This window comes from Grampus griseus (assembly GCF_964374135.1).
Source record: "Grampus griseus genome assembly, chromosome: 14".
Classification (NCBI taxonomy): Eukaryota; Metazoa; Chordata; class Mammalia; order Artiodactyla; family Delphinidae; genus Grampus; species Grampus griseus.
The window spans coordinates 40,178,666-40,239,217 of record NC_139008.1 but is presented as its reverse complement, the minus strand read 5'-3'; the positions used below and the strand labels follow the sequence as shown (position 1 = coordinate 40,239,217).

General features: G+C 47.3%; 2 protein-coding genes across 5 annotated transcripts; one reads left to right on the top strand and one right to left on the bottom strand.

Annotated features, from left to right (window-relative positions):
• Positions 1–13,529: 13,529 nt before the first annotated feature.
• MGME1 (mitochondrial genome maintenance exonuclease 1) lies at positions 13,530–22,394 on the bottom strand. 2 transcript variants are annotated; one of them, XM_082670245.1, is made up of 5 exons: positions 22,098–22,394; positions 20,443–21,020; positions 17,088–17,307; positions 14,209–14,341; positions 13,530–13,821 (listed from the first exon to the last, which is right to left on the bottom strand). In XM_082670245.1, the coding sequence occupies exons 2-5, from the start codon at positions 20,951–20,953 to the stop codon at positions 13,660–13,662; spliced, it is 1,026 nt and encodes a 341-aa protein (XP_082526371.1). In that variant the 5' UTR covers positions 20,954–21,020; positions 22,098–22,394; the 3' UTR covers positions 13,530–13,659. The 2 variants fall into 2 exon arrangements, with proteins under 2 accessions (XP_082526371.1, XP_082526372.1); XM_082670246.1 differs by having other exon boundaries at positions 22,259–22,394.
• Positions 22,395–22,401: 7 nt separating this feature from the next.
• Positions 22,402–45,384, top strand: SNX5 (sorting nexin 5). Of its 3 annotated transcripts, XM_082670242.1 has the most exons (14): positions 22,402–22,522; positions 22,762–22,843; positions 32,544–32,648; positions 33,765–33,875; positions 34,931–35,052; positions 36,114–36,237; positions 36,912–37,007; positions 38,217–38,322; positions 38,405–38,480; positions 39,744–39,783; positions 39,873–39,959; positions 41,198–41,357; positions 43,866–43,951; positions 45,201–45,384. In XM_082670242.1, exons 2-14 carry the CDS (start codon positions 22,793–22,795, stop codon positions 45,249–45,251), a joined length of 1,215 nt encoding a protein of 404 aa, XP_082526368.1. In that variant the 5' UTR covers positions 22,402–22,522; positions 22,762–22,792; the 3' UTR covers positions 45,252–45,384. The 3 variants fall into 3 exon arrangements, with proteins under 3 accessions (XP_082526368.1, XP_082526369.1, XP_082526370.1); XM_082670243.1 differs by lacking the exon at positions 22,402–22,522 and having other exon boundaries at positions 22,650–22,843; positions 45,222–45,384; XM_082670244.1 differs by lacking the exons at positions 22,402–22,522; positions 22,762–22,843 and adding an exon at positions 27,840–27,911.
• Positions 45,385–60,552: the final 15,168 nt, after the last annotated feature.

The window sequence follows — 60,552 nt, the reverse complement described above, 5'->3', positions numbered from 1 at the left end:
TGTGGTCGAAGTTGCTGGTTTTCTCCCAGATCGTTGTCATTTATTCTTCAATTTTGCTCATGCTGTTTTTTTTGTTTTGTTTTTTTGTTTTTGGGCCAAGCAGAAGTTTTGTGATGTTTATGTAGTTTGAATTGATCCATCTTTTTCATTTATGGCTGCTGGAGACCGAGTCATACTTAGAAAGGCCTTCCCACTCCAAGGTTGTACCGGAATCCTGTCATGCTTTTTTCTAGGACTTTAATGGTTTCATTTTATCACGTATAAATCTTTGATCCATTTGGACTATTTCCTGGCGTATAGTGGGAGGTATGGATCCAACTTTATCATTTTCCAGATGGCTGACAAGAGATATTTTTTAACAGGGAGCTGGTCCAAAACACACCAGAAAACACTGTCTTCAGGAAAAGGTCTTATGCCTCAGCAGAAGGTATTGCAAATTATAGTGAGGAGCAGTTTTCTTTAATTAGCAGAGATTCATTTGTTCAGCGAGTATTAACTGAGTGCCCACTGTGTGTTCGGTACTTTTCTAAATACTGAGGCTGGAAGAAATGGACCCAAGTCCTTGCTCTCCGGGTGCGCCCATTCTACTGGGGGGAGACAGATAAGAAATAAGCAAATATAGACTGTGTTATTTTGTTTGTTTTCTGGTTTTTTTGGTTTTTTTGCCTGCACTGTGCAGCTTGTGGGATCTTAGTTCCCCGACCAGGGGTTGAATCCAGGCCCAGGGCAGTGAAAGCACCAAGTCCTAACCACTGGACAGCCAGGGAATTCCCCTATGTTAACTAGTATAGAAAAAATAAAATTTGGTGTTCCAGTTACTATGGCTATAAAAGCTGTGTCAAAACTTCGGGGCTCTCTGGGGCAGGCATTGGGACGGGGTACAGCACAGGGGCAGAGGGGGTGGCTCTCCTCTGCTCCAGGGTGTCTGGGCCCGTGGACTGTCTGAGGGCTTGTTCACTCGTGCATCTGGGGGCCGATGCTGGCTGTCACCTGGGGTCTGGATTCCCCTCGCTGTGGGCCTCTCCTTACAGGGTCTCTCTGTGGGTTTCCTCCAACGTGGTGGGTTCCCAGGGGCGTGTTCTGAAGCTTCCGGAGTCCTGCTGGGTCACTTCTGCCGCATTTTATGTCAGAAGCGAGTCCCTAAGGCTGGTTCACATTGAGGGGAGGGAAATGAGTCTCCCTTTTGATGGGAGGAGTGGTTCTAGAAGAGCTTATGGGAACCATCCACGTTGCTACGGCCCTTTTTAGAAAATGGAACCTGCCACCTACAGCAAGGAGGCTGGGACCAGGATGGACAGGCGATGTTGGTGGGGAGTGTTGGTGTTTTGTTTTTGGGGGGCAGGGACGTGTGGCCTGGAAGAAGTGAGGACAGAGGGAAGAGCAAAGGCTGACCGAGGCCGGGAAGCAGGAGCGCGTGCGGCCTGCCTGAGAGCAGGGGGTGAGGAGAGCTGGGGCGAGTGTTGACAGGTCAGGGAGGTTGGGGGCAGCAGGCGGCCACTGCAGGTGGTCTGAAGACATCAGCTTTTCTTCTGAATGAATCAGGAAACCATTGAGAGCTTTGAGCTGAAGAGTAACAAGATCCCACTTAGGTTTGAGCGGACTGACTGTGGCTGCTGTGGGAACAGATTTGGAGGTGGGAGGCCTGGCTGGAGGTGGGGAGGCCAGCTAGGAGGCCACTGCAGAAATAAAGGCAGGACACAAGGAACGTTTGGACCAGGGTGATGGTGGAGGAGGTGGCAGGAACGTCCAGATGCCGGATATGTTTTTTGTGTGTTTGTTTTTTGTTTTTTTTTTGGCGGTGCGTGGGCCTCTCACTGTCGTGGCCTTTCCCGTTGCGGAGCACAGGCTCCGGATGCACAAGCTCAGCGGCCATGGCTCACGGGCCCAGCCGCTCCGCGGCATGTGGGATCTTCCCAGACCGGGGCACGAACCCGTGTCCCCTGCATCGGCAGGCGGACTCTCAACCACTGCGCCACCAGGGAAGCCCCGGATGTGTTTTTGAAAGTAGTGCTAACGGGGTTTGTTGATGAGCTGGACGTGGGTTATCGACAGACCATACAGCTTTCTTTGTCTGGGGCAGTTTCAGTGTATATATGAACGACACGATCATCACCCTGGTGATGAGAAAGAGAGGAGTCAAGGATGGCTCCAGAGTTTTTGTGCAGGCGTCGCAGTGCCACTTACTGAGGTGGCGCCGACCAAGCATGAGGAGCTGGGTTGGGGAGGGGTGGGGTCAGGAGTTCCGGTTTTTGAGCTTTTCAAGTTGCTGATGAGACATCCACGTTGCCTGGGAAGGTGGGAGCTCCCTCCTGAGGTCGGAGGTGGAGATGCGAACCTGAGCCTCGCTGGAGCAGAGAGCGAGAAGCCACAAGGCTGGATGCTGTCCTTCCAGCGAAGAGAAGCACCGCGGGCACGTGGGCACGCCGGCGTGGAGGTTAGGGAGTGAAGGGGGGACCCAGTGATGGGGACTAAAAAGGAGCTGTCATCGGACAGGAGGGACGCGGTGGAGGCAATGGGGCGGGTGCACCTTCACGGGTGTTTTCCGTCACCGGTGGGCACCTGCTCATCCCTTTGAACGAAAATCTTTCTCAGTTGTGTGTATTTCCTCATCTTCAACGAAGGACTGTGAACACAATCCGATCTGTTACGAGTGACCTGGTCACTTTATAAACGTCGCTTGCGGTCACACCGTTTGTGTGCAAGCCTTGGCGAGGCGCCGTGGCCCACCGGCTGCTTGTTCCCGCGCCCTGCAGCCCAGGCCGTCCCATCTGCCGCTGCACGAAGCATCTGCCCTCCCCCGGCCGTCACTTTCTCCTTGTCCTCTCACCGCGCCTCCTGCTTTCATCCAGGACTTGTCTGATGACCGGCTCGCTGGGCACCCTGGAATCACAGGTGACGCAGGGGCTGTCCTGTGACCTTTGGTCCCTGTTTAGGCTGCTTTCCTTACCTCTTCATTTTCCCTGGATAATTGCTTCCTGGAAGGTGACTTTTGGATAAGCGGAGTGAACTGTAAAAGTTATTCTGATTCACCTGGTTATACAGCAGCAACTAACACAACAGTGTAAAGCAATTATACCTCAATAACGATGTTAAAAAAAAGTTATTCTGCTGCCAACTTAATTATGTTGTTCACTGTTTACTAGGCAGCCCCACCCCACGTGTCTCAAATGTCGTGTTAGACCCGGGGTCGGGGACTGCAGGGAGTGACCCATTAGTTCACTCGTACAAGTATTAGTCGTGGGCCTACAGACAAAGCAGGCAAAAAACCCTGCCTGTCTGTTTACAGTACATTTTGATTTACAGAAGGTAGGACATAGATAAATTAGTGAAACATGGAGCGTGTAGGGGGCGCTCAGTGCTGTGGAGTCACACAGCAGAGAAGGTGCCTGCGAGAGCCGGGTGCTGGGGGGCTGTGGGTGAAACAGGTGGTCCTGGGCCTTGGTGGGAAGGTGACGGGGAGTCTGCACCCAAAAGCTTGGGATCCAGTAGCATTGAGATCACATGACTGTTGTGGGTCACGGCATGTCTGGTGCTTCCCGTCACGCCGAGGTCAACTCCCTGCTCCGCTTCTGTGGCCCGCAGGCCTCCCCCTGACCCCGTGGCCCAGCGCTCAGCTCCAGTCTCGGTGACTCTGCTTTCCTCTCACACCCCAGGCACAGTCCTGCCTCAGGACATTTGCACGCCCTTGACTGCAACATGTCTCTCGCCTTCACTTTATTCTGGTCTCTGCTCGAATGTTGCACAATCGATGAGGCCTTCTGGGTGGCCGGCCCCCAGTGCTCTGCCCCCTGTGCAGCCCCCACCCACGCCGAATCTGTGTTGGCCCTGTGACACTAACCAACACTGCGTGTCAGACGTGATGCTGTGCTACTCCAGGCCTAAGCCTAAAGATGGCCTGGCAGCTTCTGCTTTTGAATTTGGGGAGCCTTGAGATGCCACGTAAGAAGTCCGACTACCCTGCTGGAAAGGCTGTGGGAAAGGCCACATGGACAGGCCACCCAGAGAGGGAACAGCCCTGAGACTGCATGGAGAGAGGGGCCCAGTTCTCCTAACATCCCAGCAGAGCCCTGGCTTCTCGCCATCCTGCCAGGACACAGATGTGTGAATGAATCACCCTGGTCGTTCCCACCCAGGGAAGCCTCAGATGACTGTAGCCCCAGCGAAACTCCACGGGGTGGGGGTGGGGAGGGGGCAGAAGAACCACCCAGCTGAGCCTAGTCAGTCCACAGAATCTTTTTTTTTTTTTAACATCTTTATTGGGGTAAAATTGCTTTACAATGGTGTGTTAGTTTCTGCTTTATAACAAAGTGAATCAGTTATACATATGTTCCCATATCTCTTCCCTCTTGCGTCTCCCTCCCTCCCACCCTCCCTATCCCACCCCTCCAGGTGGTCACAAAGGACCGAGCTGATATCCCTGAGTCCACAGAATCTTGAATGATAATAAATTGATTGTTTTCATCACTTAGTTTTGATGAGGCTGCAAATAACTGGAACCCTGCCCCTGGCCACCCACTCAAATTGCAGCCTCTGTCTCTATTTCCTTTCTTCTGCATTATTTTTCTTCACAGCCCTTAAACTTCCTGACATTTATACATGCATCTGTTTACTATCCATCTCTCCCACTGCCCTGCAATCTCCATGAGGTGGGAATTTGTTCGTTCTGCTCACGGCTTTATCCCTGGAGCTGAGGACAGTGGCTGGTTCATAACAAGCCCTCCATACATACTTACTGAATGGATGAGTGGATTACTATCCGCTCTTCTGAGATCAAAATGGCCTTGGTTTTAGAATGACCCTTTTCCTCTAAGAAAAAAAATCCAATCCCCAGCTCATAAGGGCACACGCTGCTCTGTGAGTACCTCCTGTAACTGACCTTAGGCATGAGAATCTGCACATTTTTATTGAACTCCTGCTACATGGAAGACTGCTTGGAAAGCTAACAGATAAACATTTAAAAATAAAACAGCAACTTTAAACGAATCCAGTTGCGTGTTTGGAGAATCCCCTGTGTTCCCAAAGAGGGGGCAAGAAGCAGTAGGTGATGGGAAGCCAGCCAGAGGAAGGGGCGGAGGTACCAGGCACCAGGTACCAGGTAGGAGATGCATGGAGGGCTGCTCATGCCTCACAGGGCCCGCCCTGCACACCCCGCCACGGAATAATCCCCCGGAGAGGCCTCTCGGGCCCCAGAGTCCGGCCTCCTCTGCAGAGGGCCCGAGTCCTGCGGCTGCCACCACGGTCCACACAGTTGCTATTTCGGGTCTCTCCTTGGTTCCATCCGCCTGACGTTTTCTCATCGGATTCCAAGCCCAGTGCACCATTTTAGCTGACGTGGGGGAGTGTTTCGTGGGGACAGCAGATGGATGGGATGACAGCTAGCAGGCTGGTGAGGACAGCTGGGAAGTGCTTCTCCTGTGCCCGAGCTGTTGGCTGTGCACGTGCCCATTGGAGTCTGGACGTGCCTTGGGAGCAGCAGCCTGTGCTGGGGACACCGTGCGAGCTGCCTCCATGTCCCGTGCTGCTAGGCATGCTCCATTCATCCAGTCGACCAGCTAACTTACGGACTGAGCCAGCAGCACGCCTGAGACAGTGGCTTATTTGCCCCCAGGAAGTGTGAGGTGGTTGTGGGGAAGTGAAACATAAGAAAGCCCGGGGTTAACCGGGAGCAGGTTACCGCTGTGGGCAACCGGGCCTCAGCCCCACTGCGGGACTCAGGGCACCCCAAGGGGTGGGGAAGCTGGGCTCTTCACCCACCACCTCCTATGCTCCACTGGCTGAGGGTGGACCCCCGGGCGTTACCCTCGTGGAATTCGGTCTGCCTGCAGCCCAACGAAACCTCCAGGCAGAAGTTCTCAGGTTCTTACTAAGATGCCTTAGTCAGCTTGGGCTGGTACAACAAAGAACCATAAATAGGGTAGCTTAGAAGCAACAGAGATGTATTTCTCACAGTTCTGGAGGCTGCAAGTCCAAGATCAGCGTGGTAGCATGGTTGGGTTCTAGTGAGGGTCCTTTTCCGGGTTGTAGACAAATGCTCGCCAAATTCTCGTGTCCTCACACGGCAGGAAGAAAGCAAGCCAGCTCTTCTTCCTGTAAGGCCGCTAATTCCGTCACGAGGGCTCCACCCTCATGACCTAATCACCTGCCAAAGGCCCCACTTCCAAACAACATCGCTTTGGGATTGAGGCTTCAACATACGAGTTTGAGGGGACACGGCCCACTGCACCGTGGTTTCGAACAGCGAGCGCTGAGGGGACGCGGACAGGGTGAGGCGGGGTTTGCTACACCGACCAGCACTGCCTGCGCGTCCGCTGCGGGTGAGGTGTGGTGCCAGACCTGGGGGTAGAAGAAACACAAACCGTCTAGTGGGGGCAGTGGCTGTATGAGCAGATGAGGTGGACACTAACGCAGAGGCCTGGCTCAGACGCCACGGGAGGCAGACCACACTGAGGGCAGCGGGGAGCTTCGCAGGGCCGGGGACGTGAGCCACCTCTTGACAGCCGCATGAAGTTCAGGGTCATGTGCGCGTGGTCAGCCGCTCACAGCGTCTCTGCCTCACGTGGCGGCTGCCTTCTGTGAGGCTGGACGGCTGGGATACTTGCTCCCCCAGGCATTCAGCAAAGGGGGCTGGGCTCAGGCAACCCCACATCCCAGGGTGACACCTTTGGTGCCAGGTGGGGAGGGACAGCAGCCCAGTGGCCCTGGTGACCAATCAGAGGGTCCTGGCATTGGAAGTGGTCGGAGAGGCCCCTGGCCCTGCCTCCTTGCCCAAGTCGTGTCTGGCTAGCTCCTTGCTTTTAAGACCACACGGGTGGGGAGTGTGCCCACACTTTGTCACCTGTGCCAGTGATTAAGGAGCAGACCATCCCTTCCTTGCGCCCACTTCTTCATGCCTGGCCTCAGGGAATATCCTGATGACCTGCTCTGTTTACACAGTAGCTTACAGATTAAGAAGCAAAGTGACATACATGCTCATGATTGGTTCTTACAGCCACTCTGTAAGGCAGGTAAGAAGTTATTAGCTTTGGGAAACCAAGGTTTCCCAAATGCCAACGGATGGGCCCGAGGTGACGTAGCCAGGACGTGGCAGGTCCAGGAGGCACACCCGGGTCCTTGTCCCATGTGTCTCCCTCGTTTTAGAGCCCCCCAGAGGCCCAAGGGCTGTCACGAGGGTGGGAGGGGGCTAAACAGGCCATTCTCTCCCTCTGGTCTCTGGTCCGGCCTCAGCATTTCCCAGATGGCTTGAGACCATATTGTGTGCTGCCCATGTGCTGCTCTAAATAACACGAGCACGCAGTGAAAAAGGCCTCTTTTCTCTCCGTATTGAGAAGAAAACCGCTGTAGGCTGTACCTTTTGGCCCTTCTTTTGCTCGAATACCCTCTTTAACCAAGAGAAAGCAGGCCTCAGATTTGGCCTTCGGAAAGCAAGGGAACTGAGTTAGAATGAATAGCACTGTTTTGTTTTTCTTGTATTTATTATACAGCTGCCTTCTGTTTACAGCAAGTCATAGCTGTTTTTCAAGGTGGTAGTGAGATACAGTTTGCTTTTGAAATAAATTTCTTTAAATAAGAAGAGTGAACCTGTTGAAAGAAAAACATCGTGTAAATAATTGTCTAAGTGGGGACCTCCCTGGTGGCACAGTGGTTAAGAGTCCGCCTGCCAATGCAGGGGACACGGGTTCGAGCCCTGGCCCTGAAAGATCCCACATGCTGTGGAGCAACTAAGCCTGTGCACCGCAATGAAGAGTAGCCCCCGCTCGCTGCAACTAGAGAAAGGCCGCGCACAGCGCCAAAGACCCAACGCAGCCAAAGATAAATACAATAAATAAATTTATTTTTAAAAAATTGTCTAATGGCCCTCTCATATGGTAAAAGAGCTGGTGGTGGCACAGGAGTGACTGAAGTTTAGGAAATACTCGTATCCAATAGAGATTAAACATCTTCATTATTCATAACAATAAAACAGCTACTGCTGAGTATCGGTTATATGCCAGGGACTTTAAATTTGTTATTTCTAATCTTTATAAAAACCCTATGAAGTAGTTACTTTTTAGAATAATCTTTTACTTTTCTTTTTTTAATTTATTTTATTTTTTGGCTGCATTGGGTCTTTGTTGCTGAGCGTGGGCTTTTTCTAGTTGCAGCAAGTGGGGGCTACTCTTCGTTGCAGTGCGCAGGCTTCTCATTGTGGTGGCTTCTCTTGTTGCAGAGCATGGGCTCTAGGCACGCGGGCTTCAGTAGTTGTGGCGTGTGGGCTCAGTAGTTGTGGAGCGTGGGCTCTAGAGTGCGTGCGGGCTCAGTAGTTGTGGCACACAGGCTTCATTGCTCCGCAGCATGTGGGATCTTCCCAGACCAGGGATCGAACCCATGTTCCTTGCATTGGCAGGTGGATTCTTAACCACTGGACCACCAGGGAAGTCCTAGACTTTGTTTTCTATTTTTAACTTTCACTATCCCATTCATTTAGTGACAGTACTGACTTAAAGACATGTTATATGACATTTCAGCAACACTGCTTTTTTGACACCCTTATCTTCCGTGGAATATTTTTGTACAGATCCATTAACAGGTATCTCTGTCTTTGATGAACAGTATCTAACATTTTCGTGCACTCATCTTCCTCAGCTGTGATCTTAGAACTCTTCACAGCAGACAGTCCAAGACCCTGGCTTGGAAGGACGTTTCACTGGGGCTCAGATCAGCCCTCGGAGGCAGTTTGCGGGCACAGCCCTGACGCCCACCTGCTCCTGAGCCTCCTCCCCTGGAGGATGAGGGTCGCTCAAGGAAAGCCTGCCCGGCTGGAGCCACAGAATCCCGCCACTTTATAAACAGCCTCGTTCCTAATCTACCTCCCTGCTCCTTTCTGAGCCAGCAACCCAGTCCACTGGCTGGAAGATTCTGTCCAGAACTGTGCAGACGGGTCTCCATGCCGATGCACCAGGAAAAGTGAGGACAGAATCACAAGCTGCCTCAAAAGGGGAGAAGAGAAGAACTCTCACGCAGTTGCTTCAATTCATACCAGCTGTGAGTGACTAAAATGCCCAGTTTATCCCGAGGTATACGTGGGTCCACTCACATTTGGCTCTAGGCCCCTAACTGCACTCCACTTCTCCCACCACTAGATGGCAATCCCGTTTTTAAAAATTAATTAATTAATTTATGTATTTATTTTTGGCTGCGTTGGGTCTTCGCTGCTGCGTGCAGGCCTTCTTTAATTGCGTCCAGCGGGGGCTGCTCTTCGTTGCGGTGCGCGGGCTTCTCATTGCAGTGGCTTCTCGTTGCAGAGCACGGGCTCCAGGTGTGCAGGCTTCAGTAGTTGTGGCACGCAGGCTAAGTAGTTGTGGTACACGGGCTTAGTTGCTCCGCAGCATGTGGGATCTTCCCGGACCAGGGCTCGAACCCGTGTCTCCTGCATTGGCAGGCGGGTTCTTAACCACTGCGCCACCAGGGAAGCCCGGCAATCGTGTTTTTTTTTTTTTTTTTTGGTTTTGTTTTTGTTTTTGCGGTACGCGGGCCTCTCACTGTTGTGGCCTCTCCCGTTGCGGAGCGCAGGCTCCGGACGCGCAGGCTCAGCAGTCATGGCTCACGGGCCTAGCCGCTCCATGGCATGTGGGATCTTCCCGGAGCGGGGCACGAACCTGTGTCCCCTGCATCGGCAGGCGGACTCCCAACCACTGCGCCACCAGGGAAGCCCATCGGCAATCGTGTTTTAAAGCAGATTTTATTCAAGCAATAACACTGTTGAAGTTAAAAAGTAAAAAATAACTGTTTTCACCCCATTATGTTGGAATAAGTCTTAAACCCTTTTGTGAGTGAAGATGAGGGAAAGCAGGACGTTTCAGCAGCCACTGGTGGGCGCGTGAGCTGACATCGCAGTTGTCCGGGGACTGGGCAGTGATGCTCACGCCCTGCACGTCCTGGGACCCGGCAGACATGGCAGGTCTCACCCTTGATAAGGACGAGGATGGCCAACATGTACTGTGTTCCTGCTGTGTGCCAGGCACGAAGCCTCATTTAATCCCCACAACTCTAAGAAGTACTATTATTTCCTCTCAATTTACAAATAAGGAAGTCAGCCGCAGAAAGGTCAGGTAACTCGCCCAAGGTCACAGAGCTCGCAAGTGGCAGAGCCACAATCCACACCCTGCTTCCCCTGCGCTGCACACGGCTCGTGTTCCAGGAAACAGGTACACCTGGGGGTGCTCACTGAAGCACTGTCTGCAGCAGAGAAACGCTGTTGGTCTAACAGCCCACGGGCGAGACCGTAAAGCACAAGGGGACAAGGCAGGGCGCTTGGGAGCCGTGCGCTAGATTTAGTGGTGGTCAACCTGGATGATCTCAGAGACTGATGTTGAGACAGCAGTAAAAACCAAACACAAAAATTAGAACTGTGTTATTCATGACGACCAGCACAAGTATAAGTAGTAAGACTATAAAAGGATACGCTCAAAATAGTGCACCCCGTTTATGATGGTGTTTGTCTCAGGGGAGAGGCAAGTGGGATTAGGGAAAATAGCTTTTATCTGTAGTGTCTATTATCTTTTTTCTCTCTCTCTTCCTCCCTCCCTCTTGAGCAAAAAGGAAAAAACTCAAACCCTACTCTAACTCAGAAAAGCATTTTATGATTGATCTTCACAAACACATTTCTTTTTTAAAATATTTATTTGGCTGCGCCGCGTCTTAACTGCGGCATGCAGGATCTTAGTTGCGGCATGCAGGATCTTAGTTGTGGCATGCAGGATCTTAGTTAAGGCATGTGGGATCTAGTTCCTCGACCAGGGATTTAACCCGGGCCCCCTGCACTGGGAGCGTGGAGTCTTACTCACTGGACCGCAGGGAAGTCCCCACGAACGCAATTCTTACACCTGACAGCTGTGACTGTCAAGGCAACAGGCGAGCCTTTGCTCAGGCAGGGTATCTCCCCAGAGATTCCCCCAGGCTCCCTCCTGGGGTGTAAATAGCTCATGAGTTCAGCAGGTTAGAACTCCAGCCACAGCACATCTTCGTTAACCTGGAAAAGAAGGATGGAGGGAAAGGAAGGGAGCCCGGGAGAGTCAGTTCTGCCTTTTACTTAGTAATTGGTTTGCCTTAAGACAGTGCTTCTCTTTAGGACACCAGCTCCAAACAACTGAGGTGTTTCTTTAAACATAAAAGTTCCAACTGTTCCCTTGCTTCGCTTTTTGTGTGTAGGAGGAGGGTAGGGTAGGTTAAATCAAATGTTTAATTGCTCAGGTGGAAAGGTCAGTGATTAAAACAAATTTCCCCCCTCCAAGTTTTTCTAAAGCTGTAGGCAAATTGGTTACCTAGAAACACAATGACTTATGACTAACCGGCCTCCTGTATTGACCAGGGTCAACACATATGAAACCATAGGTCATTCGTTGACAAGTTTCCCTAGAACTCTGAAAGGTTTATAGAGGTTAATGTTCCAAGATTAACGGGGGCTAATGGCTCTGAGCAAGAAGCCAGGTCTGAGGGGAAAAAAATCGAAAACTGGTTTTTAGTGCCAGCATGGAGCTTTTGCCAGCTGCCAAATGCATTAATAAGAATGTGTAGGGAATTCTCTGGTGGTCCAGTGGTTAGGACTTTGCACTTTCACTGCCGGGGCCTGGGTTCAATCCCTAGTCGGGGAACTAAGATCCCACAAGCCACACAGCCGGGGGGGGGGGGGGGGGTGGAGGGGGCGGGGAAGAAGTGTAGAATTGCAGAGGAAAGGTGGAATAGGTTGGCGTGCAGATTAGCTTTGACTCTAACGGATTGGGATTGCCTCAAAGCTCAGGACGGTACGGCTCTGTTCTGCACTTCTGTGAGGAGGCCTCCTCAGAAGAGCAATCTCTACTTCCTTTCACAAATACTTTAATTATCCTGTTGCAAATCCTGTTTCCCTTCCCTGGAGTTTAACATGCCACATCGCTTAAGGGAACAAGTGGTTCCAAATATTAGGAACACCCACGGTAGTTCTGGAAGAGCTGTGACTCCGTGAGAAACTTCCTCTTCTGCCGTAGTAGTGAGACAAGCTCTTTTCAGTTGACCTCCCCGGCTCAGGGGACTGAGAGCCTCCTTCACTGGTGAGCCTGAGGCGTGTGGCGGATGCAGGGAGGAACCGGTGCAGTTCCGGGGGCCTTAACTGTTTTCACTCTCACCACGCCTTCCCGGTTGGACTGAGGGTCTTTCATGGAACAATTCGTGCCACCTCAGCTTGGGAGACTTGGGACAGAGTAACAGGTCCGAGGTGTGTTTATCTTAAGCCGAGAGAACCTGCTGGGTCTGGGCTCCCCACCTCTAGGGTGAGGCTTGGTGGAGCAGTGGCCACACCTGCTGGGACAACTCCGAATGCTCTCACTTGGTTTCTGACTTTGGAAATTACAGGTTACAGGAATATACGCTGCTTGAAAAATATGTGACGTGTGTGGAGTCAACACCAGGTCTCCCTCAATCCTCCCCCCTCCTACCCGAAGCTTACCTTCTGTGTGAGGTGACCATGGTCAAGGGCACCTCCTTCGTGTGTGCATGTACATACAACATGCCCCAGAGGTACTGGGTCAATGGTAAAATTCTGAATTTAGAAACAAAATCTAAACAATTCCAGGTTTGTGAAATCACTCTATAAATGCACAAATTTAAATAAAAAGCAAAACCAAAAGCCTCATTCCTTAATCACATCTTGTATTTTATTTCTTATAATTAATGGCTAATGAAGGAAAAAAGTGTTTGTAGCATCCTACTATTTTAAGACAGCAACTGTAACTTAAATGCTAATCTACTCCATAAAACAGGGAGCCTTCCCCCAGGGCTGTAGTGGGCGTTTATTAAGTCTCCCGAACCCAGGGGCAACTAGTCAGTTTTATTACTTACCAAACATAGGAAAAAATTACATGTTATTATTGTTTCCCATAGCTGGAAAATTCCACAAACAATACATTTTCTCCATGTACACAATCCCTTGACTCAAACCAGAAGCTAGCTACCAAAATACCTACAATTACGATTCTCAGACTAGAGCCTGGCTGCTTCTGAGGGTTATCTGGTGGGATGCCAAGGGGCACTGCCCACAATAAGGTGAGTGTGCTCCATCTGTCCAGAGAGCAATGTCTACTTGAGGCTAAGGAATCATGTTTATTTTTCAAAAATGTCAAATGGAAGCTTTTTCCCCCAAATGAAATACAGGGAACCACATACATAAAACAAGTTTTAGGAGCCGGCACTGGCAGCAGTGGTTGGCTGATAGGAATTCTCACTGCACACATACCCTGGGGTGCGCACAGCTCCCCCCCGGTGTACCCAGGGGAAATGCTCGGCACACCAAGCCTCACCGCCCTGAATCTCTCAGTTCAAAGACTGGGCGCCCTGCCTGGGACACAGAAAGGTCTATGGGGGTCCAAGAGCCACCAACACTGTGCCAGTGTTGCTTGCCTTTTTTTCGGGTAAATGCTAGTCAGAGGTAGCAGAGCTGGTCTTTTATGTGCTTAAGTCCAGCTCTTTAAATTTAACTTTTCTGGCTTTGCCTTTTTGGTTGCAATAAATTTCAACAAATTACTAGTTCTGCTTGTGTTACTGCAGCTCTCAGACCCTGTGGCACCTCGTTCCAGATCACAGGAAACAGCGATACATGTTCCCAAACTTTGAGAAAGCTCTGAACGTTCCCACACAGCTTCCTGCCCTTTAATCTAGTTTCTGAATATTCTGGTTCTTTTCCTTCTTTGTATATTCTTCTAGTCGAAGAAGCCACTTTGCCCAGTACTGGGAGCAGAGCTCTGCGTCCATGAAATGTGGGTGGGCAGGGGACCCGTCTTTGTAGGCAACCACGATCAAGCCGCACTGAACCTAGGAAGGAACACAGGGCAATTCCAGCATCTCCACAGTAGCAACAGAGTTGAGGTCCATTTCCTTCTTACTCCAGGGCACACTCAGAACAGAACAATCTACAGTAACAGCTCCCAACTCAATTTCTAAGGCGGGTGGATGAAAGACTGCCCCAGGATACACAAGAACACAAAGATGACAGTTAAGATGCTAAAGAATGGACTGTGATCGTTAAAGATTAACAACAACAAAAAGCCCAGGAAGAGGGGGAAAGTGCTTTCTGAAGTGGTAGAAGGACAGCAACAGAGTAAGCAGTGGGTTACAAACAGAATAAAACCTTAAGGAGGGAAGGAGCTATAACCCAGCATCGAGCAAAGCTTTAAGTAAGCGGAGGCTCCGCGTCCTGACCTGAAAGCTGTAGTTGATGTCATGGTTTATGGCACCAACATACGCCACGACTTGCAGCGGGTTGTCAAATGTATTTTGGATGAAAGGCTTTCGCTTCTCCGATGTCTTCCAATCAATCACACACAGCTTGCCCCTAAAGAGAAACCAAAGGAAGCCCTTGAAGGTAATAGTGCACACTAAAACGCTATTAGGCTAAGCCTCTTCTTACACAGTTTGCTACTTGTCACCCAATGACTGTTGCTTCTATTCCCCACATTCCAAGAAGTCGGCTCTCCTGAGCTTTACTTAGGGTTGAAGAGGTGTGACGTTCTCTTTCCTTTGAGCCCCTCATTCAGGTCAGCCACGAGGTATGACGGAAGATGCTTCCTAAGTGCACCCATGGGAGCTGCAGGTGCGGGCCCAGGTGCGAGTGCTGGGAAACAACTCCTCCAGCACAAGCTTCTAAACTTTCTAGACGTTCCTTTGGACCTCCATGGTTTAACAGTTGACAAGGGAATTGAAACTTATTATCTTAGTTGATTTGGCTTCAAACGTCTATCAGAATGAACCACAACAGACCAGTAGCAAAGTCCCCATCGTAAAGGACTAAGCATCGTGGTGCCTCAGAAACCAAAGCTGGAGTTCAAATCCATCAACACTTAACAGGCACCAACTATATGCAGAAATATAAATAAGAAGACCTGGTCCCTGTCCTAAAAGTTTACACACAGGGTAGGGATATTACTCTTAGGGATATTGGGAAAATAGAAAACTTCCTGCCACTTTTTTTAAGTTAAATAACCAGTACATCCCCCACCCCCACCCCATCCCGGTGGACTTTTACACTTGCCAAGCACAGATGTCAAAAGGGCTGCAGGGTGGGTGCACTGAGAACCGGTGATTCTCAAAGGGCTCTATCTGCTCACTTCAGCTTCAAAACCAGCAGTGTAGAGGGAGATCTGCACAGAGCTACCTTCCTGTCACCGTAGCACTAGATTACAACTTATGCAAGGTATTTATAAAATCTATAAAGTCTAGAATAGCACCGTCTAAAGAAATAAAATGCGAGCTACACACATTATTTAAAATTTTCTAGTAGCTACATCCAAAAAGAAAAAAAAAAGATGAAATTTTAATATTTTATTTACCCCAACGTATCCAAAATATCATTTCAATATATAATTAATATTAAAAAGTTATTAATGAGATATTTTACATTCTCTTTTGTACAAAGTCATTGAAATCTAGTTTGTACATTTACAGCATACCTCTGTTTGGACTGGCCACAGTCACGTGCTTAATGATGGCCTTTTATGGCTAAAGGCTACTCTACTGGACTGTGCAGGTACAGAGGTAACATGTCATCTTTATAACTGTTTTCTATTGCTGTAGAGCTTGACAATCTATGCAAATGAAGAGAGGGCCCCAGCATCCCCAGGGCACTACCATTCCCAGTTCTCTCTCTTGAAAAAAATCAAAACACCCTACAGTAAAGACTTCTGCCACGTACCACTGTTTCTAGCAATGTACTATAACTTGTAGAACTTAATAACATGGAAAAAAACTTAGTAGTATAAACCCAAATTAAAATTGTAATGAGACAGTCCACAAATAGCTCTTTAACAAATAAAAAGAGCTAATTTATTTTGCTCAGCCTAATTTATTTTGAAATGCAGGCTGAAATGACAAAACAGTGTTAAAACGCATGTTCCCTGTGGCCCCGCAATTTCCCTTTTAGGTCTGTACCATAGAGCAACGGTTTGCTATCCTGGGTGCAAGTGACACATGCCTGGAAAATTTAAGAAGTATTCACGCCCAGGCCTACTTCAGATCAACGGAATTTATCCAAACCTCACATATCATTCACCAAAACAAACAAACCAACGAACCCGTGCGCCTGCCAAGAGAAACTCACGACAGAATAGGAGGAGACACGGTCATTGCTGTAGTTTGTAACTGAAAAACTAGAATAACCTGAGTGCTCCCAACAGGGAACTGGATATGGTTCATTCATACCCAACAGAAGTTAAAAAGAGAATAGGATCAAGAGAGAATAGGATCAAAATAATGTTGCTAACATTTACTGAGTAGATAGTGTGCATTTTAAGTACCGTACAGGGAATGTCTCATTTAACGTCTATAACAAACCTATGAAGTAGGTACTATTATTTGCCCTATTTTACAGATAAACAAATTGAGGTACAGAGAAGCCAAAGCCAAGTAAGTAGCCCAGGGTTAAGAAGAAAAGCCAGAAACCAAACTCAGGCAGCCTGTCTCCAGAGCCCAGTAACTTTTAACTAGAGTTCCAAGGGTTTCACTCACAGATTTTCCCCTTATCCTGTTGTATCGCTCATATGCTTTTTTCTTTCCTTTTTTTTTTTTTTGGGAATAGGGGTATCTGCAGGTTATATCTACCCTTGAAATCAGGAGTAAGTGGTGAAAACAGGAACAAAGCAGCAATTTAAAAGCCACGGGAAGCTTTATTAAGCTCAGAGTTCCTATCCATGTCAAACACAGCCTGGAAGCCAGGCAAAGAGTTGACTTTCAGGGCCAACAGATCAAGGTGCTATTTTTAGGGAAACAGGAAAGAAAATGCAGGAATCAAATTGGATCTCACGGCTGGTACTTTGCTAGGGGTGGGTGGGGGGAGGGGAGGGGAACATGCTGGAAAAAAGGCCATCTTAGGGATACTGGAAAGTTGTACCTTTTCTCCACGAAACACTTTGACTTCGGAATGTAGACAGATTTACAAGGATGAGATGGCTCTTACCTGATGTGACTTTACAGAGGCCACACCTTGAAGCAGGAATTAAAAGGAAAAACTAGCATTGGAAGGGAACCATGTGTCCCACCCAGAATGAATTCACCTCCACACTTGATGTAAAAAATTGAATACTTACTGATAATCAGCTACACAGTCCAGCAGACCTACATACTTTAGGGTCTCATGTTTAACAGCGCTTTCCAGAGCCTGCACTCCACTGACATCTCTCAGAACATGCTGGATACTTTGGATGTAGCCGGATTTGAGAAGATTTTCATCAGGCTCTTTTAAGTTCCCCTGGGGTGACAGTATGCTTTCCAAGGCTTCATGAAACTGTTTTCCTTGTAAAAACATGTCTGAAAAGAAAATCAGGGGAAAAGGAAAACAACAGCAATAACAAAAAAACCCCCAAACAAAGCTAATACTAACGAACAGATACTCTATAAAACTCTCAACAATCAAATTAAAAATTACATGAGTTACCTTTAAGTGACAACCCCTAAGACACCATATTTCAGCCTCTTGTGAAATACACTAAGAATGCACTTTGAAAACAAAAGGGACTAGTAGAGCTTAGATAATAAAATAGATTAAAATGAAGTATTTCTAGTAGCATTAGGTCAAAGCTAGAATTGAAGATCTGGGCTTACAGGACCACACCTAGTGAATTCACACAGAATTTAAGTGTGAATTTAAGTGTCCGTTTAATTTAGGTAACCAGTAAGTTAACTAGCTGTGATAAATATTAGGGAACTGTGCTTGTTTACAGTTCTTTTTACAACCAAATCTTAATTATGAACATAGGTGGAGGCATCCTTTTACCAACAGGCTTAGTGACTGGCAAAGAGTGAAAATCAAGGCACACACAAATTAATGTTGTGGGATTTGGGGCAGAGAGGAGGAAAATATATGACATTTTTCTCCTGCACTTTCTTTTAGGGCAAGAACAGCCTACGACAGTGGCTCTGTCCTGAATTTTTTTTCCTCGTACACTTTTTTTTTTTGGCCTCCATGTAGCATGTGGGTTCTTGGTTCCCTGACCAGCGATCAAACCCGTGCTCCTTGCAATGGAAGTGTGGAGTCTTAACCACTGGACCACCAGGGAAGTCCCTTCTCATACACTTTTAAGAAAAGAGGACACAAACATATTCAACAAATGCAAGAAACACTACATATTCACTTGACTTTTGATAAGGGAAGGAGAGAAAGAAAGAAAAAGAGGGTATTGCTGTGCTAAGCAGTGGCCTTGGCGCTTTCAAACTGTTAACTTTCAAACACAACAACCTGGCAAGATAAGATCATCACCCCCATTTTAATGAAGAAGGCCTAGGCAGTGCTGTTAATTTGCCTCAAAGCAAAATGCTGGCCTGGGGCCTGGCACCAGAGCCTAAGGTCATTCTGGTCCCTGACACAGCAGAGTGAGAGATGAAAAATCAGGAAGATACACACAGAAACAGAGCAGGAAATATACATGCTTGGAGACAGACCCACAGAAAATGAGGAAAACCATCTCATCTAATGAGGTAATGTCAAACCATATTACCTTTGTCAAGTATTTTTTACAAAGATTTTGAAAGGTCAGTTCTACCATTGGCAAAAAGTGGAATTGCTTCAGGGAAATTACTTGGAAAGTGAAGTGAAATTCAACTGAGGAAATAAGTTATTCTACTCCAAATTTACTTGGCTTAATTGGACTTATTAGCACATAAAAGGCCTACAAATTTAAGCCTTATGGAATTAAAACCTAGGGAAAAGAAGAGCAGTATTTATCTACAGACTAGTTTTACTGAAGCAGAACACAAACATATTAAAAACATGAAGGAAAAAAATTTGTTTATCAACAGCCAAGCAAATAGACAACTCATTCCCCACTGCAGTCTTAACCCCAGGGAGGTCTTCATATTTAAGGGGCAACAAACATGGGATCTGGGTTACAGAATCCCTTAGGATTGTAAAGCTGAGAACGTTAAACGTGATTAAACTTGTGAAAATAAATCTTAAAAGATTCAAGAGTTATCGCAGATAGCATCAAGTCAGAGTAATTCACTCAATTAAAGGAATAAAAGTGAAATGCTTTCAAGTCCCAGTAAATAAAACGTATTAAAAAAAAAAACACATGAGTTTCCTATATTCTGACTGACAGCGTGGATATTTTAGAATTTAAAGTCAGTGTAGGACTTCCCTGGTGGCGCAGTGGTTAAGAATTCGCCTGCCAACGCAGGGAACATAGGTTCGAGCCCTGGCCGGGGAAGATCCCACATGCTGTGGAGCAACGAAGCCCGTGCGCCACAACTACTGAGCCTTTGCTCTAGAGCCCTCAAGCCACAACTACTGAGCCCACGTGCTACAACTACTGAAGCCTGTGTGCCTAGAGCCCGTGATTCACAACAAGAGAAGCCACTGCAATGAGAAGCCCGCGCACCGCAATGAAGAGTAGCCCCCGCACACCGCAACTAGAGAAAGCCCGCGCGCAGCAATGAAGACCCAACGCAGCCAAAAGTAAATAAAATAAATTTATATAAAAATAAAAGGCAATTAGCTCCTGCATATAGTCCTTGCCCCAGGGAGCCAAGGAATTTACATGGGGCTCCGGCCTTGACCATTTTTGCCATGTCCAAGTGCCACCTAAATACTTTTTTCTTTAAAACACGTGACCACAGGTTTAATGTGTTATGCATACACACAGGTTTTTTCTAAGATGCCTCAAAATAAGTGCATTGCTCTTAAATTAAAAATTAAAGTTCTTGTGTACCACGAGGGGTACATGTACTGCTCTCTGGGAAGCATGGCCTAAGGAATGCTCAGTGTAAAACTTAGCTTCAACAACTATAATCCTGATGGGGGACCAGCTAATTCTCCTGTACCATTGGTCTTTTCTTTCATCTTGCTTTTGAATGGAATCTATTTTAAGAAAGCTATTCTCTTCACTTGTGTAAGAAGTTAGTGAGTTAGGAGTTGAAGGCTGAAGTTTATCAATTCAGTTCCTAATGAAGAACATCCGATAATCTCAATTTACTAAGACCTAAATACAGATCACATGTTCTGGCTTTTTGCCCATCTTTAAATTTATGAGTCAGTCTCTGCTGATAGGCAGAGCAAGGGGGTATTTACTAGATTCTGAACAGAATGCCTAGCAAACAACTAGAATTCCATTATGAAGCGATTGTCCCATAATCAAACGAAACAGGCAATTCTAATACTTAAGTTTGTACCTTATAAAATAAATGAATTTCATACATCTTTAGTCAAAGTACTTGATCTCTGTGCTTCAATTTTATCTGTGAAATGGGGATAATAGTATCTGTGCTTCATAGAGTTGTCATGAGGATTAAATGAGTTAATATATAAAAAATGCTGTTAATACTAATTATCATTTGAAAGTAGTTCCTCACTAGTTAACGTTAGAAAAAGAACAACTCATCCTTTTGACACTGGTGCTCTGTATTCTGGAAAACATAATAACCATACAGAATCAGGATTAAGAAAATTACTTGAAGTATATTCTGCAAAGCCATCCTCTCCCAGTTCCAGAATCATCCGACGTTTCCACCTCTCCAAACAGGAAATCTGTTCTGAGGTCATGGTCTGCTGAAGGATTCGGGTCACACTTGGTATCGTATTCCTTTGCAAAGGGATTTTCAAAGGAATTGTAGGATCATTTGTTGCATTTGGTTTTCCGCTTTTCTCTGGATTGAAGAGAGGACACCAGTTTCGTGGAACTCCTGCTTCTTCTTGCTTTGGGGCCTTACACTTCCTCACAGGTCCGTAGAGTAAAGCATCTTCCTCAAACAAAGACTGTGGCGCCTGAGCATGGCCTCTGAATGACAAGACAGACCTTACTAAATCAGAGTACTTTTCTTGGTCCACTTCTTCGTAAGGGTTCACTTTTTTCTTCCGGCCACACAAATAAGAGGAAGTGGAGAAGACCACACGGGGGGCTGGTTCTACAGAAAACCCCTTTGAACTTTTAAGCTGCCTGCAGATGGTCTGAAATACCTTCATCTTCAGATTTTTTTCACTTCCCTCTAGTCTACTTGTAATGTCGAGGACCTTTTTAATTTTCGCTTTCCTATCAAAGAGAAAAGTGGTGTTAGATATCAAATGTGTTAAATATTTGAACCATCAAAGCGAAAGCTGCAACAGTATGATATTGCACATTAAAATTGTATTCGGTACGCTTTTTCGACATGTTTAACAGAGGAAAACAAACCTAACTCCATACTGAATCTATTACTTTAGCTCTAACCTTTGTGCCCTGTTGCAGGGGGCTTAGTCTTTTCGGCTCTGCACCTTTTGGAAAAGTACGTTGCCTATAGCCTGAAATACACAGGAGAACCCATTCTCAAGGCTCTGACCTTTAAAGGTATTAACACTTTTCCAATCATATAGAGATTAAAAAGTTGCAGAACAGAAAATAACGATCTTGTTGCAGGTATATAGGAACACTGTGACCAGACCTGCGTGGACAGCTGTAAGAACAAAGGATTCTGGCACCAAGAAGTGGGCAACAAGCAGCCACACCCCCTCCCCTTTTAGTATAAAAGAAGCCTTAACTCTAACTGGGGAAGATAGTTCTTTGGGACATAAGTCCACCATCTTCTCTGGCTGCTGGCTTTCTGAATAAGGTCTCTATACTTTACCCTAACAGCTCATCTGTCAATTTATTGGCTTGTCCTGCAGCCGAGCTTGGACTCAGTAATACTCGGACAAAACTATTTCTAAAGGACCGGCACCTGTTAAACGTGAACTAGACAGCTTGGGGCCACATGTCCCCAGCTATGGAGCCATGTGCCGGCCACGAAGGTAGGCGTGTGTGAGACAAAGAAACACAGGACGCTCGAGGAGCGGCGACAGTTAACAGTGCCTCCACTCATCCCTAAACACCAGATTCTCTGCTACGTATCCTGCGTGGAGAGTTCTCATCTAACCCCTCACACCCTCCAAGGTGGGCACCACTGCGACCCGGCCCGCTCAAGACGCGGCACTCGCGCTCCTGAAGGGTCCCCATTGACCTGCCGGCTAGACGCCATCAGCAAGGCCCACCGCCCAATCTCCGCTCCGGCGGAGGCGCAGCCCCAGCGGGGACAGGACGGCGGCGGCCCCTCGGGCGGGCGTCAGAGTTAGGGAGGGCCGGCAGGGGAGGTACCTCGGAAGCCGGCGCGCTCTGCTAGCTCCAGGGCGCGACAATCCCGCGAGCAGGTACTTTCGTCAGTCCCGCGCTTTGCTCCAGACTTAGGCCCCGCCCCAGGCACGGCGGCCCCAGCATACACTGCGGTGCTCACGCCCCACCCCTAGCCCCTCGTGCACCTCAGTGGACACTCGAGCGATCCGTGGGGAGACCCTCCCCGCACGCAGAAGCGCGGGCGCCTCCAAATCTCGCCTTCTCTCTCTCTCACGAGATTTCGTTTACGTCAGAGCTCGTCGCCATCTTGGACTCTGACTGAATAATAAATTCCGTCCCTCCAAGAGCGCGCAGCCTTTCTTGAGAAGCGCCTCGTTGGGAGAGTGTCAGGGGCACCGCGTCCCCGTGGCGGCCGGTGGTCGGCGGCTTCTGCGTGGCTCGGAGCGAGGGTAGGCCCCGCGTAGCTTCTTTGCCCGGCTCCAAGATGGACGGCAGCGGGGACGGGGGAGGCCGCCCTGGGGGAGCACGTGGGGCGCCGCTCGCCTTTCCTGGGGCTGCTGGGACGGTGGAGGAGTCGCGAGGCCTCCCGCCGCCGTCGGGCAGAGAGGCTGGCGGAGGCGGGGCCGCGGCCGCCCTCGAGACGAGCCCTGGCGGCGGCGGCGGCCCAGCCTCTTCTCTCCTCGCACAGCCAGGCGGCCACGCTCGAGGCCCGCGTCGCCATGGCCGCGGTTCCCGAGTTGCTGCAGCAGCAGGAGGAGGACCGCAGCAAGGTGAGGCCCTGGCCGCCCTCGGCCCCCGGGCCGGGAGGCCCCGGCGGTCACCCAGACTCCCACGCTCTTTGCCGTGGTTCCCGGGGGGGGAGGCTCGCGGGGCAGGGGCCGGAGACGCGGGAGCGCGCGCTCGGCGTGGAAAGTTGCTAAAACTTCTCGGGGGAGACCGCGCGGTGCACGCGTGACCCGCTTTGCAGCAAACGACGGAGCTCGAAACCGCACCCCAGCCCCTCCAAAATACTGGGGAGATTCAGTCCAGTCAGGTATCGAGAGTGTCTCTTGCAACTTCATAAGCGCTCAGTGCGCCGCTCCGGGAGGGAGTGCTGTCATTTTTAGGAGGTGCTCAAATAGTTGAACTTAAGTTTCGCTCTTAAGATTTGCGTGTTGATGTAAGGTACCCCCATGCCGCTTGGATCTTGAGGTCTAAAAGGTGACTAATGCAATTTATGTCACCATAACCAATTGAAGATTGAGGTAAGCCTCCACTTTGATTCGTCCTTTACTTATAAGTTAGTTTGAAATATACAGGGGTTGGTATGAGCCGCAACGTTTTGTGCAGAATCGTCAACAGAAACGTTTTTCTAACAGAAAATCAAAATAACTAATCTAGAAATTCGAGGCGCTCTGACATTTAAGTAACGTGGAAGGCATCTCTTAAGAAATCAAAGGCATTTTTGATCCACAGCTCTTTGGAGACAGCTTTTCATCTAGTGGTGCCAAAGGTCGCACACGGCTGCGGGATTGTTCAGCAAGGGGGTCACTGCTGTATTAGTTACTGAAATGAAGCGTGAGGATAGGGTCTTGGTTGGGGTATTTTTATTTCAAAGTGGAAAGAAGTAATTTTTTTTTCCTTCCCTAAAGCCGGAAGTGGGAACTTGAGAACCATCTTTCTAGAACATTCCAAAGGTAGTTTTCTCTCTAGACGTTTAGATGGCTGAATAGAAATTTGGGTAGATGGATTCCCCTCCCCATCCCCTACCTTCCATCTTCTTTCTTGGTCCAGAATTTATTTTAGACAGCTGTTTAAAACTTCAACCGACCTTCCTATTTGTTAGTATAGTATACCTATGGTTGGTTTTTAAAATAACTTCCCCACCATTCTGATCCTTGAGCAAAAGAGGATTCTGAAGGCTGTTTCCTGCCTCCTGGTTTTAGTGACTACAGGAAAGGATTATATAGAATTTTCTTCCTGGTTTTCTTTTAATTGCAGAAATAAGGAAATAGTAAACTTAATAAAATATTACTGTAACACGTGGCTTCATTTTACTTCCTGGTATCCGATACTAGTCCTGGCATGTGGATCAAGTCTAGATGATTTTTACTGTTCACCAAAGGGGAGTTTGGGACAAGAGTGGAATAACAGGAGGGCAAATCTTGGGCAAACTGTTCTCTTGCTGTAATTCAACTTTGTTAGTTAACAAATATTTTACGTTTTTGCTGAAAATGTAAGTTTAAACTTTCTGATTGCTTTGGAATTTCCATGAGGATAGGGGTTCTTGAGGTTTAGACCTGCTAATAAGGCAGGGAACATAATTAATTCTTGAGGATTTTGAGTGCTCCTGCAGAACTTTTGGCTAGTTCAGCAAAACAGGAGTACTGGCCTATATCCGGTAGCCTGGCACTTCCATTTAGTCATATCCTTTTGAGCTGAAGGTGTTGATTTGTCTCCTTTCCCAGAAAGCAGTTGCATGATTAATTTGTTCTTTTTTTTGTTTTTTTTTTGTTTGTTTGTTTGGTTTTTTTTTTTGCGGTACGCGGGCCTCTCACCGTTGCGGAGCACAGGCTCCGGACGCGCAGGCTCAGCAGCCATGGCTCACGGGCCCAGCCGCTCCGCGGCACGTGGGATCTTCCCGGACCGGGGCACGAACCCGTGTCCCCTGCATTGGCAGGCGGACTCCCAACCACTGCGCCACCAGGGAAACCCGATTAATTTGTTCTTTAACTAGTCCTCTACTGATGGGAAAGATGGTGTTCTGGTCTTTAAATTTAGAAAAGTAAGGTTTTGCTAAGTCGAGCCCCTGAGAAATTTAACTGAACCTTTAACACCATTAGGCCGCATCTTCACGATAAAGAAACTGGTGTAGTGCAGTCCCCGCCCTGCCTCGCGCACTGGCTGCATCAACATTCTAAGGTGTCTGGAGTTTTTAAAGGTTGGGGGGAGAAATGGAGATTATGCAGAACCTTGTTCCCATAAGATATTTACCCAGGCTTTCTGTTTGCCAAAAGGTCCTTTAAACAGTGGGCAGCGCGTTTAGGCTCCCACTCACAGACTCAGTGTATGTCTATTGTGATGAGTCTTGGTCCTGTTAGTCTTGCCAACCTACGGCAAATGGAGTGCGAGTCCTGATTGTCTCCTGGGATTTTTATTATTCTTAACTTGTTAGTGGACTGAAGCAAATGATCACACAGGAGAATCTGTAAGGGCCCTCCCCAGCCTAGTGCTGTTACTTTCACCTTAACTTTCACTAGTTGGTTACATGGGCTTTGGGTAGACAGTGTTTCCTTCCCAGAGCCAGTCATTAATGTTTTACATTTATGCTGCTGCTCTGGTTTGCAGATTGTTAACTGGTGTGGAAGTTGTCTCTAGGGACACCACTCTCCACCAGCTTAGATGAAGAGTGTTAAGATTTATGTTAGTATAGGAACAGTCCTGAATTTTCACCAATACTGCAGCAAGTCCAGAGTAACTGATTCTTGTGGACTGAAGTTTTGTACTATGTTTATGGCTTGACTTCTTAAATTCGGGAAGTGTGGCTTCTCAAAGCTGCCCAAGCCTTAGTTCTGGATCAGTAACTTGCAGACAGTGTCTTAAGATCCCCATTTGTGAATACTACTATAGCAGGTCATGATCTGCCCACTTCTTTTTGGCTGTAGGAAGAAATGGCTTAGGGCAACTATGAGAGAATTTTCTGGATTCTGAGATCCAAATTCTCATTTGCTATGAGACGTAGTAAGTGACTAACATCTAATGTAGAGCTTCAGTTTAAACCAGGGTTTCTTAACCTGAGCATTACCGATTGACATTCTGGGCTTGATAATTTTTTGTTGTGGGGAATTGTCCTTCCTGCATATTGTAGCAGTATTCCTGGCCTTTATTGGGTGCCTGTAGCTCTCTTCCCTTCATCAGTGACAGTCAAAAATAAATGCAGACACTGTCAAATGTCCCTTGGTTGAGAGTCACCAATTTAAACTTTCTAAAATGGTGTGATATGGGTGGGTCAGATCGTTGACTATCTTTGGTAGAATTAGCCTTCCCCCCAGTATTGAGGAGCCTTACCAAAAAATGGTAAAGGGTTCTGGGCAGTTGAGAGTTACAAACTCTGCTGTGTTTACCATGTTGGAGTTCACTGCCCCCTTTGGACAGTGGAAACCTGAGGCTCGGATGCCACAGTACTCACAAAGCATTGTGGTGCAGAATTGAAGATCACTGAGAAATGTGCTACAGGGTGGAACTTGGTTTAAAAATCCTGCTTTTTTGCTCTGTTGTCCTGATTGCTTGAGGATATTAGGATGTACTTCTGTAGGTCAGTAGTACCACTGGCCAGTGGTGAAAGGCACATATAGTGAAGTTAGGTTGTATTTAGGGAAACAACCTTTTAATGAACCCAGTTATTCAGAGAAAAGTATTTTTGCGCTTTATAAGTTCTGCCTTTTATTTTTGAAATAGTGAAGGGATAGTGGGAAATCTTGTCTTGCATGAATAGCAAATTTGTTTTTTACAGGTTCAAATTGAGAAGGTTCTCTACATCTTTACATGAGAAACTAGCTCCCCCCCCAAAAGGAAAAAAAAGATACTTCACCTCCAACACCTGTATATTTTCTGATTGGCCATTGAGTTAACTCTTAAGAGAGATTTCCCCCTAAAAGGGGGATATGGAATTTCTCAACTGTTTCATACCCCAAAGGCAAACCGTAAATACACAGGGAGGAGTGAAGTTGTAGTTTGAGGTTCAGGAGAGACTGAACTTTAGTTTAGAGATTGGGTTCTTGGCTTGACTCCCCCGCTTCCTTTTAGAAATTTGGTGTAACTTTTTCAGGCACTGCTATATGGTCTGGAGAGAAAAGTGTAGTTTTCTCAAAATAGTTGCTTATGTTAATCTGTGGTATGCGTTTTCTGCCAGAAGAGTTTATGGTTTACTTGTTTTTGAGGGGCAGGTCCCTAAGCCTTTGGGTCTAGTTAGTGTAAATGGTGAGGAGCACAAATGCAAATGTCACCAGCCTTAAGGCTTTCACCTGATCTTTAATGAAGAGCAGTACAAAGCTTACATGTTGTGCTAGTGGGGACCAGGTATCTGGTGAGGGATGAAGGGCTGAAATATTTATATCTGAAAGATCTGCGAAATGTGTGGTGCCTCTGACTAGCGTACAAGGAATCCCACCAGGAAGCAGGCAAGCTTTTCTTCTCTCCACGCTGCCATTTGTATCTTTAACTCATGACACAAGCTCAAGCTCAGCTCCATCCACGTTGCTGAATCATCCTTGTTGGTGAAGGTAAATTTTATTCTCAAATCTTTTTCTATTTCATCTTGGGTTGATCATAAAGTAAGACTGCTTTGTAGTAAGGAGCCGTGGACTTGATAGACCAGGAATTTTTGGGAGACTTGATGAAATCTAGTAGTAGGTGAAGGGCTTTAGCTTTGAATGGAGGAAATTAGTTTTTTGTCTGTGGCAGCTTCTTCCTCTGTAGCAGTGGTATGTTGATTCCCAATAGAATTTCTGTGCTAGATCATTATAGATCATGTGGTTAAGCGTTTCACTTTGTGAACTCCTGAAAATAATCCAGGTATCTTGCAATTAGATGGATTGTAATTAGATGAATTTCACAATGAATTTTATTTTAGCCAATAATTCAACTTAATCTCTTTCTGGTTCCACGTTGGGATTCCACTGGCTCGTGGGCTTGCAGCCTTGTGAAATGATGATTCAGTTTATCCATTCGCTGATGCGCTGCACTGACCTTCTTCGAAGCCTGGATTTCTGTTCTAGGAGCTCTGGGCTGCGTAGCCTCCAAATGCCCTGCAGTCTGCAGTGTTCTACTGTAGACAGCTTGTGTGTTGGTGGACTGCCGGTAAGAATGGTTGGTGTCAGCAGGGATGGGTCCCTGTGGGTCTCATCTCACCAAGATGAGTGGTGGAAATCTGATCACTTGCTGCAGCTCTTTATCTAGTTGTTAAGCTTGTGGCTAGTTTCCATAACTATTATCTATGTTAGTAGACTGAGATCTAGAAGTCTTTGGTTCTGTTGTCCTTGAGGACTATGATATGATACTGGCAGGCCTGAATTATAGGAAGGGGGGAGCTAGTGGTGGGGGGGGAGATGAACACATATACCTGTAAAAGCAGCTCATGTATTGCACAGTCAGTTCAATTGTTTTTCATGCACCAGTGCCTCAGGGATAAGTGGGATAGAATACAGACAAGTTTTGGTTACCTTCAGGGTGGGAGAAAATAGTGAGAAATAATTCAGTACCATTACAGTATTTGAGCCATAAAGAGGGGTTCGGAGAAAGATACAGTATGAGAATTTCTTACAGAGCACTTCCTTCCTGTGAGCTGAAACAGTAACAAAGTAATATATGTTTCGTAAGTATGTATCATGTGAGTCAGTTTTCAGAAATTACTGCAAATCCAGTGTGTCTGCCGCAGAGCATTTTTGGTTTTATTTCCTCACTAGTGAGTATTGGATTAGGCAAGGTATCCGTACCTGTCTAGCTGAAATATGGCCTGGTTGTTTCTTGCCTGTTCTGGCTTCATGCTGTTTACAGACCATTCAAAGATTATTTGTCATATTGGCCCTCTCCCTGGTAGGGGTCTTTAGTACCTTAGCCATTGGGTGAAGGGAAAGCAAAGCAGAATCCTTAGGAGAGAAACAGTTTGAAGGAGAGGCACACTGATGTAGCATGTGCTGGTTAAGTACATTTCTGCTTCGGTACTGGAGAATGGAAAGTCATTTCAGTGTATACATGCAGGCTTTTCTTCTATCTGCAGTAGTTTCCTTGCAACATTCAAATTAAGATGGAAATATAGGGGCTGGCATATTCAATTTCTTGCATGTATACAAAACTGGTTAGACTTAAGTGGCTATTCAACTAGACGCCATTCTAGCAGATCAGAGTGACTGTGGAGATGATTTCTTCCCATTGTGTTTGTCATTTGGCTATATGGCAGTAATGTAAACTGGAGTCTGCAGCTGCCATAACATTTTTTGTACTTTATGTATCTTCTTCTGTGGGTTCTGAATTTCTGAATCTGGCTTTCTGTGTCGTCCAGCCACAGAGATGCTCTTTGCCATCTGTGTGCCACTTAACCTTTTGAAGAGGAGGCTTTGCAATGGCGTTAAATTAAAGTTGTGTACCAAAGTGAGTCATAAGTGAGATCTGGACCAAAAGTGGTCCTTAGCAGCTCAGAGCTTTGCAGATCTGTCCTGTGGCCAGTGTCAGGTGCCCCAGCTGGGAGGCTGATGAACAAGTGAGGGAATGCACAGGGATTGATTTAGTTTTTCTCCTTTTCAGCTCTCTTACCAAGCCTTCAGATTTCTTAAAACAGTTAAAATTTTGTTTTCTAAATGAAGCGATGCTTGTTTACCCCCTTTTCTTCTCACAAAGATCACTGTAATCCTTACTGTAAGGATTAGTCTGATAAGGAAGTATATTGGGGACTGAAACTCCATCTAAAAGTTGGAGTATGTGATGTAGTGGTTTCTGTGGAAATCTACAAAAGAAAGTCTGTTTTAAAACAACATTGCGCATTGGAGAATAAATGTGTTTTAAATTTGATTCTCACCAGTGACCTAAGGGAATGGGAAAGGGAAAGTTAACGTGCCTAAGGTTAGACTCTGTTCTGAAGCCTGCCTCTCCTGCCTGCCTCTCCCCGCTGCTTTAAACAGCTGTCCCAGTCATTTTGACACCTGTGGCCCAGGTCAGACAGTGTTGGCCAACAGGGCTAAGGCAGCACTCTGGGCACTTACTTAGGCTAGGGGGCAGAGATGGTGAGTGGGCGAAAGTGTATGGAGGCGTGTCACCCACTCGCTGTACCCTCCACCCTGTTGATTATTTAGCAAGTACTGTGCCGTGGGGCTATGGAGTGTTGGTTCTGTTGACCAAGCAGAAAAAGGAATGCTGAGCTTTTAATCACAGTTGATGCTTCCGGAGTGAGGAGACAGTGCTGACTTAGAAGGTTTAAACGTTTCACAACTTTTTACTCCTTGGTGATTTATGGGCTTCATTATCTGGAGGGTTATCTTGCTACAATACAAGAAAGTTCCTTTGACTTGTGAATAGGGATCATTTGAGTTGGTGATGGTCTGCATACTCAGAATTTTGCCACCATCCTTTTTCAGACAATTCTTTGAGGCCCAAATGCAGACTTTTTCGTGTTATCTGTTGTGGGTTTCTTTTTTTTTTTTTTAATTGTTTTGTTTTCATGGTGGGGTGGGAGTGTTTATCATGTCAGGTGGTGGGATTGTTGAGTCCCTTCCTAGGGTGGTATATTTAGGCAAAAGTGATTACTGCTGGAGAAGCTGGGTGCTTGGCATCTTGTTATAGTGCACAGTCTTTCCAAACCTCTAGTGGTTTTTGTTATTTTGTGTTCTCATCACACTCTTAGACTAAAAAACAAAATATCTTTGCTGACAAGAAGATAGTAACACAGTGAATAACCTGGGCTGTTACTTCTGTATGGTTGGAGGTGTGGGAAAGAGGTGACATCTGATGTTCGCTGGTGAAGTCCATTGCTGCTTTGACTGGTGCTTCAATGAGCCCCGTTTACTAGATTACATTCCCCTTGGGTCTTCTAACCCTAATTCCCAAGGCAGTCCTTGTGGTGCTCGCAGGCTCACTGGGCTGGGAGTGAGCTAAAATGGAATTGACGGTATGTTCAGAAATTGAGAGACTGCTGGAAACCAGGATTTGTGACCTCGTTGGGAAATGGAATCTCAGGAAACATGGCTGTTGTTGCTGAACTCAGGGAAATGCACCTTAGACACGGTCCCTGGGCCGGCCCCATCTTTCCACCAGTAACCTGACCTACTTTATTCGTGTACTGACTCTTGACGCGTACAAACATGAGATCAGTGGGGTGGCCAGTATTCTCTGCAGTCAAATTTAGTGTATATTTTGAGGTCTTTTTGAATGCTGCATTTGCCCAGTGGTAAATTATCAGAAGGAAGGAAGCTTTTATCAGAAATATGTCAGAGAGTCACAGCTGTGATAAAATGAAGTATCCCTGACCTTGAAGCTTTATCTTTCTTTGCAGAGATTTCATAAATGGACATGTGAAAATTAAGCCAAACAAGCAAATATTTCATAGGAGTCATCACGAGTTCACTTGGAAGATGTATTTAGGTTGATATGTAAGGAACTGTTAAGTATATTGTGATCTTAAAATACTTGATGTTAAAAATCAAGTTCTGGTGGCAAGAACGTGAGCCTTAGTTCTTAGAGGAAAGCCATTGTTCTAAGGGCTCACTCTGGTTTTTGCAATTAAAATTTTTTTCTTGGTCTCAGTGCTGAAGGAAAAAGGGAAGTACTGACAGTTTCTGAGATACTACAAAGGAGAGAGAAGTAATCCATGTGTTCTTAGAGAATATGTTTAATCTTTTCATACCTAATAGAACCAGTTTTTCTATTTTCAGAAGTTCATCAGTCTTTGGTCTTTTTATTTTGAAGAAAGGAATTCAAAGGGAAATTTAAAGGGAAATACTCAGGATTCCCTGTTCTCTCATCCTCTTAACTCCAGTCTTCACTTGGCATTTTCCTTAATAGTCTAGAGGGTTCTGGCAACTTTAGCACTAGTTTACAGTTGGGGGCTGGGGGAAGGATGAGATGTTTAATCCCTGCAATCTTATTTGTGTCAGGCCTTCAGATCCACTGTCAGCTTGTCTGTCTTAAGAATGAAAGAAATTATCATATTTTAGACTCAGTAGGAAAGCTTTTTTTTTTAAGCAAGACCATTTTAACCACTTTTTCCTAACAGTCCACTTCTTCCAAGAATTCTTTTTAAACAGTCAAAACTGGAGTTGGATATTATTTTCCTCTGAGTTTCCAACTAACAAAAATCATTTACTTTTGTTTCCAGGGCAGTGCTCACACTTCTTCCTTATGTGTAATCGCAGTAGAATTCTGATAATTAAGGCCTTTGTTGGTTTTTACAATTCACTTCTTGTGTCTAGATTTCGCATCTCCTTGCAGTCCCTGAATATCAATAGGTCCACTCTTGAGTGGGTTTTTATCTCTCCACGCAAGATCCCATACCACCTGACTTCTCTGTACTTCCAAGTTTTCCCAGCCTCTAACTTTCAGATATACGTACAGTCTGTTAACGCCTCTTGAATATTCTTGTAATTTGGGCATTTATGTAAGAAGTTCAAGATTTCGTTTTATCCAGTTGAAGCCTTCTTATTCTTAGTACAGTTCTTCAATTATTTGGTTAAATGTATTTTTCATGTACACATAAAGTATGTAATGTACATGATATTAGAATTATATAGTTGCTTTGTTTAGATTACAGGAATTCACTGGACCCACCCATGCATTTAAGAGCAGGTTTCCCCACAGTTTCAAATACTATCTCAACTTTGTTCTAAAATAGAACAATAGAAGTCTTGTATAGACTGCTTTTTAATTACTAGCTCCCCATTTTTGGAAGGATACTTTTTAGGACTAAAATGAACTTGAGACTAATAGCCAAAAAATGTATTTCAGCTGAGATCTGTGTCAGTGGACCTGAATGTTGATCCCTCGCTTCAGATTGACATACCTGATGCACTCAGTGAGAGGGATAAAGTCAAATTTACGGTGCACACCAAGGTAAGTGACAGAATGACTTCAGTAATAAAAACAGTGCCAGGTTGCAGCCTTGTTATTCACAGTGGGTGTGAGAAGAGACCTCGTGACCTGAGTGCAGTGTGGCACTCCTGCTAAGTGAGGCCCCTCCCTCCACTTGCTCCTAGTAAGCATCAGATGAGTGCTCTTCTTACAGCATTTTCTACTGTGGTGGAGCCCTGGGGCTGTGGGCTTTGCTGGTGTTTAGTGTGGCTTGTGCTCTGCTCCGTGGGGAAGCAAACCAGGCAGAGCGACAGAGCTGGAGCCACCTGCCACAGAACTCCACCTTTGTTTGTAATTTGCGTGCGTGGGAAGTGCTTGCTTTTCCCATATTTACTAAGTTCTTGGCCGTCACCCCACCTATTATGATTCAGAAGAGGTTTTTTTCTTCCAGATTTTTAAAAAAATTTACTTTGAAGTATAACTGATTTATAATGTTGTGTTAATTTTTCTCCAGATTTTTCATTTGACAAAAGCAATATGCCAATCTGTGAAAAATATAGAAAGTTTAATTCCTTGGGATCTTTTCAGGAACATTTTTAGCCTCCTTTCTCCTTCCATACTAGTTAAAATATATTGAGTGCTTGTCTTATGCCAGGCACTTTTGTAAAGGGTTTACATGGGCTTAATTTTCTCTTTCTAACAATCTTATGGTATTCTGTTATCCCCATCTTACAGGTGAGGAACTGAGGTACAGGTTTAAATGAAGTAAATGGCTGAGGCACAATTTGAGTCAGGAAGTTTGAAGCTAGAGCTCTTGGTTTATGCCATCTCCAGCATAATATTGGTAATATGTTGTCTATGAGGTCCTCTCCCATGAGGTTTTCTCTGTGTACCTTGGTGGCTTGGTGGTATTAACATACCTGTCACTCAGGCAGCGTGAGGCCTACGTGATTATATCTGTTTGAGTTGACCTGAAAGGTGGAGTTTTGTGACTAGAATTCCGTAAAGAACGTGTTGAATCTTAGCTTTGTTCTTTATTGGATCTCATTAAAAAACTGGATGTTCTATTATGCAGAATTTTCCCATAGTGCACTGCATGAAACCCAAGCCACTTTATCTGAAAATAGTAGTTAACAGTCACTTCTTTTTTCTTTACAGACCACGCTGCCCACGTTTCAGAGCCCAGAGTTTTCTGTTACAAGGCAACATGAAGACTTTGTGTGGCTACATGACACTCTTATTGAAACTACAGACTACGCTGGGCTTATTGTAAGTACATTTTGGGTAATCAGATAATTACTGAAGCCAATTTCTTCTACCTTGCTGTTCATTTTGTTTTGAGAGACTTTTACCCACTTTTATTTATAATAGATTGTGAAAATAGTCTGATTTCATTTGTCAACTAGAGTATGTGTTAGCTATTACTGGTAAAATCTAAAGTATGTGAAAATAGCGTTTTAGCTGTAAGATGAAGCATAGTCTTATATTCTGTACAATAAAAGAGAGTAAGCAGTTTCATGGTGTAAAGTCTTGTCTACCTTTGGGTTTAGCATTTCTCTGGCATTTCCTTTCAGCCATCAAGTGGAGTTGATCTCTGCTGGTGGTAGTGTGTGCTGGCTTTCTCAGGTGTGTTCTGCTGAAGGCGTAAAGGGGGCAGTTGTCTTTGTGCTTGGCCCTTGAGAGTTAATGCGTGGCTCTGGGAAGAGACTTAGCTGATTTTATTTATTTTTATTTTTTGGCTGCACTGTGCAGCTCGCAGGATCTTAGTTCCCCAACCAGGGATTGAACCCGTGCCCTCGGCAATGAAAGCGCAGAGTCCTAACCGCTGGACTGCCAGGGAAGTCCCTTAGCCGATTTTAAAGGAGAGAGAAACATGGCTTTTCCTGCCAGGCCAGCTGAAGAATCTGGCCAAATAGTTAAACAAAATCAGTACTGAAGCTTATGTTTAAGAATGTCCACACAAAATTAGAATCTTTTATCCTCTGGAATAAATTCCTTTATAAATCCAGAGATTATTATCTTCATCGTACTTCATTGGCTTCATTTTAGCATTGATTGTAATATGTAAATTAAACTGACAATTGAAGCAGGATAAACTGTCATACCTACCAACTGTCCAATGATTAACCGAACAAATGATTGCAGTCAAAGTGAGTGCCCATTGTAGGGGACACTTCTTTTAAATGGCCGAAAGGAATAAGGTTAAGAAAAAAGTGCAAGTTGATTTTCAGGCAGCCCCACTGGGCTCCCTGCCTCCTGTGCACAGGCACTGAGTTGCACATATCGGGGGCAAGAACCCTCACGAGTTACTGCCTTGACTGCAGATTCCGCCCGCACCTGCAAAGCCTGACTTCGACGGCCCTCGAGAGAAGATGCAGAAACTGGGAGAGGGTGAAGGGTCTATGACCAAAGAAGAATTTGCCAAGATGAAGCAAGAGCTGGAAGCGTAAGTGCATTTTCTTGATGGGGGCTCTACCCTTTGAGAATAAAAGTGGTGATGTGTGCAGAAACGAGAATCTGACAGCTAATTTCAGTTAATTAGTTACCTGGCTATTGTCTTCTCAAACCACATTTTGCAGAGTGTGGGTGAAGGGGCCTGGTCTTTGTACTTTAGACATTGATTCCCTGGGGACTGCTGACGCTGAGTAGATGGTGGTTCTATCTGTAGACCATGCTTGTCATGGAGTGTTGGTCTGGCATAAAGTGAAGAACTAAACGTTTGTCTTTATATATAAACAAGTCTTCAGGCTGTGATAATGTACAAAACTTTCTTCCCTGAAGTTTGTTTACTGGAAGTATGGTTGAAACTAGATGGCAGTGAGTGCTGCTACAAAGAAGCATTCTAAGAATAGCCACAGCTATGGCTCTTTTAATCTGGTTGTAATTCTTTCAAAGAAAAATGGATTCTTTATTCTGTATCATAGTTGGAGGTTTGCATACAGTTTCTTATGACGCCCTCCTTGCACTTCTTTCTATTGGCTCCCTCCGTTCTTCGGGGTCCATCTCAGCGAGTCTCTTCAGCATGCTGCCACAGGCCCATTAGCCTGGTACCCCGTGGACAGCTCTGAGGATAGAGCGCTGAACACAACAGACAAGTTCCTACTGTTGGGAAGTTTAGAGTCATCTCTAGCGTGTAGCTTAAGATGAAGCCACTTAGTAGTTTCTGATGGTTCCAGGCTTTGTTAGACTCACTGCTGTGTACATGGCTGCAAAATTAAAGGGTTTTCATGGTTATAAAGAAGCCAGTGTTTTGTGCTTAAGTACATGTGGGTTTGGGCTTCACAGATGTACCCTATCAACTCTGGTTATATCGCTTCCCCTTTCGGTGGCTGTTCCACAGATTCCAAAACGAGAACTGCCTTATTACCTAGTTGGATGCTACATTATACCAAGCTGCTTTGGGTCCAGTTGAGGTGTTCTGCATGGCTGCAGGAGCAGCACAGTGAGGTCCCAGGGAGCAGTGTTGGGTGGTCAGCTGAGCTGAGGCCTTGTGCGCTTCTCTTCCAGTGAGTATCTCGCGGTCTTCAAGAAGACTGTGTCTTCCCATGAAGTCTTTCTTCAGCGGCTCTCCTCTCACCCTGTTCTCAGTAAAGATCGCAACTTTCACATTTTCCTGGAATATGATCAAGATGTAAGGCATTTTTATTCCATTTCCATGATCCAGTTAAAATGTACAAAGAATATACTTGATATATTTTCTGAAAAATTGACTTTCAAGGTTGAGTTTCTTATCAACACAACAGAAACCTTTCTTAGATGCTCCTCCCCTTGCCTACCTCCCCCAGGGCAATAGATCCAATGTGTAAGGCATTTTTATAAAATGTTGCATGTAAATATTTTGACCTTTTTCCCCTCAGTTAAGCTTGGGATTATTCAAAATAATTTAAGTTGATCCACATTTGTTTTATTCATTGAAAGAGAGACATATGCTTGCTTTTTTACAAAAATACGTTACATTTCTTGCTGTTTAATATGTATGAGGCAAGCCCTGACCTAGACATTTCCTCAGGTCTTCTAACCAGTGAATAATCAGCATAACAGCACAGTAATTCTATCAAGAATTTAAAGGCACTAAGACTTGATATTGATACCTAGATAGTTTTTCACAATATCTCCTAAGTCACACTTTTAGAATTACAACCTGTGCTTAGATTTAGCTGTTTATTTGATATTTTAGATCTGTTGTTAACGATGGAATTAGAGGTATCTTAAGTGTATACTTATACTAGTAAACAGTTACTTGGAATGTGTTCAGGACTTGATGGGAAATATATGTACCGTTAACTGTTTTGGATTTCTCCTTAGCTAAGTGTTAGGCGGAAAAATACCAAAGAGATGTTTGGTGGCTTTTTCAAAAGTGTGGTGAAAAGTGCTGATGAAGTTCTTTTTTCAGGAGTTAAGGTAAGTGGCCTTTAGCTATTTGAGAAAATTCTTCTCTTTGTGTGAATAGGTGACCTTTTGTTTCTTCAGAATAGATATTTGTGAAACAAATGGTATTAGCTTCTCAAATGTAAATAATTTTTTTCAAATTTGGTTATTTTTATCTACTCATTGAATTTTCACTTATTTTCCAAAAATACTCTGTTCTTTCCCAGGAGAAGGGATAAGAACCTTTCCACACTTAAATCTTCATTTTCTCCTTTTCTGTAAGGAGAGGTTGCTCAGTTATTTTTTTAAAAAAATAAGCTACAAGACCAGTATTTCATGCTATTCTCCAGAATTGCACTGCCCCCTGGTAGCCCCAGCCTCAGGTGGCAGTAGAGCACTTGACAGATGCAGTTGGCTGGTGTAATAAAGGAACTGAATTTTATGTTTTGTTTACATGCTGGATTTCAAGGACTTGATAGGGAGAAGGAACCATAAAATATGGGTTTTACCTGTTTCTTTTTATAATGTGGTTACTACAAAAGTTTTAAGCGGCACGTGTAGCTCACATGTTTCTATTGGACAGTGCTGTTCTAGAACATCAAATAAATGTACAAGTTTCTCACTAGCCTTGTAGGTGTGGTTTATTTCTTCACTCCTCAGCGCCCCTCCCTTCTACCATAACAGTTGCTGTCTGGTGTCTGACTTTGCCACTTCAGGGCTTGAGTAGGGAGCCCAGGGTGTAGGTGCTGAGAAAGACAGGGCGTTGTCAGAAATGTGGAAGCTCTGGGGCTGTCTCTGGCACAGCTGAAGGTGTGCTGTCCCCACGCATTGCGGGGGCGTTTGGCATCCCTGGTCAGTGCCCACCAGATGCCAGCATTGCCTCCCAGTCTGGAACCGAACACATTTGGCAGGTGCAGGTATCCGAGGCGAGGGAGCCACCCACTGGGCGGAACCACTGCTCTAGCGGAATTGCTGGAGGTTAGAGAAGATGCTGAGTTTTACTGGGCTGTGCTAAATGGCTCTTCAAAGTGGTTCTCTCTGTTGACATTTCCTGCTAGCATTTCGCTTTTCCTAATCCCAGGTATAAAAAGTGCATTTCAAAAAAAAATTATTTTTATTTCCCTAGTCTTTAGAGGTTAAACTTCTTATGCATAAGCTTATTTCTTTAGTGTTTTTTTCTAATATAAAATACATATTTGTAAGAAGTTTTGCTTCTTAGACCTCTTTTTTCCTTCCCTTTAGGAAGTAGATGACTTCTTTGAGCAAGAGAAGCATTTCCTCAGTAACTATTACGATAGGATCAAGGGTTCCTGTGCAAAGGCTGACAGAATGACCAGCGCTCACAAAAGTAAATACTTTCGCCCATTAGCCCCTTAGTCTGCTAATGTGCCAGCTCTGCTCACATAAAACGGCTATCCTTGTTCCTGCAGATGTAGCAGACGATTACATCCACACCGCAGCCTGCTTGCATAGCCTGGCTTTAGAAGAGCCCACGGTCATCAAAAAGTAAGTTTTTGTTGGAAAACATTTTCTCTAATCCCCTAATTGAAAGCTGTTGGGTGGTAAAATGGGTAATGACTACACAGGTTCAGTTCCGCTCTTGAGCCAAGCCCATCTCGGGTGGACCATAGTCTCCAGCACTCACTTTATACTATACACCCTCTGAACATAAAAACTTGTAAGACGTTTGTAGGGGACTCAGGGCACTTCTGTACCAAACGTGATAGTTGTTGTCAAAGCCTTTATTTCTGTCAAACTTACATGTGTCTGTTGTTGATTCTTTTGATTTTGGAATTGTCTTTGAGAGAAGTTTGCTTTGTGTTTTCTGGCAAATGGTGCTTGCGCTTTACTAGGTAATGCCCTGGGCTGACTTGAAGAGATTTGGTTAAGGTAGCCATAAGGGTAAAGTAATGACCCCAGTCTGATTTTGAGCATTTTTTTATATTAATTTTTCACAGTTTCTTCATTCTAGTTATTTCTGGTGTGAGATGGTATAGTTGGCCCCTTCCATGTCTGTGGGTTCTGCATCTACAGCTTCAAACAATTGCAGATCGAAAATACTTGTTTTTAAATTCCAGAAAGTTCCGAAAAGCAAAACTTGAATTTGCTGTGCATCAGCAACTATTTGCATAGCATTTACGGTGTACTTACAACTATTTACATAGTATTTACATTTTATGCGTGATAAGGAATCTAGAGATGATTTAACATATACAGGAGTGTGTATGTGCATTATATGCAAATACACCATATAGATAAGGGACTTGATCAACTGTGGATTTTAAGCTCTGTGCAGGGTGGGCACTGTATCCTGGAACCATCCCTCACTGTTACTGTCAAATGACTGTGTTCTACTTACACCTAGGCTTGGTCTAGGGGGCGTTAGTATTTCAGACTTGAAAATGGGAGTCAGGCTGATGACAGAACCAAGACAAACTAGTAGCGTATTTATGGCTTAGAACCTGACCTTGGCTAACACAAGTTTAACAGCGGATAAAAACTTGGGGACACAGGTTCTGCACAGCAAGGTGGCTGAGTGGCAGCAAGAGAGACCAATGCCGGTGAGTGCAGCACTGGAAATGTGCTCGATTTCGTAACCATCTTCTCTGCTAGTTTGGGCCACTTGTGATGAAAGCATTGCTTTGATAAGTTAATTCTAAAGCGCCACAGACTAGGACTCCTGAATTTGCCCATTCATGTCTTAGAGCATTGATAAGCATATTTCATACATGATTTAAGACCGTAAGCCAAAATCGTGTATATTTGCAGGTACCTATTGAAGGCGGCTGAGCTATTTGAAAAACTTAGGGTAAGGATTTTTATGTTGGTCTTCAAGGTATGTGTTTTATAATCTGTAGATTTCTGCTTAGATGATGGTGGCCTTTGATTTCTTAACAGAAAGTAGAGAGTCGAGTCTCCTCAGATGAAGACTTAAAGCTGACAGAGCTCCTCCGATACTACATGCTCAACATAGAGGCTGCTAAGGTGAGGGAGTTCTCCCAGAAGAGGTCTGATGATACCGATGTATTCTCTTTGTTAAAAATGAAAGAAGATGGGAATTTGTCAGGATTGTTCATGTAAGTGATGTCAGCCTAAATAAAGAAGTAAACTGAGGCAAGCTCGAGTTTCTTCATGAGTAGGAGAGGAGTTGCATGCAGTGTGGGAAACACTGTAGCAAGCCACAGGAGAGTCCATTGAGGGTGTGGGGTGGGATGTATTTTGGGGCAAGGAGTGCAAAGAGGAAGAGTCTTTGGCAGTAAGATGGTTGGCGTGAGGGAGCTGGTCCCCAGCAGTAAGCTCATTGGCTGGTGTTCACTGGTCAGGAGGTAAGTCTGGGTCTCCTGTATATCAGGTGTTTGTGGGAAATCAGTCTCTCAGTTCTTAAGTTGTATAGTTATATTCTGAGGGTGCGGGTGTGTATCCTCCAGTTCCGTTTTAGATTGAAATCATCTCACAGTGACGTGCCTTTTTTGTGACATTGTGTCCTTAGTTTGCATTGCTTAGGAACTTAGGGGCAGTAGGGCTGGTGCCGAGTAGACAGGTAATGGCTTGGGAGATTATATGCTGTTGGATGCAGAGATAACCGGACACATGCCAAAGGGGCTATTTCTGAGGCAGAAAAGGCTTTGGGGTTGTGATCTTTTATTGAATTGCAGTTTTCACTGCAGCCTTTGAGTCATAGAGCATTACTTAACCAAAAGCAAGGTGAAGTGGTCAGCAGAATGACCTTTGGGAATGGAACGTGCATTCTTCACTGTCTACACTGTCCTGAAGAAAAATGTTTAAATTATTTTTATATGAAATATACTAAACCTGGCAGCATAAAATTAGGTAGGGAAAATACCTAATGGGGAAATGTCATCAGGAAGTAGAAGTTCATTCTTTCCCCCATAGTTTAGTTTTATTTTAGGTGACTTGTTTGTGACATGTTTTCTTAGAGAAAAAAAATCCTGTAGTTGTCACTGTTTGGTTCCTTCTCTTGATCCGTATAAAGAATGCCGGAAAGGCCGTCAGCAATGCATTAAGCACTGCCATTACCAGCCTAATGTTGAGATTTAAAGCGGGGGCGGTGCAGGAGGTGGTTGATGTCTGACATTTTAGGCAGTGCCCCAAGGTGCTTGTCTGTTTTTTAGAGTACTTCAGATAGTCTTCCTGTTCTGTTCTAGAGGTTTTTCGGTATTGGTTTAACTACCATGCATCATATCTGTTAATTTTCTTCTCAGGATCTCTTATACAGACGCACTAAAGCCCTCATTGACTATGAGAATTCAAACAAGGCGTTGGATAAGGCCCGGTTAAAAAGCAAAGATGTCAAGCTGGCTGAGGCACACCAGCAGGAATGCTGCCAGAAATTTGAACAGCTTTCTGAATCTGCAAAAGAAGGTTGAGTGGGGCCACTTTTTATTTACTTTTTGCTTTTTATTAGGAAATAATATCAAGCTTACAGAGAGAAGTTGCACAAATGGTACAGAGAACACCCATACATCCTCTGCCTTGTCACTTGCACACGTACATGTGCTCCTACTTGTGTGATTTTATAAACATATCTGGGTGGGGTTTTTTTTAACCATTTGAGATTAAGCTGTATCTTTCTTAGTAGTTTTATCCCTGAAAACTTCGCTGTGCTTCTCTTACATCCCTACAGTACAGTTACCAACTTTGGTAACCTTTGATACAATACAGAGTTGTCCTCTCCCCCACTCCTCCAGGTCAGCACTTGGTGCTGTCTATCCTTTATTAACACAAGCCTTCCCTTCTCTCCCATATTTTTATTTTTATCATCTTCATTAGACCCATGGATTCCTGTTTTCAAACAGTTTTAAAATTCATGACTATATGAAATTATTTTGGTGTTCCTACTGTCCAGACTGAGCCAGTGAGAGCGCCCTTAAAGCTGGCGTGGCCTTATGACACCCCCGTATTTTTGAGGATTAGATGTTTTGTGCTAATCTTAGACCTTTTCTACTCCAGCCATGAAAATCGCCATTTCTTCCAGGAGCCCAGATTGAGTGCTACGTGTGCTCATTTCTTCTGGGGTGCCTCTGCTTCTAGACCTTTCAGCCAACAGTGGGGAAATATCAGGATGTGTGCATACACGTATATACTCTTCAGGGATCATGAGTCTGTGATAATGACTCAGTTGTATTCCATCTCCACAGGGTTGGTTCTTGCCTTCTACCATTCCAGAGTAAGGGGCTTTTAAAATATAATTTAGGAATTCCCTGGTGGTCCAGTGATTAAGACCCTGTGCTTCCAATGCAGGGGGCACAGGTTCAATCCCTGGTCAGGGAACTAAGATCCCGCATGCCACGCAGCATGGCCAAAAAAATAAAATAAAATTGGGAGATGGTGTACCATATCCATTGAACATGAGTGTACTCTAGGTAGTCTTTTCCTTAGTGGGGATCTCCCTGCCCTGAAGTTCTTAGGGGCCATGGAACATGCCAGAGCAAAAAGTAAAGACTGTGTCCTCCAGAATGTGAATGTAAATTAGAGTGGACACTTGATTCACCCTCAAAACACCCTCCCCCTTCAAAACTCAGGTTTCCATGTGGAATCCATATCTCATTATAAGACTGTTTCCTCAGAACCTCCCCCTCCTCTTTGGCGCTGCAGTCCCGGTGTATCTGGAAGAGCTCTGCTCCTTTGTCTTGGCTTCTCTCTGTTCAGGACTCCGGTGCCCTCACTGAGGGACAGGACTTCTCTGTACAGTCTTTGCAAATGGCCTGCAGACATGCTCCCATGGCTGCCCTTTGTATTCTTTCAGAGGAACCTCTTTCTCGCTGCACTGTAGTTTAAATAAAAATTCTAGCTTTTTAAAAAAAAAAACAGCTAATTTAAATTTATAAGGAAAAAGAACACTTCAAAACTACTGAGTTGAAATCTTAGGTTATTATATAGGCCAGAGTTTAGTGGCTTTGAGAATTTTTTTAAAGAGAAGCCACAAAGCTTTACAATGGTGCCAGATTAGGCTTGTCTCTATTGCCCAAGGTTTGTCCCTTTGTTGTTTGATCTTATCCTCCTCATTCAAAATGTAAGCCTGGGTGTACACTATTTAAAAGTGCAGTACTCTGTAGAATAATGAGATAAATGGCTCCTAGCCTGTTTGTCTTAGGTTGAGGTTCTAAGGTTGTGGCTGAATTGATGGGAACTCTTGCAGAAGCACAGGGCAGTGGGCAGGTGTCCTGGGAGACAGATGGGTCAGTCTGGAGTTCTGGTCCTGGAGGGAAGGAGAAGAGCTTATTTTGACGTCTGACAAAACCAGCCTGATGTATCCGAGTTACTATCGTTAACATCACTATGCATTTTTTGAGTTTTTATTTTTTAATGTGGCTGCTTGTATTACATTTCTGTTGGATGGTGCTGTGTAGACAAGATACAGGACTCTGAGCACCACCTTAAGCTAAGGGAGGATTTTGATTACAGGAATGATGGTGAGAGCTGCAGGGTAGAGCCTGAGTTCACAAGTGTGTGGAAGGAATCAGAGGGAGTCTGATAGGACAGTGATCCTGAATTTTCATGATGGATATAGACACAAAGGTGGCATGTTCTGTAGAAATAGCCACAAAAAAGCAGTTTTCAAAGTTTAAAAATGATCCGTAAAAAAGGTCATTGGTGCAAGTATGTGTGGCCCACTACCTCCCTAGCCCACCCTCCACAAGCACTGGTTCCCAGAGGGAAAGGGCAAGGCAGCTCAACTCAGAAACCTCCAGGTGTTCAGGGGCCATTCTTGGTGACTGGGGGTGTGTTCCAATGGCAGAGATAACAAAAATATGAGAAAATGTGGTTGTAGGGTACCAAAGCTTTGGAGATCATTTTATTTGTAAAAATGGTATTTGGAAGTTAAAGATGAAGATTGTTCTGTTTTTCTTGGTAAACTTTGCTTTGTAGAGCTAATCAATTTCAAACGAAAGAGAGTGGCAGCATTTAGGAAGAATCTGATTGAAATGTCTGAACTGGAAATAAAGCATGCCAGGGTAAGTGTTATCTTCAAACTAAGTCAACTTTGGGGGGTCTTTTTCAAGTTATTTACCAATTCACTATTCCAGTGTCATCAAGCAGATGGCATTTGCTTTGTGGTTTTAATCCCCTGAGGTGTGGGTGGGAGCCACTTGTCAGAGTATTTTTTCCACTGCAAACCAAAACTCCGTATGTCTTGATGAAATACTGCTTTTTGAGAAGAGCATTCTTGGTGACGTTTACCCAGCTTCTCTCTTGACGTCCTTGCGGGCCACACCCTGAAGGAGTTTTTCCAGTAATTTGTGAGCATCCATCATAGCATTTATAAGCTCTTCGTTATCTGGAGTTTTCATGGAAGATTTTTTTTTTAAATAGTTTTCTAATTTGCTAAGTGTCTTCTGATATTAATTCCCTTTTGGTTTAAAAGGGAGGAAAACTTCCTCATAATGTCTGTAGCATAATTTAGCCCAGAAAAGATGGAGAACAGTGGTTCTCAGTGCTAGAGCATATTAGAATCCTACTGGGGAGCTCTTAGGGAATTTTTGTTTTTGTTTTTTTTTGTGCCCAGGCTCATTCACTCAGGGTTTCTGGGCTCTTTGGGTGGTTCCTGGGTACAGCAGATACTGAGCCTCAGGGTGCTGTCTGAGCCAGGGCAGTCAGGTCACTGTCACTGGCCATCTGTGCTGGTTAAAGCAGGAAGACTGAACGTTTGTATGTATTTTGAATTTCTTTATTTTGACCACAACAGAGATGCTTACTCACTTGCCTCTTTTAAGTCCTGCTGTATATATGACCTTTTAAATTGGAGTTTTAAAGTATCATTTATGGGTCATTTATGATAGTGTTCTGAGTATTCTAGGTTTTTTGAATTCCTTTAAAGTGAGTACTTTGTACAGTATTTCCTGCCAAGTCCTATGTGAATATTTATCATTTGTAATCTCATTTATAATCTCACCCACAACTACTTTTTAACAACTTTTTATCCAGTATTTCCAAGGCTTTCAAATACCACATTTAGGTTAAGTCACATGAGTGGGATTGGCATGATTGCAGTGGGAGCAAACCTGGGGTGTGGGGTGGAGGTGCTGAAGTGCTGACCAGCCCTTCTGAGGGTGAGGAAATCCCCAACGTGAAATTGGGATGAGGGGAATTGTGGTTCAGGGGTCATTGAATGAAAAACAAGTACCCGGCCAGATGTCTTGTGACAAGTGAAGTCGGTAGGTCTGAGGCCCATGCTTCACCAGTGCCCCGACGTCTGTCTTCTAGAACAACGTCTCCCTCCTGCAGAGCTGCATCGACTTGTTCAAGAACAACTGAACGAAGGACGTGAATGTGAAGAAAGCCCGCATCACTTGCACTCAGATCATTACCACGGAAGATTTATTACCTTTGGCTTTAGTTTAAAATTATGTGAATAAATATTTTGATTTCTAAAGATCTTAACACTTAACCATGTTGGTTCAAAAATATTTCTATTGCATGCTACTTCGACATAACTAATCTTTATGCATTTAATACCTCAGAGCGGGTAGAATCTAAGTACTGGGTTCTCCTCTAATTTGTCTTTCGTAATTAAGAAAGGGTGCAGGAATCTTGCGCCTTCTGGAGTCTGTGTAAGCAGTGGTCTGGCATACACTGCCTCACTGTTCCCTGTGCCCATGCCCCTACAAACCGGTTACTTTAGGGTAGGTGCCAATTATAACAGATGAGTCAGCCGCTTGTTACAGATGAGGGACATTCCATCTCTTCATTAGGTAATTTCCCCCTTTCTTACTCTCCTGGTTCTTTAATCACCTTGAGTTGTTTGTACTACAACAAGAGCAAGAAAAATCTCATATCTTTATATACACCCTTTGCAACTCCATTTTTGTAGTTGGGAGATAAATATTTGAGGAAAGAGAAACATCTTAAGGGTATAAGAACAAGTAATAAGGCCTAATTTAGAAGGTGGCCAGATCTACATTAAGAAAGATGTGAACCCCCTACCTAATGGGGGGGGCGGTATGTGTGTTTGGACTTTTTATAAAGTGTACAATAAAATAATCCATGCTCTACTATGGAGTGTTTTTGTGGGAAACAAGGCCAGGTATGCCCTGAGACTGCACTTGCAGCTAAGCCTTGGGGGTGGTGAGGGCTTTGGTATCTGCCAGGCGTTGTCCCAGCCTCTGTTCTAATCTTAACAGTTTAGAAGACTACAGACCTGTTTTTAAGGGTATATCTGTCCCATCATCGGTGTGACTGAGCCTTAAGGTGGTGCCTGCCAGGTTTATGTCTATCTTTTGTAATTATTCGAAAGATACTTTGAGACTGTGTAAAAAGTTTACCCACTTCTTTTAGCCTGTGTTTTAATCAGCTGTAACTGGTGTGAGGGTTGTAAAACTCTGGTTTTGGACACCATAGGTGACTTTTTCTGATGTTAAACTGATGCTGAAGTCTTGCCCTCCCAGCCAGTTACAGTGACTGAAATTTACTAAACGAGCCTAGACAGGGTAATTCCTGCTCCCTTCACGTAAAGCGTTTGGGAGGGAGGCGTGGTGCAGGAAGCGAGTGCATTTAAACAAGCTGTGCTCCAGTCTGGGTTCCTAACCACACCTCGGTTCCCGCACACCTGTCACCCCCGGATCCCCCACAGTAACACAGGCGTCATGTGGCGTTGGGGTGTGCGACTCTGCCTAGTGTGCCTGGGTCACAGCTGGTCCCAGGAGTTCTGGCTATGGCTCACCTTGCCTCAGCCCTTGACTGGGGGCCACTTTGGACTAGGTCTGTTGCTGGATGTGAAACAGGTTGGGACGCTGGGGTCCAAGTCCCGGCCCTGCTTGGTGGCTAAGGGGGCACCCTTCTGAACCAGACAGATCTGTAAGGTGCAGCAGTGCTTTAAACTAGGTGCCCCTCAAGTTAATTTTATACGAGTGATCTCAGAGTGTTTGTGTTTACCTTCTGCACTAAAGTCTTCATGGGCCTGCTGGTCATTCGTGAAACTGCACGGGGTTCTGGGTGGGTGAGGGTGTTTCTAGTCCTCCCCTTCCCTGCCCACGTCGGCCAGTGGAGCCATTGCTGCCTCTGCAAACCTGGGCTCTTCCTGAGGAGCCAGGCAACCTGGCTACGAGGGAGCCAACGCCCTGATGCAGGAAGGCAAGGCTCGGTGTGGGACTGGGTGCTGACATCTATGTGCCGCCTGGGGGGCGGCGGAGGGTGCAGACCCAAGGGAGGGACTACCTTGTGCAGCCTCAGCAGGAGGAGAGCCAAGTGGGAAACTTACAGCTGCCCAGGCACCTTCCAGGGGCACAGGTGGGCACAGAGCATTCTAAAATGCTTTTCCTCAAGCCCATGGGTGAATTGGGGCCACTTCTGAGTGATGTGTGGGAGACTTTTGTTGAGGTGTTCTGAAAGCTTCAGTGAGTGTGCTGTAGGGTTGAGGATTGCTCTGAGAGACCTGGTAGCTAGTGACCCTTCTGTACCACATACAGCGCATGTCAGGTGCTGCCTTCGAGGTTCATCTGAGGTGATGCCTAGACCCATTTGGAAGTCACCTTGCTCTGTCAGCTTCCACCTGTAGGGGCAGAGTCACCCAGATCCCACACGTGCCCTCAGCTTGTGGGACAGAGGGGCAGCCCGGTGTCTGCAGAGTTGTTTCCGATGGTCTCTTCCCAGAGCAGCAGCCCTCTCTGGGTGACCCAAGACACTCTGTTGCTGAGGCTGCTCCTTGCGTTCTGGGACTGGTGTCAGACAGATGGGAGGTAATGGGTTCAGAGCTGGGCCGTGTGACAAGTCTGGAAGGAAGGCCGGGAGCACCACAGCTGGGCAGGGGCCGGTTATGAACTTGAGGACAGCTGGGAGCTGGGCGGTCCAGGAGGAGCCTCCCCCAGCCCTGTTCCCCATGCCCCTCAAAACAGATGCACGGCTCCCCTTGCTTGGGTGGGCAGAGCAGAGTGACTCCTTATTGCAGGTTTAGTTTGTTGCCATTCAAAAGGCATTTAATTTCTGTTTTTAATCTTTACTTCTGACTACCAAAAAGGAATTCAGACGATACAAACTAAACTAGGAAGTAAAAATCCTATTTTACCACATCCCATAAAAGTCAGTTAATATGCTTCTGATTTTCCCCCTACCTATGTAGGTAGTGTATTTTACAGTTCAGGATGCCAGAGTAGGGCTTGGTTTCTGGAGGTTCCTAACCGCTGAGTACCTTCTCTCTCCCTTTGGAATGGTCTCCGTGGTCCAGAGGCCTGAACACCTTTTGTTTCTTTGTCTTTCCACTGCCAGTCCCACCAGAAAGAGGGCAGGACCCCCGGAAGTCAAGTGTGGAGGAAGTGAGGGTTTCTTGGCCTTCCCACCCTCGGGCGTCTCTTCAGCAATCTTTTTTCCCCTCCCGCAAAGTCGTCACTTGTTAAACCAAAGACTTACATAGCCATTTTAGGAAGATTTTAATTTTAATTGGGTCTTACTTTCATGCTTTACAAAACCTTTTTAAAGCTTGTTAAATTGTGAGACCTGTAATCTTCAAAACACTCAGGAAAAAGGAGAGCCCATAATCCCAGCCCACAGCCATTTTATTTCTGATGGCTGCCTTCCAGCTCTTGCATTAATTCATCTGGTGCACCCTCAGCTGAAGGAGGATTTTTTAGCATCAGTCAAAGGGGAGAGGCTTGCGGGGTCGGGATAGGATTTCCGCTGAAGCTTGCTGCACAGATCATGTAGTGGAAGGCTGGCCAGATGCTTAACGTTTCAGGAACTGTTTACTGGCCTCATTTTTTAACTGCCATGCTGCAGACTCTTGTCATTTTGGTGGAGTTTGGAGATGGAATGGAGATTGTGTGTCTGTACTTGGCCATGTCCCCTCACACTGCAGAATCACAGGAGGGGACTCTGCCTGCTCTGGAGGATCAACCTAAGACAGGGCAAGATTCCGGGACAGCAAACTAAAACGCTGCTGCTGGGCTTAGGCTAGTACCAATTTCCCCAGATTCAGGCCTGGTACACGTGCTAATTCCTGGCCTAGTGGTGGGAGTCCCAACGCCACAGTGGCCTGTCCTGTCTGGGGAAGGGAGGTTCCTGCAAAGCAGCTGAGCAGGTCACTCGAGGGTGAGTCAGCCTTTGGCTCCAACAGAGGCTCTTGGGGCCTCCCTGTCCTCGGGGTTGATCGTATCACGAGCCCATTTGGTCTTGTTGGGAGGCATGCGGCATGGATTTGGGGGCAGAAAAAGTGGCCAGAGGAGGAGGGGGAGGAAAAGGGAAGCAGCCGGTGAGCGCCCACAAACAGGTGATGGATAAAGCCCATGTCGAGAGGGAAACTCTGGAAACGCCTGCTCAGAAGCCTGTGGGGCTTGCACAAGTGTTTTTTCTGGAGTCTGGTTTTTGCCTTTGGGCCCGTTCACACCGCCTGCAAAGCGCTTGTCCCACTGAGGGGGGCGGGGACAGGCCAGCGTGGGGTGCTGTCGCGAGGGTCCTTGTTGGGTAAGCAGAGAGGAGGTGGGCAGGGGCCGGGATTGTCAGGGAGCCTCCGCATCACCAGCACTGGCAGCCACTTGCTGGACGAGCTGGACGCTCCTAACGTTTCAGTTTAAAACCTGAATCTGATCATTACCCTCATCCACAAAACACCCTTTCAGGATGCCCCCATCTGATGCAACATAAAGTCACAAGTCCTTCCAACGACTGCAAGACCCCACCTGATTTGTAGACCCCACCCTGAGGTTGTATTTTCCAAAGGTGTCCACGTCCCCTGTGTGCTTCTGTAATGTGACTGCCCGGCACAGGAATTTACTTCCCCTCCTCTTGAACCTGGGCTGGCTTTAGTGACACGTTTGTAATCCATAGAATGGGACAGAGTGACACTGCGGGTGGGGTGGGGGTGGAACTTCCCGGTAGGGACCAGAGGAAGCCTTGCTCTCTCTCTTGCCTCTGGTCTCTGTCTCTCTCTGTCTCCAGCTGCTGTGCTGGGAGAAGCCAAGCCACATGCAGGAGGTCGCGGGTCCCAGCTAAGCCCAAGCCTTCAAGCCATCCCAGCCCAGGAAGCAGACAATAGAACTTTCCGTGTGATGGGAAGGTTCTGTCTGTGTGGTCTAGCGAGGTGCCTGTCGGCCACATGGTAGTTCTGGTGTAGAGAAAACACAGAACACCCTGTCAAATTGTTTCTGAATTCAACACTACTTATTTAGCGTTAAGTATGTCTCATGCAATATTTGGAATATATTTATACCAGAACAATTATGTGTTGTTTTTCAGATATCCAAATTTACTGGGCATCCTGCATTTTTATTTGCAAAGTCTGGCACCCGGAATGCAGCTAGTACAGCTGAGGAAGTGAGTTTTTTTTTTTTTCTTTCCCACAGCTTGTGGGATCTTGGTTCCCCAGCCAGGAATCGAACCTGGGCCACAACGGTGAAAGTACCGAGTCCTAACCACTGGACTGTCAGGGAACTAGCAAGAAGTGACTTAAATTTATAAAAATTTGAATAAACAGCCACATGTTTCTGGTGGCTACTGTATTGGCCAGTGTCCTCTAGAGAAAGCCAGGTCCAGTCATTCACCCCAGGACAGTTGCGGCTCCCCAGCTGAGGCCCCAGACGATGTGTTACAGAGACAAACTGTCCCCCTAGGCCCTGAGTCCTTGACCCACAGAATCCCTGAGCGCGGTAAGATGGTGCTTGTTTCATGCGCTAAATTTGTGGTCATTTGTAGCTGGAACTCCCTCAGTCCCCCAGGAACCCAGCTCACTTCCACCCCAGGCCCTGAGCTGGAATGTTCTCCCACACGCCCTTGGCTCCTTTCCTCACATGCTTCCAGTCTTTGCTCAGATCTTGCCTTTCATTGAGGCCTCACTCACCATCCTACTTAATTCCTGATCTACTTTACCTACTTGAAAAAATGTTCACAAACCTCTCCATCTTTACTCTTGATATGTTCAGCTCATTTTCTGTCTCTCTTAGCTGGACTGTGAGCTCAAGGAGGCTGGGCAGGGCTCCACACCTCTTTTGTTCCCTCATGTGCCTGGACGCCTGGAACAGTGCCTGCCATGCAGTGGGTCCTTGGCAGACGTCTGTGGAAGGAGTGACCACTGCTTAGTGGAGAGGCAGGGCTGTCTTTCCAAACGCCCTCGAGTATTCAGCACGGCTGATTGCTGACCCTAGATTCCCTGTAGATGTAAGGTTTCGTTCTGTTACCAGCATTCATTCAACAAACACTGTATGCCATGTACCGTCCCAGGCCCTGGGGCTGCAAAGGTGGCTGTGACAGATGAGGGCCCTGACCTCAAGTAGCCTCTGTTCTAGGAGGGTGGGGATCTGGGAGGGCGACTCCAAATCGGCCATTTAACTTGGTGTTGGTGACACGAACCAAGGAGTTGTAGCCACTTTCAACAGGCCTGGTCTAGTCTCAACCTGCTGTTGGTGTGGGAGAATTTTAAATGCTGATGCCTGGGCCCACCCCCAAGGTTCTGATTTCAGTGCTGGGGGGTACAGCCCCAGTGCTGGCAGTTCACAGCACTCACCATGGTTCTGATGGAGAGGCAGGATCAGAACCACTTGTTTAGGTGGATCCCTGGTCATTGCCTGTGAGCCAGGTTCTCATAAGCCCCATTTCACAGATGAGGAAAATGAGGCTCGGCCGGGCACACAGGTCAGGCACACAGGTCAAAGGGTCCCTCCGGCGGTCCCTTGGCTCCTCCCCTACAGTGAGGGGACAGGGTCTGCCCAGAAGGTGGAAGCCGAGGCTGGGGTGCCCTGGGCTTCAGAGGGGCCCTCAACCCCCCAGGAGGTAGGTAACCCCTCCGCAGGGCCTGGGCTCGCACTGCACAGCTCACCAGCCTAACGAGAGGCTCTCTGAACCGCCCACTCCCACTCTGATTTGCTCACTGCCCTTCCCTCTAATTTTGTTGTCTCCCCAGCAGTGTCCCAAGGCCTGGGGACTCCATTTGCAGTAGGAGGCCCATCCCTGCCTTAGTGAAGGGGCTGCTTTCCTGCTGGCTGATCCCTCTGGGGGAGGGCGGAGGGGGACAGCGGCTGTTTGCAGAGCCCTGCAAGGGGTGGGAAGATCTGTTGCGAACAGTTTAGAGTAGGAGGCAGCGGCCCCTCCATCCACCCAGTGCTGTTCTAAGTGCCTTTTCAGACACTTGTTAGAAACCACAGGGTTGGTAAAGAGCAGGGGCAGGACAGCTGGTGCCCAGCGTCTGGCTCTGGGTGGCACCCTCTCCTGTGTCACTGCGTTGTGTTGGGGTTTAACTTCTCTTGCTCCTTTGCCTCCGGGGCTTGTTTCTCTGCCTGGACTGTGTCTCCTGTGGGTAAGGACTCTGTGACGCTTCCACGTCATCCAGGCCGAGTTATCTACCTCCCTCCCATCAGCGGTGACAGGGATTCCGCTCCCGAAGCTCAGGCCTCTGCACATGTGCGCAGGGACGGGGGACAGGGTGGGGCTTGCTCTGAGCACAGTAGAGGGTCCAGCTGGGGAGGTATGGGCCCCCGCGCATACCTGAGATGCTGGAATATCAGTGTCATCTCAGATGAGTGTCATAGCTCCGACTAGCTGGAGGGGCTGTGAGGACCGAGGGAGATGGTCCACGCAAAGCCTTGAGCGGCGCAGTCAGTGCTTCACAAAAGTGAGGTCGTCCTGTTATCCATCCTGCCATCTCCTGGCTGAGGGCCGTGCACACAGCAGACTCCCAATCACTGCTGTTTGTTCCACTGGTTTGGAGCCACTCTCCTTGGGGCTAATTCTAGGAGTTCCAGCTCTGCCAGAGTTCACAGGCGCCTGCAGGGCAGCCAGAGGCAACAGGCTGTACTCTGGCCAGGTGGGCAGCTCCCGAAGTGGCCTAGACCTGCTCCCCAGACTGGAGCTGCCCTCCGAGAATACTGTGTACACACAGGGGCCTTTGCGGGCAAAGGCCCTTAGCCAGGTGGGCTCGGAAAACCCTGCGTTCGGTCTGGAGATGGAGAGTCAGCCACGTGAGCCCTCCTCCTGGCCCTGCTCTCCTCTGACACAGCCACTGGGGAGCCACTCTTTGGTCTCTGTCCCGCACGGCACTGCAGGTACCCTGGGTTCAACCCTGGCCACCAAGGCCACCTGTTGCTGTTCCTGCACATACAGCTGGCCCTCTGCCCCCGGGCCTGGCTGCTCCCCTGGGAGGGACCCCACCTGGAGAGGGGCAGGAGCTGGGGGGGTCCTTGGCCCTCGGTGGGATGAGTTAGAGGTGGGTCCACAGTCCCAGACCCCACTCACCTCCACACCCTCTTCCAGGGCTTCCCGGGCCACATCCCAAATACAATGTGCCCAAGTCCTTCCCGTACGCTTGGGAAGAGCCCGAACCACGGCAAACAGGACGGAGCGCCCACCCGGGAACTCCAGAGACTTGCCCTCGGTGCATTTCCTCCCAAATTACTAGGACAACCCCGAGGTGCCCATGGGGGTGGGAGGGAGGTTGAGGTGCAGGTGGCAGTAGCCCCGAGGCTGCAGGGGACCCCCTCCTTGCCCCTCTTCCTTAGTCTCTGAAGCTCTCGGTGTAGAGGGACCCCAGGCCAAAGTCGAAGACCCCTGTGGTGTGCTTCACATTAAACAATGCTGAGGTCAGCATCATGAGGCCCTGGGATTGTTGGAACTTCTTCTGCGGGGAGGGCAGGTCAGGCCCCAGTGCAGCCTGGAGCAGAAGAAAAGGCTCCAGCGCGGTCTCACGACCAGGGTTCCAGTGGGTCCCTGGGCTAGGAGGCAGGAGGTACCTCTGTCCAGTGGTCTGAGGGAGCTCTGGGCAAGATGTGCCTTGAAATACCCCCATCTCCTTTGGCAAGTCACTCAGACCCCAGTTTCCCCTCTGAAAAATAGAGGTGGGAGTGTCCCCAGTGGTGGATGGAGGGAAAGGGGACCAATAGATGGTGTGGAGTCCCTTTTACACTCTAAAGGGACCGTTCGAATGCAAAGACCAGGGCAGTGAGAATCCAGAGCAAGGCGGGCCAATGGGGGGCTGCCGGCATGAAGCCACCAAGGGTGGTGCAGAGCCAGCCGGGCAGGAGTCACTGTCCTTGCCCTTGTGGAGCTTTAATCTACTGTGAGTGTTGGGGTGAGAGAGACAGTAAGCAAACAAGTAGGCACTTAAAGAAGCAAGGTGATGGCGCTCTGGTGAGGTATACATCTGGGAGGGTGAGTGGGGGTGGACCTGCTGAGGTGGCCTCACTGAGCAGAGACCTGAGGACAATGAGAGAGAAAGGCATGTGGGTATCTGGAGAAGAGGGTCCAGGCCGAGGAAAGAGCAAGGGCAAAGGTTGCAAGGTCGGGGCATTTTTGGTGAGTATATCTGTTAGCTAGTGCTGTGTAACAGCCACCCCAGCACCTAGTAGCTTAAAATAGCAGCTGTTTATTTTTACTGGCTGGACCCAGCAGTGCAGTTTTTCTGGTAGCTGGGCTTACTCAACTGCCTGAGGTCAGCGGCCAGGCCGGCTGGGGTGGGGGGCTTCAGATAGCCTCCACTGGGGTGAGTGTTCTCGGCTCCCGGCCCCCAGCAGGCCTTACCCAGCTTGTGCTCGTGGCCGCTGGACAAGCTTCCAGGAGAGCAAGTCTGGGCTTGGAACAGGCACGGTCACTTCGGACATGTTTTGTCAACATATAAGATTCAAGGGGAGGGCAAATCGATCCAATTTTTGATAGCAGGTGCTGCAAAGATTGCGGCCACGTTTGCAATTTACTATAATCCCGCACATTGTAGGTGAGAAGCCAGGGCTCAGAGAGAAAAAGGCACAAGTGACTCTCCCAAGGCCATGTGACCATGGAGATTCCAACCCAGCCTTTGTAATGTCGTGGTTGGTGCCTTTTCTCATGCAAACTGCCTCTTGCCTCCCAAGTTCCTTAAACTGATTTTTAATGTCCCCCAAATTACATGTTAAGTCACTGAGTGGCAGGACGGAGAGGTGAGACACCCACACAGCCTTCCAGCCTTTCCTTCTGCACAAGTGTGGGTCCCCCACCCCACCCCAAACACACTCACTCTCTCCCTTCCTCTCTCGCAAGTACTTTTTCAGGGGGTGGCTTTATTTAAGACTTTATTTTTTAGAGCAGTTTTAGGCTCAGAGGAAAAGTGAGGGAAGGTAATGAGGTGGCTGGTATCTTCTCCATCCCACGTGGGAATAAAGAAGAAAAGAGTGGCCACAAGCAGGTCCAATCTGTATGAGGGTCGGAGAATCTGGAGATATTTACCTTTTTTATTATAAGTAATCAGAACAGGCTTATGGAATAATGACACTGCCAGTGACACCTTGGAGGCCAGATTTAGGTGGAACTTAAACCCCAGAGTGAGGATTCAGACGGCAGGTAATAGGGAGCTGTTGAGGGTTTGAGCAGGGAAGTGGCCACGTGCGAGGAAGGGCAGGTGTCCATGGCTGGGCAGGGGAGGGGTCTGCAATTCTAGGCAAAGGAAGTGGGAGTGCTGGGCCAGGGATACACCCGTGTGAGGGGAGTGGAGCCTGGGGTGGCTGGGGGGGGGACACGGGAGCTGCCAGCAAGCCTGTTAGGGGCCATCTGGTGAGCGAAAGGGATGGGCAGGAGATGCAGCCCTCACGGAAGGTGAGACCCGGGTCAGGAGGGGGTGGGCGGGGTGACAGGTGCTGGCTTTTGCTTCCCCAGCTGCTCCCTCCTCTGGGAGGAACCCCCCCATCCCAGGAGCCTCTCCCCCACTCCCAGCCCTGCCCTCCTGCTAGGGCTGCCCCCATGCCTGGTGAGGCTGAAGCCCTGAGGTCCGGCCTGGGTGAGCTTCTCCCCTGACCTGGGCAGGCCGATGGGGGACGGCCCTGGGACTTGGAGGACCAGCTCCTCGTCTGTTAGAGCTGCCGGGTGGAGGTGGGCAGTGTGGCGCTGCAGAGCTATCCCTGAGGCTGTGGCTCCAGCACCCGTGTCCGTGCTGCTGTGGGGCCTCCGGGGGTCGTGGTCAGTCACACTCGCCGTGGCCAGTGCCGGGAGAGAGGGCCAGGGGCTGGGGGCCGAGGACAGGCAGGGACTCCTTCCTGGGCTGGAGGCAGAGGTTGAGACCCCCGTGGCCCAGAGGAGTCATCTCTACAATCTGGGTGGGGGGAGGGAAAGACGTTCCCAGTCAAAGGGTGGAAGCGGCTGGCTGTTCCCGGGGGCTAGGAGAGGTGAAGCCAGGGCTCCCCTCCCTCCCTCACTGCCCCTCACCCGCCTTGCAGCCAAAGGAAGCCGTGCCCACCTTTCCCGCTCTGGGCCTCGACTTACTCTTCTGCGAAATGGGTCTAACCGGCCTCATGCCTGAACCGGCATCAGAATCACCAGGGAAGGTGCTAAAAATGCACAGTCCCAGGCTTCACCTCTGAGTGTATGGAGGGGCCCGGGGGGCCCAGGAATGTGCATTTTTACCCAGCTCCCCAGGGGCCTCTGATGAGAGCCCTGTACCCACACATTGAGAAGCTCCCCTGACCCTGAGAATGCTGGTAGGCCTTTTGGACCCGGGACCCATGAAGCACCCGCTGAAGCAGGACTGTGTTTACCCAGGACCTTCTAGGCCTGGCACTCATCCCAGACCAGGGACAGCCCCTTGGGCTACGCCTTTGCCCCTGGTGTGGCTCCCATCCTGGCCACTGACCCCAAGTCCCCCAGGAGCATCAGCTGAAAGACATCGAGGACGTGTGTGAGGGCCCCTCTCCAACGCCCTGGGGAGAGGACCTCAGTGGCCTGGGGATCCTGAGAGCTCTCTCCAGGGGACCCTTTCTAAGCCAGGCTCCCTCTGCAGCCTCAGCCTCCTGGCCTTGTGCTGCTCTTCGCCTTGGTCAATATTTATTCCTCAAACAGGCTGGTATTTACTTAAAGGGCGGCAGCAGACATGGCAGCCCTCGCCTCCTTGCCCTCTGCTTCCCTGTACTTCCTTGGGGCCTCCCCCTTCTCTGCGAGCAGACTCCCTGGGCCCAGCATGGCTTTCCCAGGTCACTCGACTCCACCTCGAACCTGTCCTCTGGCTCCACACATGTCGGGTCTGGTCCACGGGCCTAGAACTGAGGTCCTGAGAATATTCTAAATGTCCCAAACTGCTCCTGGCTGCAACACGGGCTCCTGATCCCAGTTCGAACAAGCCACGTAGAGGTTGTGGTGAAAGGACGTGTTGTCTGAAACAGTTTTGCACGTTATTTTCCAGGAAATCAGCTCCTGGCCTTGGCGGATGCCGTGCACAGGCCTGGGAGACCCCAGTGGGGAGCCCAGAGCTGCGAACGCTGTTGGTGAATGTGTGACCGGCCCTCGGACAGGCCACCAAACATTTTTTCTGCCAAGTTTATTCAGATGCGATCCTGCAATTTTTGCCTCCTCTGAACCTGGGGGGCGCGTTGCAGAGAGAAAAGGCCTTGGCTCTTACCTCCCCACTCACACGCGGCAGAATATTTTGAGGTCTATCGTCCCAGTTTTGAGCATTGCTCAGATCAGCACAGGTGTGGCGATTGTTCCTTTTCTAAGAAGGACATTGCTGGCAAACTGGACATTGGCTGCTGTTTTCTAAACTTTTCATTTTGAACTACATTTCAAAAAGTAGGAGTAAAACGTAGTAAGTATAGTATTAAAGTTGCAAAAACAGTACAGAAAGTTTCCTGTCCTCTTCTCCCAACTTCCCCAAACTTACAAACCCGCAGCCTAGCGATCAAAGCCAGGAGGTTAGCTCTCGTCGTAACACCCTTAATCCAACCCAAGACCCTGCGTGAACCTCACCAGCTTTTCCACAAACGTCCTTCTTGGCTCCAGAAGAATGCGTCCAGGGTCCCGCCCGTGCATTTAGTTGTTCTGCATCTCTGCTGCTTTGCTATCAGCAACAGTCCCTAAGTTGTTCCTTGTCTGCCCAGACCCAGATACCCGTGAGGAGTGTTGACCGACACCCCTGAGCCCAGGCTTTGTGGGGTCCTCATGTCTGGGTGGAGGGCATACATCTGGCAAGGGCACCGCTGCCGTGGAGCTCCGGACCTGGGGCCACGGGGTCACGATGCTGGTTTGTGCAGCGATGCCTGGCTCTCTGGTCAAGTGGTCCTGAGTGGTTATATTCACCTCCCATCCCCACCCCCAGCCCCATCGACAGACATCTCAGGAGAAATTCCTTGAGGCCGTGCAGATGCCTTTTCTCCTTAAACCTTTCAAGATTCTAGCCTCCATCAGATCTTGTCTGCAGCATCACTTCTTTGGCTTCCCCTCCCTCCCTCCCTCCCTCCCTCCCTCCTTCCTTCCACATGTATTGATTGGATTTCCACTGCAAGAAAGAGCTGTCCCAGGACCTACTGTATAGCATAGGGAACTCTACTCAATACTCTGTAATGGCCTATGTGGGAAAAGAATCTACAAAAGAGTGGATATATGTATATATATATATATATATATATATAACTGATTCACTTTGCTGTACACCTGAAACTAACGCAACATTGTAAATCAACTATACCCCAATAAAAATTAAAAAATTAAAAAAGAGGGCTTCCCTGGTGGCGCAGTGGTTGAGAGTCTGCCTGCCGATGCAGGGGACACGGGTTCGTGCCCCAGTCCGGGAAGATCCCACATGCCGCGGAGCGGCTAGACCCGTGAGCCATGGCTGCTGAGCCTGCGCGTCCGGAGCCTGTGCTCCGCAACGGGAGAGGCCACAACAGTGAGAGGCCCGCGTACGGCAAAAAAAAAAAAAAAAAAAAAAAAAAAATTAAAAAAGAAAGAGCTGTCCCTTCTGCTCCGACTTATTTAATCAAATACTTATTTATATCTGTGTGGACTTAGGGATATTTTATTCTGTGGGTGATAATCTGATACTATCATTTTTTATTTTATTGTTCACATTTCTCAGCCCTGGCTGCTGGGAGCTCCTTCAGGGCCCCTGTACCCTTTGGACCAGCCCCGTGTTTTCTGGTTCCCCTCGGTTTTCTAGGATTTGCTGCCGCCCTCACTCGGCTAATTATTAGATATTCTCCTTGGGTTCTGTGGGCTATTGAGGCCACAGGTCACATCTTCTGTTTGAATCAATTATGGGCCAGATTATACCTAACATATATCTTAGTTGTTTGGTGTGTCGGCACAGCTGGGTCTTTGCAGAAATCCCCACCATCTGGAGGTTGGAAGTCGTGATTGTTGTGTCGGGATCCATTCAAACCAGGTAGGACCTAGTTTGGCTCCAAATGGTTGTCTTTGATGGTTTCTGTTCCTTCTACCTTAGAGTCCCCCCAGGGAGCCCCTAGGGTTCAAAAGCTGGAGAACACCCAAGTCATGCTGACCAGGAGCTCCCTTTGCGTGGCAGACAGGAAGTGCCAAGATATCATGATGATAACCTTGACCTTTGTCTACGAGCTTTGACTGAGCTTACCAACAACTGAGAATGTTGTTGGAAGGGAGGTCCTTCATTTGGGTCCCTCAGAAGCTGACCTTGTTATAACGATTCAAGGGCAAGGGCTTTCTGTGGGAAGTGATCTCGGGGGTGTGGGGAGGTGAGACAGGGAGAGAAGGGCAGCCATTGCTGTATTATTATTGTATTATTGTATAATCAAGCAAATCATCACCATGAGCAACTGGACTTCAGTCCTGCTGGAGAGCCTGGGAGGCAGTGTGGAATTCATACCTGAGTTCTCCAGCCCCTCAGGAGCAGGGGTGCTTATATACCGATTCCCGTTAGTTTGGGTTGATGGCTGCTCCTGGGCGTGTTCATTCTCTAGTTCCTCTAAGGATGCAGGCAGAGCAGGCTATGGTGGCTGGAGAAAGTCCTCAGGCAAAGTTGTGCCCGGAAATGGTGAGGGTCTACAGGTTACGGGCAGGACACCCACAGCATCCACTCCAGGCATAGCCCCATTTTACAGGTGAAGAAACTGAGGTACAGAGAAGCTAAGTGACTTATCTGGGGTCTAGAAACAGTACTGAGAGCTGGCGCTTGAAGATATGAATTTGGATGAGGACAGTTCTAAGTCTCCACCGAACACCCTGGAGCCTTCTCCCTTTGCCCCTGCTTCTCACGGCAGGTTCCTCCTCTGCAGCCCTCTTGCTAGCCAGGAAACTGCCTCCCAGGCTGGGCAGGGTGTGTGTTTGTGATGGTTCCGCCTAGTGTCTTGGTAGTTGCAGGTTCGATGTTTGAGTTGGTTGGGGAAAAGCCCCTGCATTATTTCAGGAGGCTTGAGTTATGTCAACCCCTCCAATAAACAGTGTTAAAAGATTAGGTGAATAGAAGAAACGCCTGGCTTCTTATTGACTTAGACTGTTGGGCTGATGGATAGTCCACTGTCTCTCTGGCCCCAGGCAGCCCCTCTGACGGCTCCAGAAGAGGGAACCGAGTCACGCTTTGTGTGTCCCAGCTCTGCACTGTTTCCCCGGCCCTCCTGACCTCCTGCATCTAGTTCCTGTTTCATGTTCTCACTACTCCTCCGGCCCCTCCTGTATTCCCAGCCTGTTCTCCTGGTGAACTCTTGGGCCTGGGCTTTCGTTCTGAGTCGGGAGGGAGGGGACCTGGGCTTTGCCAATAAATATCTGTGGATGTGGGGCCCGGGTGCAGCCCCCGCCTCCATTACCCACAGGAGGAAATTTAAAGAGGAAATTACCCTCGCCTGGTCCCCCTCCTAGGACTGCCTAGGGCTTCAAAGCAGATGAGGTGACAAAAGGGTTGTCACAACCCAGGGCCTGGCTGACTTCCTGGCCT

Coding starts and splice junctions, on each gene's coding strand:
- SNX5 (XM_082670244.1), top strand. CDS start 27,855: ATGCCCTGCAGTCTGCAGTGTTCTACTGTAGACAGCTTGTGTGTTGGT. Junction 37,008..38,216: donor TTCTTTTTTCAGGAGTTAAG/GTAAGTGGCCTT, acceptor CCTTCCCTTTAG/GAAGTAGATGACTTCTTTGA. Junction 38,323..38,404: donor AATGACCAGCGCTCACAAAA/GTAAATACTTTC, acceptor TTGTTCCTGCAG/ATGTAGCAGACGATTACATC.
- MGME1 (XM_082670245.1), bottom strand. CDS start 20,953: ATGAAGGTATTTCAGACCATCTGCAGGCAGCTTAAAAGTTCAAAGGGG. Junction 14,342..17,087: donor GACTGTGTAGCTGATTATCA/GTAAGTATTCAA, acceptor GTTTCTCTTTAG/GGGCAAGCTGTGTGTGATTG. Junction 13,822..14,208: donor ACATCAACTACAGCTTTCAG/GTCAGGACGCGG, acceptor GTTCCTTCCTAG/GTTCAGTGCGGCTTGATCGT.